Genomic DNA, 72089 nt, shown 5'->3' on the forward strand with positions numbered 1-72089 from the left:
ATAGTCATATCTGCCCGTGTCCCACATAGTTATATGAAAAACACGTGCATTGTTAGAGGAGTCCCTAAATGGTACTCGGATGAAGAGCTGCTCACCTACCTGAGACCTCAGGGAGTATTCCATGCAAGAAGAATCATCCGTCGGGTCCAAACCTCGTCATCTGAATGGGAGTCAAGGCGCACTAACTCGGTGGTTCTCACATTTGCTCCAAATTCTGAACGCCCGGAGAAGATCAACCTTGGGTTCACCAGACACGAGCTTGTCGACTACGTGGAGACACCACCACGCTGTTTTAAGTGTCAGCGCTTCGGACATATCGCTAAGTACTGTCGTGGGGAACAGAGGTGCAAGCGCTGTGGGGGACCTCATGACTTTAAGACGTGTGCAAGTAAAGACAACTTTGTGTGTGCAAATTGCGGCGGTGACCATCCTGCTATCTACGGTCGATGCCCTGCGCGGACAGCTGCTCAGCGAAGAAATAAGTTGTTTGTTCTGGGTCGAAAGAGTGCAAGCGCACCATCGAACACGAAGAAGACGTCCAGATCACCACAACTAACTGGTTTGGAAACAGAGTACGTATCTCATTTCCCGCGTCTCACACCGATAAACGAAGTTATTGAGCCAACGCAAACGGTCTCAGCGGCTGAGAAACCTGTTCGAAAAGAGTCCGAAAAACGCACCTATGCGGCCGCAGTCAACCAACCTCAAGTACCACTTGGCAACAGTCAGCAGGAAAACTGCCAGCATGTGATACGCGCTTTGTTCACGGCACTACGTTCCCACGTCGCGAAGATGCCTGCTAGTTCAACGAAGGATATGCTGGAAGCAGTGCTGGCTCTTGAGTCAGTAATACTCTGCACTACTTCCGCATACGCTCAGTAGCATAATGGCAATGTCTCGCCCACTTGGTCCATTCCGTCGTCCAAACGTGCCCTTAATAATGCACTGGAACTGCACCGGTATTCTACAGCGTCTTTCTGAACTCAGCCTTTCCTTCGAGACATACCTATACCAATTCTAGCCCTCTCGGAGGCCGGTCTCCGAAATGAAAGGACGATCCCAGGGTACATCAGACATGGAAATACGAGTATACCATCATTTGCAAATGGAAGTGCGATGATATACATCAGGCGAGAAATACCTCACGTCACCTTACCAGTGCAAGACCTTTGTTCTAACTTCTTGGAAGTCGCCGCTGTGCAAGTGTGCCTAGGAAAACGAAAACTCAGTGTGGTATCGGTGTATATAAGTCCGCGCAGGAAGGTCCCCATGGAGGCATTCATAAAGGACCTTTGCATTCGTTGCCCCTCCCCTATAATAACCTGTGGCGACTTCAACGCACATCATACGCTTTGGGGAGATAGGACTGCAGATTCCCGAGGCAAGGAACTTGTCACAGCCGCGGATGCTGCTGACTTATGTATCGCGAACGATGGCAAACCGACTTTTTTCAGACCACCAAATTCATGGAGTTCCATAGACCTTGTGATCCATTCTACAGATCTTGTCGTATCGTCAACAACGGCCCCAGACAGGATGGGCAGTGACCACTTTCCGATCTTCACCAACCTCACTTGAACACTTGAATTTTACGATCACTGATATATGAGTGAATGAATCGCAGAAGATAGCCCTTTACGCCCATGGCCTGCAAACTATTTAGTTTTGAGCTCTGAAGGACGCTATCATAAGCCTTTGATACGTCTAGGAAAATAACTAGTGTTGAAAGGCGGAAAGCTCTATGATGTTCAATGTGGCTTATCAAGTCTAAACCGTTATCTTGCGCGCTTAAACCTGTTCGGAATCCAGTCACGCATGTTGGCAGAGTCCTTCTATCTTCGAGCCACTAAGATAAACGCTTACTTGCCAGCTTCACCATGAGCTTAGCCACACACGACGTCAGTGATACAGGACGATACGAGGCCAAGTCTGTCATTTCTTTGCCGGGCTTCAGCACAGGGACAACACCAGCCACGTTTCATGAAGGAGCAAAGTCGCCAGCCTCCCACACTCGATTGAGATAGCTTAGGAGCACCTTCCGGTGTTCCAGAGGTAGGTTCTGGGTCATCTGGTTGGTATTGCCGTCAGGACCTGGTGCACATCGACGCCGCAGGCTGCTGAGTGCTGTCTGTAGCTGTCGATGTGTGAACGGGGCGTCCATAACAGACGTAGAGGTTGCAGACAGAGCGCAGTGTAAGTCGAAGGTATAGCTAAAGAGAGCTTCGCTTCGAAACTGCTCATATATTGTCGGCACGCGTGTATGTCTGCAGCACAGAATTATCTTTATGAAATAACTCGTCATATCAAATGACTTCTTAAATTTTTTAAAGTTTCTGATAATTCGACAGGCTCATCCTAAGGCCATTAGGTATATCCCACTGGGTTTTTGCCACTAGGTTGGCGTCACTGGGTATCTATCTATTCTTGACCGATTTTCTCCATGAGCAGTTTGGTCCTCTGTGAGCAAGAGTAGGAAGGAATTGTGCATGAATTCCGAATGATATAGTTTTGAAAGCCGTAGCTACAATCGCCACACCTAAGCGCCATCTTTGAGGAAAACTCAAATATGGGCGAAGTTACCGGTATGGCTTCCAATGAGTCACCATTTCGATTGATTCTTATTGAACAATATTGTGCAATAAAAGTTATAAACAAGAATAAGGTGCCTAAGAAAAGTAGGCCAATCTTTCCAAAGGATAACCTATCCGTCACAGGCGCCAATGTTAACCTCGGCGGGTTACTTTTAACGGGTTAGTAGGGTGACGTCACGTTTCGTCGTCGTCGGGACGGACTATCTGTAAAGGGCGAGACAAAAGAAAATGAGTGCTGTCGCTTCCCGTCTCTAGGCGTTGGTTCTAGGACAAAGGGACAAAAGCGCGATAGCGTGAAGGTGGTTGAAATAATAAAAAATAAAAACAGGAGAGCATAGGAGGCTTTTGGCGGGGGGGGGGGGGGGGGAGTGAGTGGTTAGGAAACCTTCAGAGAACTGATCAGAAGCCGTAGGTGTCGTAGGCAGCGTGCGTTTGTGTTCTTAGAAGAGCCGGGCGGCCGGTCAGTGCGTGAGTTACAAGACTACACGAGTTGAGAGAATGACTTGATTAGCGCAGCATCAGTGTGTCGGGTAATTTTGAGGGTCTTAAGATGGCGACACCGAGTCTGGGGTCAAAATTAGTCGTCGGTAGGCAGGGGCTTGGTCGTTCAAGGGATGTTTCAAGTCAAGGCGCCATAATAACTTTTTCGGCGGCTCCACCTTACAGGAATTAATTAATTAATTAATTAATTAATTAGCTAATTAGGTGGTTTTACGTGCCAAAACCACAATTTCATCATGAGGGACGCCGCAGTGGGGGACTGCGAATTAGTTCTGACTACCAGGGAATTTTAACGCGCTCCCAGTGCACGGGGCACGGTTATTTTTGCATTTTCCCATCGAAATGCGGCTGCCGCAGCCGGGATTTGATCCCTCGATGTCGTGCTTAACGACGCAACACCAGGGCTGCTAAGCCGTCCCCGCCGCGTGTTTTACTACACACGGTCGCGCTACTTCTGTAGACTGCTGAGGCTAACGTCCCTTGGAACGCCAAGCCATTGCCTTCCAACTAATGTATGACTCCGTCTCGCCATCTTAAGACCTTCAAAATTCAAAGTCATTCTTTTACCATATATCGTTTTGTTACGCGCACTGACCGGCTGATCTGCTCTCCTATGACCACAAACGCATGCTGCCTACAACGTCTACGACTTCTCTTCAGTTCTCTTCGTAAGCTCTTGCTCCCTCAAATTTTTTCTATGTCCTCCTCTATTTTTTTTTTTTTTTGCTGCAGCATTCCCGTTTTGCCGCTCTTCTCCGTTTGCTGCAGCATTCCCGTTTTCCCGCTCTTCTCCGCACGCCTTAGAAATCACGCCAAGTGATGGAGAAGCGTCAGCGCTCGCTTTCTTTTCAGTATCTCGCTTTACAGCCAGCCTCCGACGACGATGGCCGCAACTGACGTCGCTCTACTAACCGGTTAAAACAAAGCTGCGAGGAAGACGAAGCCGCCTTGGACGACGATATGTCTTGCTATCGGAAGGTTGGCTAGCCTTTCAGAGGCACCTTACCCCTCTTTATAACTTTTACACCAAAGTGTGCTTCTCTGTATATGAGCCCCCTTCTTGATTCAACAATACCCCAATTAAACCGATCTCTTTTTAATACTTGGGGAGTGTTTTTGATAAGAATTTACACTGGCATGTCCAAGTACAGAATGTATGCGCGAAGATCGCCAACATAGTCTAAACATTCACGGGGTTTCACGTGCACTATTTGTCTAAGAGCCGTAGAACGACTACAAAGGCAAACATTACGAATTATAAGCTGCAGTCATCTTACGAATAGCATTTTTCCGTCAAAATGCGTTGTTTTCCTTGCGATGCTCTTGATCTAAAAGACGGCTTTTCTTTTACTCTCTTCTTGGTAGTCTACTTGCATTACCTAACCGTATTACGCAACATACCTTCCAACTGGTGCTTTAACTTACAGAAACTCGTAGAATCATGGCGAAATATTGTGAGCATTCAGTTTAGCTAATATTTTTAACATGATAACCTTCTTGGTAAAAAGTGCACATATTTCGAGCATAGCACGCGAGTTGTTATTTCTATTCGTGCAAGCCCTGCGAATCTATGACGTGGGTTGGAGATATGCTTCAAGCATATGTTAATTTAAGGTTTAATTTACAATTTCTTTATGCAGCGAACCTACGCATTTTTGTCGTGTCTTGTTTCGAAACGCCAATTATCCGCATTACAGAATCGGACCAAATATATCCGCGTGCGTTTCTCGGCTGTTGAAAACGAAGTAACGTTAGTGGAATACTAGATTGATTCAGAAGCGCAGCCCGACACGGGTGAACAACACAAATCGCACGAGTCGGAATAGGACGCGTGACCGCAGCTTCAGAGCTACGCAGAGCACGATGTTGCGTTGCACAGTGTGTCTGTGTCACTGAGACACAAGTGGAACGAATCCCTCATTGTAATTTGATATGCGTCCTACTCCTCCGCGCATCGATTTGTCATCACTGCGCTTCTGTCCACAATCATCGCTTTCATCCTTGTGACGTCGCCTCGTTGACGTCTCACACACGGCATACGTCTGACTTCTGCGTTTCAATTTCAGCGTAGCTTGTGTACAATGCAGTGCATAAACATTGCATCACATTAAGGCTGTGACTTCTGTCGCGCATAAACACTGCACAAATATACGCGTAATCTAGGACGACAATAAACGCAATTTTACGAGTCGCATTTAGTTTTACGTGGCGTTTTCTTTTGTAACCACCCAGGCATTTTCGAAGAGAAGTTCCTATTGGAGCTGCACATACTTTTCCACTAATAATGCGAGCTACAGAAAAAAACAGTAACAACGATTCCTCATTACTTTGTTATTAATCTTATAGGGGCAGTTGCTTGAATAGGGAATTTGAAGGTAGGCACATTCTAAAGCACCCTCACTTTTTTTTCAATCTGCGCATTCTCACCTAATTCGGGATTTGTATAATTGAATTTCAGCGGTAAATCAAGGCATTATTGAAACCGAGAACACCGGGAGCGCGAATAATGCGACCCCACAATCATATAAGACGAAAACACTCAGTGACTAAAAGCGCGAGGAAGTTTGAAACAACTGCTTGCGCGCTTGTGCGCCGGGCATACTTGTACGTAACGAACTATTGTAAGAAAATACTTGTGATTAATCACTCTTATTAATAATTTTGTAACTTAACAAATCATTTTTACTTAGTAACGCTCATTGCAATAGAAAAGCTCTTTTAAGTAACCAATTACACCTAACCTTTTACATGTTTAAATTAAAGCTATAACAGCGGACGCCAATTAGAACACTTAAACTTGGCAGGAATTCTTGTGCAAAGCAATAAAACCATTTACATAGGTTAACTTCTTCCCACAATAAGCGTTCTGCAGCTTCGCCTCGATCACATGAATATGAGAGGCCTATATGTTTGCGCACTTCTTTTGGAAGTCTCACCTCTCAGTGCTTTCTCTTACAATAAATTTCTCTCTCTTCCATGTAGCTCGAAGTGCTTTTAGGCAACCTTCGTAGACGGCAAGAACTGCTCTTCGATGTTTCTTCGCTTAGTGTAGGCTATGACTTCTGTAATACAGGCAGAAGGTTCTGGCTGTTTAAGGCGTACGTTTCTTCTTGTTTCATATATACATCAGTTATGTACAGTTTTTTTCGATTGTAACACATAGAAGTAATCTATGGCTGTATAAGATGCAGCTTCTTGAAATTACGTTACAGATTTGGCCACCGTTTTAAGAAACGTGAATTTGTGCGAGCCTCTGTAACAGTTAGTCTAAATGTCAAACGATTGAACGGCGCCATTTCGATGAGGGCGCACTGCAAAGATGCTCGTGCACTAGTGCAGTAGATGCACTTTCAAAAGTCCCAGTTGGTAAAAATTGATCCACAATCCCCTACTACGGCGTGCCTCCTAATCAGATGGTGCTTCTGGCGCGTAAAAGCCCATGTTTCAATAAGTTACCGCCGGCGCTTTCTGTTACGCACTACTGAAAAATAAGGACACAAAAAGTCCACGCAATAGACACTGCGAAGGGTAACTTATAGAGCAAAAGAATGGAGTGCTGAACAATACGAAAAGCCGCCAAAGAAAAAAAATTCCCCAAAGTGATCAGATTCTCGAATCAGCAAAAAAATGGAAGAGGTTCAGGTCACGTAAGACAGATATAATTGGAAGACTCCGTGAAAGAACTTCGTCCTGCATAAATACGTGGAGGAATAATATGGTGGATGCCTACGACAACTAGTGGTTTTCTTCTCAGCTACACTATGTTCCTTTTACCTCCAGGCATTCCCGTTTGCTGTCACGTGTTACGTTCACAACACAATACTGATAATCAAGTGCCGGGCAGCAGGCATATATTAGGTGGCGAGATGGCTAATTATTACGACCTGCTGCTGCTCCTTGCAATCCTTAACTAATGTTGCAGTTCCCTTCCTTACGCTGAAAATTTGTTGGTGATTCCATGCATAGGGACGATAACGGTATTACTACTTTCTTATATCATAATATATTAGCGCTGTGTCGGACATAACTATTGAGGCTTTTGTAAATGCTGCAAAGCCGTTATAGTTTGTAAAGACGAACTAAAGGTGTCTTTTTTCAGTAAATGCTTACTCCAAAATTATTTGGCAAATTATATAGGAACGTCATCCTTGCACGTTCAGGGGCCGTAAAATTGCGTAGCTGCGTTCTACTGTTCGTCTTTACCGCAAGGATTTTTGTAGTTGTGAATATGACTTAAATGATGATCTCATTCATTTACTCAGATATTTACCTATCTATGTGTGCATTTATTTATTGAATACTGAGAACCCATATGAGTCCAAGCAGGCAATAGCAAGCACAGATATCACCATTCACTGTGACAAAATCTGAGTGAAGTTCCTTAAGACCACGACAATCGCAACATTCAAGAGAAAGTACAACGCATCTGTATAACAAAAGAAAAGAAGAAAAGAGGCGAGCTCATAAACAAGCAAAAAAAAAGAACAATTAATCAACAGAACGACAGAAGTGGAACCGAAGCGCGCCCGAACTGTTGTTCCTCAGAATCTATGAAGCCAACAGACTATGAAGCCAAGAAAAGCGTAGGAGAAGTAATTTCTTGGTATTATTTAAAGCGTATAAATTGATAAATTAAGGGAAATGAAAGTGGCCGGACGAACAACTTGCCGGTGGTGGGCGCCGAACCCACAACCTTCGCACGTCCTTCGCGAACCAAGTCACTTTGAATAAGGAATTCCATTCAACTATTGCTGTAAGGGAAAATAAATGCATGTAACAGTTCGGGCGTGCAAAAACAGATTTGCTGGCGTATTCAAGAGAGGGTTTTACAAATTATTTGTATGCATTTAATCTTAAATGACAGGTGAAGCAGCCGAAATTGTGTGTTAAGAGCAGTTTTTTTTTGCGCTTGGTGTTAGCTATACGTTTATATAATTTTAAAAAGAAAGTTATCGCGACACCTTAAAACTTACGCTGCTGAACGTTGCCAGTAGCGTTCCGAGGATATCGTATGTAAGCTAAAGCTTCATAACTTTATTAGTGAGTCAAACGTAGACCGTTTTGTCAAAGTTCGCGACCATATCCGATAATTCACATCACTTCACCAGAAGAGGAAGATTTCAATTGAAAAAAATTTATAGAAGAATGGTATTTGTTCGTACATAGATGATGAAGTGAATGCGTGGGCACTGAGCACTGAGCGTGGGCAAGAGCCACGTCACGGGAAGCCGGGAGTGCCGGAAGAAGTTTGAGACCCCTTTCATCATCCGCCAGCGCCGACGCCAGCGCCGCGATCGGCAGGCTCGAGAGCGGGAAGAGCAGCTTCAATCACCGCAGCCACGGGGCGACGACCACCGCAGCCGGTCTAGGGAGAGGCGCTCGTCATCAGTCTCCTTCGCGGACGGGGAGTCGACCGGTGACGGCGGCGCCACGGCCGGAAGACGTCGGTCTACCTGCCGGGGTCGGAGCCGGAGCCGAGGTCGGAGCCGGAGCCGCTGCGGCCGGTCGAGATCGCGGAGCGCCCCGAAGCAGCAGCCGGGGGGCCAAACCAACCGTGGAGGCCGGGGCCAACAGCAGCATCAGCAACGAAACCAACAAGGAGCCCAATCACAGGTGACGTCCCAAAGAAACTGCGCCAGCATTGTGGCAGGGAGGGGGAGCGAGGTGCATCCCGAAATAGTTACACTTGACACAGTTAAGACTCTACAGCAAACCATCCAAAACATGCAGACAAAGATCGCACAACAGGATACAAAGATCCGCGCCTAGGAGAGGGGTTGCTTCCCACAACCAATGGACAGGGACCGACACCCTAGCACGGCAACCAGCGCCCTATCAGTTCCCTCACCGACTTCGGTGCCTATTAGCATACCAACAACTACCGAAAGTGAAGAGTCCGATATGGACTCCCAGGGTCCACCGAACAAACGAAAAGCCAGCCTCATTCACAGGACTCCCACTACAGTCCCAACTGAGGACGCAGACCTAATGAAATGCGTAGAGCAACACGGTGAACGCGCGGTCAAGGCAACCATGGACGCCATCCTCCCTGCGATTTTTGAACACTTCCAGCAGCTAGAGAACCGCATGACGGAACTCGAACAGAACCACAACACGCTAGCCGCACAGGTCGCACAAATCGCGCAATACATCCCAAAATTAGCGCCCGTCCAGCCGGAGCCGACTCTCTCTCACCCCGCGGTCGTTCCTCAGGTGGCACCCGTCAGCGCAGCGGCGGTCCTCCGCCCTTCCCGCCTGGACCTGGCCGTCCACACACTCCCCAACAATCAACATGGCTGTAACAACCAATAGCACCTATCACGTTTGGCAGTAGAACTGCCGCGGATTCAAAAAGAAGAAGGCCAACCTTCACCAGCATCTTAGCAACACGGCACAGCAAGAATCCTACAAACCTGATATCATAGCGCTACAAGAAGTCAACGTGGAAGCCGGCCTCTCTTTTTACTGGGCTTTCCATTGCCGTAACAACTCCAAGAAAGTCACTACGCTCGATCGCCGAGAACAGGTGACGGCGATCCACGACATCGAAACTTCTCCCCCCTCGGGCATCCCCCACGTTTTCGTTGAGATCATACCGACGGGCACGTCAGATCCCAGCTTATTCATCCTCAACGTATACGTCGCCCCGCATGCAGACCCGAAGCTCGATGCGCTTTTTCGCTCGGCCCTCAAAGTCAGCCGCGACTGCCCCCTGCTCATCGTTGAGGACTTCAACGCCGGTCATACTCTGTGGGGATACCTGGGCGACACCCGCAAGGGTAGACATCTAGTAGAAGCCGCGCAAGAGTTGGGCCTCACGCTAATCAACGATACTACCACCCGCACCAGAATCGGCAGCCGAGGTCAGGTAGACACTAACCCGGACCTGACGTTCGTCGTCCACTCGCAAGACTACGCCTGGACGAACACCGGCGAAACCCTGGGAAGCGATCACTGCATCCTTCACACGGAAATCTATGCACGCGGCAAGCGTCAGCGGAAGCATCGCTTCTCGGTTACAAACTGGGACAAATTCCGCAAGTCCAGAAGAATGCGAGCCAGTGAGGGATCCATCGCCAATATCTCATCCTGGACGAGACAACTCCTGGCCGACGTGGAAGAGCATACGGAACACCTTGACCCGGAAGACGCCCCGGAAACCTCCAACGTCGACAGCAGGCTGCTCCACATGTGGCAGGCAAGATCGAGCATGCTCCGGCGTTGGCAACAACAGGGGAAAGATAACCAAGCCCTAAAAGAAAGAATCACTAGACTCGACGCAGAGATCTTCGATCACGCGACCGAGGTCACCCGGCAGCAATGGTACCAAATATGTGATCGCATGAGGGGACGCCACAGCGCAGCCCGGACGTGGCACCTCCTACGCCACCTCCTGGACCCGGACACCAACAGGGCCGAAGGCAGAAGAAACATGGCCAAGTTAATCCACAGGCATGCTCAGGACCCGGGGGCGTTCCTGGCCGAGATGCGAGACAAGTACATCGCCCGCAACTCAAGACACCGTTACCTGCGGCCTACCAGGGCCGGCCGAACGCACACATAGAAGAAGAGATTACGTTCGCTGAGATGTCGGCAGCCGCCTACAAGCTGCGGACGAACTCGGTGCCGGGTTCGGACCGCGTTACCAACAAGATCCTACGCAACCTGGATGAGGCTGCAATGGAGCAGCTCACCGAGTTCATTAACGAATGCTGGAAGACGGGCGCCATCCCGGAAGAGTGGAAGACGTCAACGATCGTCTTTATACCAAAACCAGGCAAACCACTCAATGCAGACAACCTCAGGCCGATTTCACTCACATCATGCGTAGGCAAACTGATGGAGCACGTGGTCCTAGACCGTCTCAATGAACACGTAGAAGATGGGGACGAGTTCCCCCACTCTATGTTTGGTTTCAGGCCACACCTGTCCTCCCAAGATGTGCTCCTTCAGTTAAAAAGGCAGGTGATGCAACCCGAAAGTCCGGCGGAGGCTCGCCGATTCCGGTGCCTCCTGGGCCTCGACCTGAAGAAGGCCTTCGACAATGTCGCCCACGCAGCGGTGCTCGAGGGCCTGACCCAACTGGGTGTCGGAAACCGAGCATACCAATACGTCCGAAACTTTCTCACCGACCGGAAGGGCCGGATCAAAGTCGGCGAACATGAAACTGAATTTATAGAGCTGGGGAGCCGAGGCACGCCGCAGGGATCAGTCATCTCCCCTTTTCTCTTTAACGCGGTGATGCGCGGGCTCCCGGAATTGCTGTGCTCTATCCCTGGGCTTCACCACAGCCTCTACGCTGACGACGTGACGTTATGGGCAGCGGCGGATGATCCACAAACTCTTCAAGAGATCATGCAACGCGGCATCGACGTCGTACAAGCTTATGCGGAGTCGAGGGGCCTGACGTGCTCACCGGAAGAATCCGAATACCTACTGATCAAGCCCAGCAGAAGTAGATGTCCCAGGGGATTACCACGGAGAAGGCGCTTCCTTGAACTTAAGGTCGGAGAACTTACCATCCCGGAGCGCCCCAGTCTCAAAATATTGGGGCTAGACTTTCAGAACACGCTGCGCTGCGGGCTCATGTTAAAGTAGTTCCAGAGGGCGACCAACTACACACTACAGCTCATTCGCCGGGTGGCTAATCGGCACCACGGCATGGGCGAGGGCGATCTGCTTCGGCTTGTGCAGGCATACATAACCAGCAGAACCATGTACTCGACACCATATGTCAAACTCGCAGCCACGGACTTAGCCAAATTAAACACCATGATCCGACGAAGCACAAAGGCCTTCCGGACCACGCGGCCACCGCAAGGCTAGAGGCCTTAGGCATGCATAACACGATCGAGGAGCTCTTAGACGCTCACCACACAGCCCAAGTCCGTCGTCTCTCGCTAACCCCGGCTGGCCGCACAGTCCTCCGGAAGCTTAGTCTCGCGGCTATCCCCGAGGGGATAGAGTACATTACGATTCCGCGACAGGTCAGGGGGCATATTTATGCCCCACCTCTACCCCGCAACATGGACCCCGAGTTCCATCAGGGCCGTCGGCAGGCCCGTAGTGAAGCCATTTGGCGACGCTACGGCTCGCAAGATGGAGTGCTCTACACAGACGCAGCCAGACACCCTCGGGGCGACCTCATGACCGCGGTGGTAGCGGATCACAACGGAGGACTGATAGAATATACAACAATCACGGCTGGCCGAGTGGTGGAAGCGGAGGAAACCGCGATTGCCATGGCCATGCATGCGGAAGCGAATATCGTCATCAGCGACAGCAAGCAGGCCATCGGCAATTTCGTCCGTGGTAGAATTTGCAAACAGGCGTACCATGTCCTCACACGACGCCCCCTAAGCGGCTTGAAAACCCTCCTGTGGACCCCCGCTCACGCGGCTGTGCCCGGCAACGCGTCGGCTCACAGTTTGGCTCGAGATCTCGCGCGCCGAGCCTCGTCCGCGGATGCGGACGGCGTGAATGAGGAGGAGAGACACGAGGAACCCTGCGAGACTTATTATGAAATAGCTCATCGGTATGGCTTGAGGCGTCGCGCGCTGCCACCACCGGCCAAGCAACTCGACAAAACGCAAGCGGTCGCGTTTCGGCGACTTCAGACAAATACATACCCACACCCAAAATACATTAACAAAATCACAGGGGGCAGGGAAAGCGACAAATGTAGGCTCTGTTAAGAAACAGGAACACTAACACACATAATCTGGGAATGCACCTCGCTCCCGTTCTCTCATCCCCCCGTCAGCAGCGAGACTGACTGGACAGCCTGGCTCAGTTCCGGGGACGTCGACCGACAACTTGAACTGGTGGACTGGGCGGAAAAGGCCAAGCAGGCCCAGGGCCTTACTTGAGCCCTAACCCTCAGCCACGTCCCTCTTTACCCTTCCCCCTTCTAATAAAGTTTATCACCACCAGACAGCAAACCATAGCCGAATACAAAGTACTCGTGAACGTCTTCCGCCAAGCGTTTTCAAGTTAACAATTTATGCGGCGGAAAACAGCTACTTCCACGCTGACGTTGGATTTAGGAGGTGTCTCCCACAGGCGAAAGTCTTTAGCCAGCATCGCTTCCAGCGGTCTGCATGGTAGCCTTGACATGTATGTGAAACGTGTGTTGGACATGTGTATGTGACCCAAGTGTATGTCGAGCATGTACTGACGATGTTTGTGACATCAATGAACGTAATAATAAGTAGCGCGATGTCCAAATTATTCCAGCTTCCACAAGAAATGCTGCGAAAAGTAAAGTTAGAGTACATACGTTAAATGAAGGCGTGCAGTAGGTAACAAGTTTATTGGTAAGGTCTTAACGTACCCTTGATATCTATGGTAGCATTGACGGCAAGAGAGCGCTAAATTTCATGTAGCCATGTCACCACAATATTGTCTGCCGAGATCTGTTGAGTTTTCACATTATCTAGTTTGCATTTGTTAAATATTGCATGTATTTTTGTCGAGAGTAATGCTTCTGATGAAAACCGTCGGTGTTTGTTTTGCAAGAGTTACCAAAAGTGACCCTTGCAACTTGTGATACAGGTTATGGGCAATAATGGCTCCTTAGGCTTTTTGGCACGTCGGCAATGTAAATAACAAAAGATGACAGCTGAATTATGTAGCGCATTTTTTGAAGAGGTGATGCATTTGAGCTCTGCCACGGATGCCGCACGACAACTGGCTGGCGGGACCCATATCTTTAACAACGGATTAATTCAAAGAATACCAGATCACTTGGGCGCTGCAATGAGAACTGTTGCGCTCGGCGGAGGTGGCAAAATTCTTAAATTAATAAACTGTCAAACGGGCAAAAGAATTACTACATTAGAAATGGCTGATGGTAATACAAGTAACAATTTATAACAATTTACATGCAGTTCATGTGGAGAAAGTCTATGCATGTTTCTTTAAAAATATAATCATGAGGTAGAACATCAATGCCAAGACACGGCCTAATCGGCACACACGCGTCATTAAACACTCCCTACCTACGCTTACAAGGTCACATTTATTTGTGCACTGCGTATCCCAGCAAAGCGAAACAGAAATGAACAAGAAAATGCTTGACGCTCGGAAGTCTAATTTTCTTATCGTTGGACACAAATGCGAGTCATCAAAAAAAAAAAAAAAACTCTTCTTTCCCCATTCTGCTCGCGACTTCTTTCGAATACCTAATCCCTCCTTAGCGAGTACTCTGTTGCCTCGTTGATTCTACTGCCGTTGAGAGATTCCGCAAAAAAGGGGCTCGCAGAGACGAGATTAGACTTTTTTCGTTGCTTCAATTCGTTTTGAAAGCGCAAGGCGCCTCTGGTGGATGAACGTGCTCGCCGCACCTTGCGCGCCGGTGCGTGGTGAACCATTTCGAAACGTCGGGAAAAGGCGCGAGGAAACTGACAGACGAAGCAAGCAACAATCTGAAAGCCTCGGCGGCAACAATTACCGGGACTGTGCGGACGACTGTTCATTCGCTCCACATCGTGCCGCGCGTGCTTTGAATAGGAGCCGCCTGCGGGAGAGCAAAAGCAAGTGGTGCCCGATAAATAATAAACGCGCCACGCGATTGCGCTTGGAGCTGGATTGGGCTATGGCGCACTTTGTTGGTCTCGGTGCACTACACCTATGGCATGGAGCAACTGTGAGGGCTCGGTAGGTAAGGGGAGGCTGGCGTCAATTGGAGGATGGGTTGTGCATTGTTTCCCGTTTACTTTTCTCGGCTTCGGCCCAGTTTTACTCGGGAGAGTTTCCATTCTTTGCCGGGAAACTTGTAGGAGGGCGTCATTTTTCGGAGGCACGCGGCGCCAAATGATCACGAAAGGAGCGCACGTATGGAGCGCTGCGTGGCGATGACTGTTTTCTCGGCGCAAGCTTCAGCTTGACCCAGTGATTCTAATTCTCAGACAGCGCAGGCATAACTTTGTGAAACAAACGTAGCTGCCTCAGCGGTCGGTTAAGGCATGTTTGCATAAATAGAAGCTTGCAGTTGATGCTCCCGCGTTATCTGAATAACCAAGGTTTTGCAGCGTAGCGGTGGGAACAACAGAGACAGGAAAGTTAGCTAGTGTAAATACAAGCTGCCTAGCCTGTGCCGGGGATAGAGGTAGAGGGAATAAATTGGGATGGAATGAGCGAAAGTATAAAAAATAGATATAAAAATGCACATAATAGCGCTTATATTATGCGTTATAGCTTTCCCAAACACTCACGCAATCCCCAAGTCCTCAGGAATTCAAGCAGCGCTTTTAAAGCTCTACGTGCTGGACCCGGTCAGGACCAGTTTCCTTGGACTCCTACTACCCTCAAGCGGCGATCATCGAGTTTGTCAAGCACAGACAAAAGCACACAAAAGCCGCACTGCAATAGAGACTCTACTACAGGAGGTACTTGATTGTCTCCTCGCAGCCTTAGTTATCGCAAGCAGGGCTTTCGGCCATTCCAATGAGAAAGAAACAAACTTTCGTGAACGTGATGGCGAGCTACACGCAGCACAGAAATATTTCCTCAGGCCTTGCTAACCTTAGTGATATACGGAGTTGGAGATGTTTAACCCAGCTGCGGTAAATTTGTTTGAATTCCCTGTGTCAGTGTAGTAAGCGCGCCAGTGAGCTATGCATTGTGGCTGCATACTATTCTAAACAATGGTGTCGGTATGCAGTGGGCACCATTGGGGGCCGATCGGGCCGCTCAGTCGGCGCTGTGATTACTAGAAATGTTGCGGTGACCGTGACCTCCTCTGGTACATAATGTATCTCTTATGTATTGCGTGGTAGAGAAGTAGTCGGGTGTCTCCGACTAGCTGTTTGTTAGGTTCGTGATAGAACGGGGGCGGAAGACGCTGGACATTCCTGAGCGATGAACTCCACAGCAATAAGATGGCTGCAATTTATGCAGCCGTCCATGACGTAAAATGAAATGTCTTGAGTTGGATGACGAAAGACTTCGCGGGGACTAACATTGCACCAGCTGAGAATTTAGAGGAAATGGAACCGCGCGGGTAAACATAAAAACATTTACTGTGCCTTTTGTGCAGGGATACAAGTACTATTTTGTTTGAAAGCGGAAGTTGATAAGTCTCTTTTCTTTTTCATGCCAGAATGACGAGCACCTCAAAGATTTGGTGCAGACACTAAAGTAGTAAAGCTGAAATGCTACACCACAGAAATTTGACAACTGACTTTTGCGGTTGGCGCATATAACATTGTTCGACGCTAAACAATGGGTAGCCGCAGGAAGAGAGGAGAGATTTTACCATAGGAGCCGAGTTAAATGTTTATTGTGCATCCTTAAAGCGTCGTATTAAACCTAAGTAGTGATGGGGTGATCACGCAAGTCGCAGAAACCTCCACTGAAGCTGCGGTATCTCGTGCGTTTTCCTTTACATTTGCGCCACTGGGAGGAAATTACCGCTTTAGACTTCCTGATAATGTTTGTCTCGAAAAGCGCAAGATTAGAAATTTGCCGAAGAGAGTGCGCAAGTATGAGAAAACGATGAAATGATCAATGGCTCCTAAGGATAACGTGCAAGCAACATGAAAAATCTGTTGCACTGAAACGCCTGCTATCACATGCTGTCGGTGTGTTCCTGCGGAAATTTTTGGGAAAGATCACATTTTATGGAGGGCATTGTTCAGTATAACACTTGACACCGTAATTTGTCTGGTTTCTAAGGAAAAAGATGTCAGCATGCTTTCGTTTATGTCAAAGCGAGCATCTGCTGGGCCGGTGCTCGCGTAAAGTTGTGTCCCTGCATTGAAGCAGCTGGGGAAAACACCAGTTCGGGTATAGCTGCCGCGTGTCGCAGTGGAAGAGAAACCAAATAATTTTGCTTAAAATCCAAACAGCTAACATTGTCAAGAGTTATTACTGAACGATCTGAACCGTGAAGCAACGCCTTTCTGTAAAATTTCCGTAAGAACACAGCAACCCTAAGTGCACAATATTTATTTACAATTTCAAGAGAACGTCGCACATTCCTCTACTGTTTTGTAGTTATACTTAGTGTTCTTTGTTTTAGGAGTTCATTTTGCCGATGAAGTGAAGGGTGCTTCTCGGAGAATTTTTTTTTTCGCAAGAAGGTTGCCTGTTGAATATTCCTTACTGATGTGGTATAAATGTTATAAAAAGGGATAAAGTGCTTCAGAAAGGCTTGCGAAGATTTCGATAGGAGGATCTATCTTCGTTAAAGACAGCCTCGTCATCCTCGGCATGTTAGTTTTAAAGGGTTAGTAGATTGACGTCACGTGCGCTTGTTGTCGGTGGGCTAGTTGTAAAGGGAGAGATTTCAAAGACAATGAGCGCTGTCGCCTGACGTCTGTAATCGCGGTTCCTAAGGCGAGGGGACCAGAGCGGCAGAGTGGGAAGGCGGGGAGAAAGGAAAAGAAAGGAAAGAAAAAAAAAGAATGCCAAGAGGGGAAGAAGAACAAGAAAAGAAAAAGAAGGGCATGGCAGGGTGTGTGGGAAACGAGAGGTTAGGGAGCATTCAGGTGTGTCTTTGGCGGCAGGTTTGTGTGGCTTTAGAAGAGCTGGTCAGGCGGTCATTGAGCGAGTAACAAAAGAGACCCAAAAATACATCAGTTGAAATAATGACTTGAGTAGTTTAGCAGCAATGCGTAGGGTAATTTTGAAGGAGCTAAGATCTTCGTTGTTACTCGCGCACTTACCGCCTGACCGGCTCTTCTAAAGCCACAAAAACATGCCGCCAACGACAATCCTGAATGCTCCCTAACCTGTCGCTTCCCCAACAACCTCCAATGCCCTTCTTTTTCGTTTCTCCTCGCCTTCTCACTCTCCCGCTCTTGTCCCCTCGTCTTAGGAACCACGCTTACAGACGTCAGACGACAGCGCTCATTGTCTTGGAAGTCTCTCCCTTCACAACCAGCCGCCAGCGACAACAACCGCACGTGACGTCACTCTAGTAAACCTTTAAAGCTAACATGCCGAGGATGACGAGGTCACCTTTGACGAAGATAGGTCCTCCTATCTAAACGTTGACCAGGCTTTCTCAGACACGTTACCTTCTTTATAATCTTTATACCACAGTGTGCTATTCCACCTGTCAGCGCCTTTCTTGATTTCTGATTCCTTATTGATGGCATCAAAGAAGTCGGACTGAGGTTTTCAGCCTTTTTGGCGTGCTCCAGCTTTAACTTCATTTTCATGTTGTGTAGCCACAGAAAGTAAAACAGGAAGAAAAAAAGAACTTTCTCGTAGAACTCATATAACGACTACTGTAGACGGTAATGAAATTGGTATTCAAGCAATTTAGCGAAAGACCATAATCTTGAAGGGAACTTTTTATAGAATATGTAGCCTTCATTCTCCTTGCTTCGGCTAGTTGCGACATACCCAGTCACAGTTATTCGCACGCTTTGCTATGCACTCACTTAACTGCCAATGTTACTCCTGAGCCTAACGATCTGACGATTGACGGCTGCATGACGACGAAAAAGCGCCCTTAGTGAAACGATGAAGGTGCAATGATGGTGACAGCATGATGACAATGAGATGATCTTGAAATGACGGTGTTATAACTATGACAGCGTGACGACGGCGTAATGAGAACGCCGGGATGACGACAAATGTCTGAAGACGACGGCGTGGCGACGACTGCATCACAAACATTGTACGATGGCGACTTGAACGCGGCGTTTTCATGACGACAGGGTTACGCAGCGGCAACGACGATGCTAGAACGACCACCAAGGCTTCACGATGACGGTATGACAACGAATGCATGATGATGACTGTTCGACGACGACTCAATGGTGCCGTTGCCACGGCAACATTGAAATAAGGACGGTGGAATGACCACAGCTCAATCGTGGCCTCGAGCACAGAAGTAGTGTCCTAAGCTATCAGACAACTTGGGACGTTGAGCGGCGTGAATGGCATACCGACAACGGCATGATGAGAGTCGGATGGCGAGGCTGGGTTGACGACGATGGACTGACTACGACGGCACCAGAACGACGGTACGACAACGAGTACCTGACCAGCGCATGCCGAAGCTAGAATGACTACGACGGGACGACCAAGACGGAATTACGACCACGAGCGCATGCGCATGGTGAGAGGCAGGATGCACTAGATAACTTGAAAGACATGGGTCGGCCTAAAAGGCGTGACAACTGCGGCATGACGAGAGTACAACGACAAAGCTTGAACGCCGACAATGCAACTCTCACGAAGACATCGTGACCACGAGTAGCTGCCTAGTGGCCCGAGCTAGGAGACAAGGTGAGCCACTGGGTCGGCGTAAGAGGCTAGATAGATAGGTTCAAAGCGACCGAGTTAGGCAAAGAATGATAATCCCAATAAACTTAGACGCAGCTGTGCTTGTTTTCACTGTAGCAACTTTTCCTGTTAACGTTTACTTTCTGCGACGGCATTGCACAAAAAATGAACCCATGCTGACCAGCTGAGCCTTTCAGTGCCATCTCTCAGTGCCAGGCATGCAGAAAAAACTAAATTGATTGCAAAAAGAAAATAGAATTTACAGCCGTAGGAGCCGTTTTGTTACTCTCAACTTTTACCGTAGTAGAAGGGTTTATCGTCGTTGCAGTCTACAGTAATGTATGCAGGCATTTGTAGGCAGCGCGCATCTTTGATTGACAGAACGAAAGTACGGGAAGTCTTTTTCAGTGTTCACAACGCATACCGGAAAAGCCGGTACATCTAGCTCAGCACTTGAAAGGACGGACCATTGCGGGGCATGATTTCTCCATAAAACCAGGGTAATAGCGACCTCTTTAAACCAGCATCGACTGGTATTCGGAGAACTGCTTTGTGAGCAATGTAGTGTCGAGCCCCAATTGTAAACTGGTATGAAACAGCTCGTACGTGTCTAACGGTCCGGCAGCTCCGCCTTCGTGTTTGGTTTTGCGTCGTAAGCATTCTACGAGCATGACTGGTTAGTGTAGCGCGTCGTTTTTCACTGCGCTGCTATCTCCACTTTTCTGCAACAGCAGCAGAATACTGCTCTCAGCAGCTGTCGACAAATTCAGAGCATTTGCTGCGTCTACGAAGCGGAGCATGCACTCAATGGCCGTATAGGTTGCCGCGTTTGAGTAATTCCGTCACACGGCAATTATGGTTGTTATTATTATTATTATTATTATTATTATTATTATTATTATTATTACTATTATTATTATATACGGAAACATACAAGCACACAACGCAAACAGGGAGGGAGCAAGCTGACAACGGCCACCGAGAGGGGCACAACGCCTGCCTACTCTGTCGGGAGGAGCGAATGAAAAGAAGATAACAGAAGAAGATAAAGAACAAAGACATAGGAAAGAAAATAGGAAATAAACAAATGGCGGACACGGATTGGATTGTAAAACTTTATTCGTCCAACAGATTTAGGGAAGGCTTTAAGCCTTCCCACCTAGACGACGGCCAGGAGTCCTTCGACCTTAGCGGCGGTTTCGGCCAGTCGGACGGTCTTCAGTTGAGTCTCTGGATCGGAGCTGAGTAATAAGGTCTCCCATTGTTCTAAAGACTTTATTCTTCCCTCAGAGGGAGCCTGTGGGCATTCCCACAGAATGTGATTAAGATTAGCCCTGGCTTTACATAGCTTACACTGGCTGGAGTACTGACCCGGGTAGTAGAGGCTGCATGACACCGGGCTTGGAAACGAGTTGGTTTGCAGGCGGCGCCAAGTGGAGGCCTGGCTCTTGTTTAAGGATATATCAGCCGGAGGATATTTAGCCCCCCCCTAGTCTGTAGTGTTGTGTGATCTCTTTGTAACACACTAAGCGGTCCCGCCCCGTGAAGCCTTCGGCTAGCCCACCAGCTCGGAATGTAAGTCCTCGAGCTAATTCGTGGGCCGCCTCGTTCTCAGCGAGGGAGGCGTGCGCAGGTGCCCAGATTATTTCAATTTTCCTGCTATCTCTGAAGGTCTGCAGGATTCTGTTCGCCTCGGGAGAAATTCTGCCTCTGGCAAAGAAACGGTACGTATAATGCAAAACAGTCATCATCATCATCATTATCAGCCTAGCTACGCCCACTGCAGGGCAAAGACCTCTCCCATACTCCAACAACCCTGGTCATGTACTAATTGCGGCCATGTCGTCCCTGCAAACTTATCAGTAGTCAAAACAGTAATCAGCTTCTAATATGCTTATTCCTGGGAGCAGTTTGTATTTTCTTTTCCGACCTTAGCGTGAGTAACACGTTCTGCGAGAGGCTTATGACTGCGATTAACAACTTGTGTTTCCCACGTTATTTCCACCAATGCATTCAGGACACGGCCACATGATCACGTCTTAGGGCTCCGAAATTTCAGTTTTTCAAAAAAATCCAAATTGTGATTTTTTTTATTTGATAAATGAAAACATCACTGAACCTTAGTCGCTTATACCCAAGCACACTCTTGAAGGATGCAACGGATGCTATTTCTTAAGTGATTCTTCCACATCGATGTCTCATACGAAGTCTTTAATTTGTTTCGAGTACACTACAAACCACGAGTACCAGAATAATCGTCGTATAAATATCTAGGCACGAACATTTCAGTGTCTCAGAACTAATGCTAACTTGTCAATGCGAGATTTATCTTAAAACGCTAAGGTTGAAAATTATTCTGTAGTAAGTGATAGTGTAGAAAATAATAGGCATCTTATTATTTATTAGGGCGCTTCGCTGCATTCTCTATACGAGTGCGGGTACTATCATCTCGCAGATGCAGGTGTGGATGGCCCATAGCAACAAACTTCGGCGACTCCTGCTTTTCCTCAGGGAGTGGTAAACATTTTTAGCTATCCATAGGACGCACACGCCGGTCATTACTTGGTGCAGTGACTGTCAGTAGTCAAACGACAATCACACATTGAGTGCTCGTCCGTCTCGCCACCTCATCATTTGGTCCAGTAACTACAGCGCCGCCTCGGCGCCATTCTAGAATTCCGTCGGCACCGAAAAACCTTCTGAAAGTGTGCATCATTAGCGAGGGCGTTGTTGACTCGGATTCTTGCCGGAATGGCATGCTTGTACCGTACTTGTACGGTGTCGGTGCCCGGTTTCTCGCACTGGCCCATGGCGTAAGCGTAATAGAAAATCTTCGGACTGAACCGGAAGTTGTCGGCGCGGTCGGCAACACGGCGGCTGTAGACGTCGAGCATGGGTTCAATTGCGGCGCTCTCGGCGATGAATTCGTCCTGAAACGCACGGAAGCTGGTCCGGGGGGACACTTCCTTTACATCGCGATCGAGCTGATCCATAAAGCAGGCTGACCTGTTCTGGTACTTTGTCCAATCCTCCGTGTTCCACCAGCTACGATAGGCTCCGCCCTCTCTTGACTCGCCCGAGCCGCGTGCGTCGATGGCTTTCATGGCGCCCTGCAACAACTTAGCTGCTATTATAGGAACGAATACTGGATGCAGTGTCTCAGAGAAGAGCACGGGCATGGTCACGAGAGCGTGGGGCACGTACAGGGAATTTGTGTGAGGGTTGTACTCGACAGACGTCGAAAACACTGAAGTCCTGTGCAGGAAATCATAGTTGTTCGTGCCATTAAATCCTCTCCTGATGGAATCTTTGATAAGAGCACCGAAGTCTTTCAAGCTCCTCACGTCTGGCGTTGAAGCAGCGTACGAAGTGGGGTACGCTGCACTAGCACCTAGGTAGGCGAGCTTCATGGAACGTAGCTTGCGAAGCGCAGTGTTAACAGTGGTTCCACTGAACCAAAATCGTACGAACCTTTGGAGAGAGTGGCGAACGTCTTCGAACAGGGCTTCAACTTCGCGCTGGAAAGGTATCCTCCATACGCCAAGGTTTCCCCCTAGGGCCTCGATTCCAAGCATGCGCATGCCGTGTTTATAGATGTTCTCGACCATGTGTAGGCAACCTTGGATTCGCAGGGGCACGGAGTTGAGATGAGTGTCGTAGCTAAGCGGTATGAGCGGAGTGATGTTGAGGAACGAAGAGTATTCCACGAGGGTCCGAAAATAAAAGTAATCGACGATGTCTGCTGGAGTAAAGACATGCTTGAGCAAATCGATAACATGACTAACGTACTCTTCGTCCAATATGCGCACGTTTAAGCGACCACCAAATGACTTGGGGAAAATGTGCGACAGCCATATTGCAGTGGAGTTTCCCAATGACGTCGTTCCATCTTGAGTACGTGTGCCAACTTTCCTGCTGGAGCCTGAGCCAGAGACGATGGCCATCAGGCGCTTCTCCATGTAAACAATCTTGCTGGCGACAAGCGATGCGTTCTCGATGCCCGGCAGAGATTTTTCGATAAGGTGCTTGTAATCACTCTCGGTGCGATCGGGGTACCGGAGAAAGAATCTTTTCATTAGCAACTCAGGGGAGTCGATGTATGGAACGTACTTGTTCTCGCCTCCTGTTTCCTGCTGTTCGGTAGGAGCCACGTACACGCTCGCAAGAGGATTGGCTCTCATGCTTTCCAAGTAATCGGCCCGCAGCTGTGGTACCACCTCCTGTAGTCCGATGCGAAACACCACCGCGGGGGCATTGGTGAAGGGCTGAGACGAGGATGGAGGTGTTCTGTGCTGCTGCGCGAGAAGCTGCTCCCTGATCTCCCGAGAACCGTTTGACGTAAGGCAAGATTGGTAGATGAAGGCGATGTTGCGAACCCAGCGCAGGGGACTGTGCCGCTCCACACGGATGTTGACGTCAAGGCAGCTCATCAGCTTCTCCACACTCTCGGCTTCGAAAGTGGGCTTGGCGTTAGGCGAAAACCACCGCGGCCCACAGACGTGACCGTAGAAGTCGTCGCACGGATTCACGCTTCGGTCGAGCTTGTTGTTGGTGTGGTGCAGGTACCAGAGACACTCCGGTTGGGAACACTCTGAGTCGCTGTCTTTAAACCGAAGCCGTTTGGCGTCTCGTTCGGGCTGAGGAGGATAATGCCTGGGAATTCGTTTTGTCGGAGGCCTGAGCGATCGATGAGCCGACGAGTCTGGAGTTTTCGCGCTTATTTTGTCGTCGGCGCCCTTCGTAACGCCTCCGACTTGGTCGCTCTGGCTGAGCGCTTCACCCTCGGTGCTCCCAGAGGCATGCTGGGGACCGTCCTCGACCATTTCAACACGCTCGTCCTCGGATTCAAAGCGCCTTGGCCGGCCGTCATCGGCAGGGGTGTTAAGCGGAGATGGTGTGGTCACTGCCTGCTTCCAGAAGCCCCACCTGTGTGCGGTAGAAAGACAGCACGTTTAAATCAATGGAAATTTCGGTGCTACAAAATTCCTACATTAGTAATTACACAGACAGTCGAAGCTCGTTCGAACCGCTCGCGCGGCCAACGCCGCCGTGCTCTTGCGGTATCGATGGCGCATGTGAGGGCCCACGCGTGCAGCCAGAGCCTTGTGCGCCGTTAGTAGGTATCTAGTAATGCAGTAGCCGCGCAGAGCGTTTGACTGCAGGAACGAAGCAGAGTGGACGCACTGTCGCGCTGTGCTCAATCGGCGCTGCAGCTGAGCCTCGCCAGCGTTCTGTGTTCGCTGATTGCATAAACATTCTGCACCCAAACCTTAGAGTTGCCCCTGAGGTGCTGTACGGACACCAAGCAATAGTGCATACACTGGTCCTAGTTTAATGGACGGTAAACGCCAAGCTATATCTTTTAATCCCATTCCCCATCCCTATACAGAGTAGCATGCCAGCGGTTATATACGCGCCGGCAATATTCTCTGTTTTTCTAATAAAGAGCCCTCTCTCTCTCTCTCGCCAAGCTAAATCAATTAGAGGGCCGTGTTGAATCTATGAAAACCTTTCAGTGGGCGCTGACAAATACCGAATGTTTTTCGTCGGTCTCACCTCGTGCATCATCGAGGTGCGAGGCCTATAACGCCACTTCCGGGGTTGCTGATCGCGCATGCGTTGTGAGATACCGGGTATCTGGGAAGGCTTGCTCTACGCTGCGCAGAATAAGTTTTCTGGCGTGTTATATCCTGCCTACATATGGCACTAACAGACAGACAGACAGACAGACAGACGGACGGACGGACGGACGGACGGACGGACGGACGGACGGACGGACGGACGGACAGACAGACAGACAGACAGACAGACAGACAGACAGACAGACAGACAGACAGACAGACAGACAGACAGACAGACAGACAGACAGACAGACAGACAGACAGACAGACAGACAGACAGACAGACAGACAGACAGACAGACAGACAGACAGACAGACAGACAGACAGACAGACAGACAGACAGACAGACAGACAGACAGACAGACAGACAGACAGACAGACAGACAGACAGACAGACAGACAGACAGACAGACAGACAGACAGACAGACAGACAGACAGACAGACAGACAGACAGACAGACAGACAGACAGACAGACAGACAGACAGACAGACAGACAGACAGACAGACAGACAGACAGACAGACAGACAGACAGACAGACAGACAGACAGACAGACAGACAGACAGACAGACAGACAGACAGACAGACAGACAGACAGACAGACAGACAGACAGACAGACAGACAGACAGACAGACAGACAGACAGACAGACAGACAGACAGACAGACAGACAGACAGACAGACAGACAGACAGACAGACAGACAGACAGACAGACAGACAGACAGACAGACAGACAGACAGACAGACAGACAGACAGACAGACAGACAGACAGACAGACAGACAGACAGACAGACAGACAGACAGACAGACAGACAGACAGACAGACAGACAGACAGACAGACAGACAGACAGACAGACAGACAGACAGACAGACAGACAGACAGACAGACAGACAGACAGACAGACAGACAGACAGACAGACAGACAGACAGACAGACAGACAGACAGACAGACAGACAGACAGACAGACAGACAGACAGACAGACAGACAGACAGACAGACAGACAGACAGACAGACAGACAGACAGACAGACAGACAGACAGACAGACAGACAGACAGACAGACAGACAGACAGACAGACAGACAGACAGACAGACAGACAGACAGACAGACAGACAGACAGACAGACAGACAGACAGACAGACAGACAGACAGACAGACAGACAGACAGACAGACAGACAGACAGACAGACAGACAGACAGACAGACAGACAGACGGACGGACGGACGGACGGACGGACGGACGGACGGACGGACGGACGGACGGACATCAGCCACAAAACATGTGTAGCAGCGAATAGGGTTGATTTTGGCATATATTTAGCACACTGTGAACGAAGTAAAAATATGACGGGCTTGTATTCCATGCAAAACTACAATTTCGTCGTAATATAGTGAAGAGCTCATAAAACAAATAAAAGCACAGGCAAGCAAATTGAAATAAACAAGTAATACTGTTCGCGTAAAAACTAAGAGTAAATTTGAGGCAAATGCTTCGTTAGGCAGGCAGCTCATGCCTAATGTGCGCAAGCACTTACCTGCTTTAACACATGACTCATGCAATCTTTGAGAGGACAACAAGCGTCACAGCAAATCGTACCGCATGTAAATGTATTTAAAACCTTCATATAACCTGCAAGCCTGATGTCTAATAAACGCTCCACGCCGACGCCTGTCTGGACTGGCTTATAGTCAAAAATAACCTGGGTGTATCTATTTAACATGCTCTATACGCACATATTCCTGCTTTGCAATTCCAACCAGGCCGCAGTCGTAAAGGTTGATAATTCTGTGCGCTAAAGAACCGCGCTCTAGCTAGGGCGGAATGATCGAACATTATAGCTTGCGTAAGCATTCCGGTCTGCGAAAGCTTTTTGTTAATCGACAAACCATTTCAAGTTGTCACATTGGGCTAGCGCACCGTCAAGGTGCTAGTTTTCATACCTTGCTATCGCTTTCAATATTCACCTTCGAGCGAAACTATGAAAGCTTTAACGCGAAGATTTCTTAGCCTCCCTTTTTTGCACTTTTCCGTCCGTTCCTAAGCACCATCGACTGCGCAAATGCACACTGACGCCAAAATGCCACGCTCCCGCAACTCACGGAAATCGTGTCAAGTGATAAATATAGCCTTGTATCTGCCCATTGCGTAGGGCACCGCCTGTATGATGATGATCATCGTCATTAGGTCTGCTCAGAAAGCCACAAGCTTTTATGACTTCCAAAGTATGCCGCAAATGTTTTACCGAAAATTAAACAACACTACCATATGATATGCAGTAGCTAACTGCAATCTTGGCCCTGAACTGCATTTACCAAGTAACCACAATATCAAAGACTTCTTCAAGCGAAAAGAATGAAGCTGTTAAAAAAAGGCTTTTGCTCTAATCATTATCTTAAAGCACAGCAGGGTTTAACCCCTTTACGAACGAGACGAGGTGAAAACCTCGCGAGCAATAGTTCAACATTCGGAAAGCCACGCATAACATAGATTGAAAGAACACCAACTGTGTGACAGCTGGTGCGGCGATTCAACGGGCCGCAGAAAACTAAAAATTCAGTGTTTGCAAGCTGCAGCAACTATAGTACACAACGTAATGCAGCCTTGCATCGTGGCTTGAGCAACACGGTAAATAAGCGGCAAACAACAGGAGCCCTTGTGATTCTGAAGGCTAAGCGAAATGTCTTTAATCCGTGTGCAGCGCGGCTGGCAAACTGAATCAAAACATGGGCACGTGGTGATCAGCTTCGTCGCTTACGCATGTAAACATGATCGAGTACAACAAACACCTAGAAGACATAAAAGAAGTGTGGGAACAAGAAGGTTTCCGCCGAACGGCAGCAATACATTGCTGCAGTCGCTTCCCTATATGTGGCCTCGCGAGGAATAGATGGGACCGTGTCGCCTCCGAGTTTCCAGAGGTGCTTGAGCGCTCCACCACACATCAACGCAATCGGTCGACAACCACAGCTGTCGTTACTCTGGCACAGCTAGTTAACTCGTAACTCCAGAAAACATAAAAATGAACAAGCCTTCCCCGTTTCTCCTATATAAAAAATGGCTATCATAAGGTTTTGCATTCTATGTAAATATGCGTACAAAATTTACAATCTTCTGGTTTTCTCAACATGATACTTAAGTTCTTCTCTAGGTGTCGCACAGATCCAAAACAATGGGTTGTGGTGGTATACGTAACTTCTGAATTTAGAAATATTACCTGTCGGTTGCTCAGGTAACGTCAGTAAGCTGTATATTGTTCTCTTCGAACATAAATGAACGCTTGTCTGCTCGGTCGTGTGAGTCTACAATGCATGCCAATGACACTGCATTAATTTTTCGAGCTAACCCGCTCTCTATACTAGCAGCAGTTACCACGTGGCTCTCTTCTAACAAGCTAACAATAAATACTGGCAAAGTTAAATACGGTATATTTCACTCCAGCGGGAAAAGTCTGTATTATAGATTGCTGAACTTGTATGTTAACAACGAATCCGTTGAGCGCGTTTCCACGTTCAAGTACTTGGGTGCAATAATGGATGACAACTTCCATTGGCAAGAACCGATTAATAAGATATCGAAACAGCTCGCTTTCATATTTCACGCTCATTAATGCCCGAGGTTACTTTCTATTTAACATGCTTCAAGTTTTATGCTTTTCCTTATTTCACTCACAACAGAGTTAGTGTAGCGAAATTTGGGGCTGTGCTTACACAACTTACATAGCACTGGTTGTGCGGTTACAATAACGTGCTCTGAGAGTTATAACGTTTTCCTCTCCTCGTTGCCCAAGCACCCAATTATTTGGGAACACTCGTATATTACCGTTCTGTCACAACGGAATTGTATAACTACGGCTTCGTTGAACGATATAATCGACATTGATTCTCGATTACCATTGAGTTTGTTTAGTTTACCAACCAGTAACGCAAGGCAAGCAGTCACGGCAAACTTAATATCCCTACCTGCACGAACGTATACGGTGAAAGATCACTTCAGTCTGACGTAATAGTTCTGCGGAAACGCGCAAGATGGCGAGAAATAAATCATTAAGGTTATAAATATTTATTACTCCTGAATTATTAAGTATTTATTTACACCTTAGTTAATTATTACTCCCCATCTTGCGTGTTTCAGCATAACTATTACGTCAGACTCTCGCCTTTGCTTCCAGTTGACAAATTCGTCTTCGCCCCGCCGTCTGCTATCCGCCTGGTTAGCTCACATGGTAGAGCAGCTGCACCGGAAAGGCGGTGGTCGGGTGTGCGAGTCCCGGACCAGTACGAATTTTTCTTCAACTTCGGGGCGAAGAAACGCGTATGTGTTTCCTTTGTAGCAATTGCTACGAATGGGTGGATGTCTCATTTTCCCTTACTTAATCACTTTAGTCTATTAGTGCTAAAATTTGGAAGTCCATTCCACCCGAAATCAAACTTGCACGCAACTTTCAACAGTCTGTAAAGTACGTAAATAAATCAGTTATGTAGCATTCCGTATTCTAAGTCTACGTCCTTTGTATCCTATGTCTAGCACGTTAAGAATATTTTGTTTCCACTGGGAAGGTTTGTATTATCCAATGCATATGGCGCTTCGTAATTTTTTTACATGTTTAGCATTCTCTTGTTATTTGTATTGTTCTTCTTACTTTATTTTTCGTGCATAAATCACCATTTTGTATTTATAAAGAGTTTGCGTTGAATAGATTGTGATTTGTATTTTCTCCGTTTAAAATGTTGCACTGTTATCTTTATGCGCGCCCCCTATGTGTAGCCCGTTCACTGCACCTCCTCTTTCAAACCTGATCACATAAACTGGTGCAATAAATTGGACCGACAACTAGTCATAAAAGTTAGCGGTCCATATATTTCTATAAAGATGTATCCTCTAAACTTGAATTGGCTTAAGGGGCTGTACGGGCCAAAACCACAATCGGGTTATGAGGCAGACCGTAGTCGCGCACTCTGGATTAATTTTGGCACCGTGGTGTTCTTTAACCTGTCCCTTATTCAGAGTGCGCGAGCGTTTTTTTTTTTCTGTTTCACCCCCTTGGAAATGCGGCTGCCTCAGTCCAATCCGTGACCTGAAGCAGTGCCATGTATAGCCGCAAAGCTATCGCGGCAGGCACAGAAGTGTATATATGACGTGCGACCGCTTCAGTTGTGTCGCATAGACCCTGCGGTGCACTTTAATTAATGCGGCTCTGTTTCTGCACGCCCTGCGAAAGTTGTCCGCTAGACATTTTTGCATGGTTTTATTTTTCAGAAACAGCAGAAACGCACCATGCCGTACATTGAACTTAAGTTTATCCAGCGTTTGCTTGCCTTCTCATGTCATCTTTTCCCTAGCCCTCCCCCCCCCCCCCTCCCCCGCTGTATTTGTATGGGAACTACGAGCGAGGAGTGGCAGGTCTGTTTCGCCACTCGTTTCGCGACTGCGTCGGTTGTACCCATTCTCTGCCTCCTCTCTCCCCTCCTCTCTTCCATTCTAACTATAGTCGGGTACAACGTTATAAAAAAGGGGAGGCCCCACCCAGATGACCGATTTCCTCCGCGACTAAAATAGTCCCGCTCATAAAGCCGTGCTTCTAATACGCGTAATTCTCGATGTAAATAAATACTTTTGTATTTCGATGACTGGTTTGACAGAGTTTTCGTCATTGGAATGCAACAGCACATACCGGATCGCGAGAGAAAAATAACCTCGTGCCTTCTACAATGCTGCGCGTCTTCTGCTTTTTAGCTTCATTACAAGCGACAAAAGAAGAAAGAGCAGTTCCGCTCTTTCTTCTTCGACGTGCGCTACCGCTTGCCGTGCACCGGATACGTTCGGAAACGAGTGCACGTTAGCGAACTTTTCTTTTGAAACTTGGACAGCACTTAGTGCTGTTGTTGCCTAAATGCTTATTAAGGGAACGATGTACTTCATATAAGCTGACTGCTTACATATGCTAGAGGTTGGCCTAGACTTCATTATATTAAAGACAAATCCTCTTCCTCAGGCTGGAAACGACAGAGTTTTGACAAGGCTATACCCTCACTTATTTTCCTCGTAAACCCTGCATTCCAAATACACAAAGCATCGTTTAAAGCACTTATATATACGCGTCAGTACCAGCAGTATATGTACCTCAACACACAAATTTGAGTATTGCGAAGCTTCCTAAGAGTGATTACAGTGGCTTATTTCACTAAGTTGGCAATTTTCTCATTAACTATAAATGGCATCATACTTATTGTGCACAGAATAAAGTGCTGAGGGGCAGAATGGTGCATATACCCGGCTAATTTGAAATGACAGTTTCTTTATCATTATTATGCTTGCTCAAAGAATTGAAATACTGAATTTACACACACACACACACACACTTTTCCCTGTCGTGTGTGTGTGTGTGTGTGTGTGTGTGTGTGTGCACAAATAAATGACCTGTGCACTGAAATTGCCGGGTTTCGTTTCGTAAAGGAAGAGTGATAACATGTATGTTAAAGGTATGCCCGCACAGTGCTTGCTTTAAATCGTGAGGTGGGGCAGGTGATGCCGAACTTCGGATAATAATAGGGGGAACGGCAGGTGCCGAACGTGTGTGCGCGTGTGTGTGTGACGTTCGGCACCTGCCGTTCCCCCTATTATTATCTGACGTTCGGCATCACCTATATACCCCGCCTCACCCTTTAAAGCATGCACTGTGCGGGCATGCCTGCAACATACATGTTATCCATCTTCCTTTACGAAACGAAACCCGGCAATTTCAGTGTACACGTCATTTATTTGTGTGCATAAATGCTGCGCTGACGGAAGCAATTCCGCAAATAAAACGCTAGAACCGCAGCTTGGAATGGCCGGTTTTCCATCCTGATGTTAACAGTGCAAGAAACGTAGGTGGGGACACGAAACTAGAAGACGATACCACGAGTGCTCGTTGTGTCGTCTTCTCGTCTCGGGTCCCCGCCTACATTTTCTTGTGCTGTTAAGGTCAGGAAATGAAACTTTCCATGGCGGAAACTGCTGAGAACTGACACTGGCCACTTCAGAGTGATCGCGAATGAATAAAAAAAAAAAAAACCCCAAGAACTGCGTAATGATTTAAGACCGGACAAGAAGGCAACCTTGAAACAAAGAAAGAATTAAAGATAAAAAATATTTAACAACTGCACATGCAGATACATGGGCATCAGACTAGCACAGAAAGCTTACTTAAAACACGGAAAGGAATATACAAAACAAGAAAGATAGCATCTGCAGACATACATACATAATATGTTGCATGATAAGTTTCACATTACAGAACATAGAAAAAGCAAAAATCAAAGGCAGATACAGGACCAATCAAGTGCAGTAAGGAATGTTTACGAAGCAAAATGCAGGAATAAAAAGCATGCACACGTGAACCAAAATCTTTTAAGCATACAGATGATCTCAGCGTGTCCATTTGTTAGGAAATGTTGACACCGGCCGAAGTTTAGCTTGCATGCCCGTTCGAACTACCGGTTGAAAACTGCCGAAGGTGGATGCGCAGCCTTTTTCTTGCGTACCTAAAAAAAATTAAATTATGGGGTTTTACGTGCCAAAACCACTTTCTTATTATGAGGCACGCCGTAGTAGAGGACTCCGGAAATTTAGACCCCCTGGAGTTCTTCAACGTGCACCTAAATCTAAGTACACGGGCGTTCTCGCATTTCGCCCCCATCGAAATGCGGCCGCCGTGGCCGCGATTCGACCCCGCGACCTCGTGCTCAGCAGCCTAACACTATAGCCACTGAGCAACCACGGCGGGTTTGCGTAGCTCTCAGTAAGCATTCTGTATATACCTTCCTTGGGCTCCGTGCATACACACAGGCTGCGGCGGTGTACCTTGCTTAGGTATGCTGTAAGTGAACGAAGCGGCGACTTCATCGTGATTATTTTATCCGTAAACCGAGAGATGATGGCAGAAAAGCGCTCTTCATAGTCCTTCAGTGCTTTCATCACTTGACTGCTAGGATAGATAACGTTGCCTCCGCCCAAAACATACTATTTGAGTGCTGTCAGTGAAGCATACTTGTCACTGGCAGTGCCAAGGAGAGCATCTTTGCATTTTGCGCACTTCACGGGTTTCAGAATTCCCTTCCAACGAAGCCTTCTATTCGGGTCGATCTCTTGAAAGCGGTACAGGTTCCACCCATTCCTGGAAGGTTTGCTGCATTGTGGCACACAAAACCCGGGCATGGTGACGGAAACGAGCGTATTAAACTGGAGGGAAATGAGCACCGACCTATCAACACGCACGCCACGCACAAATGACCGGTCGGAGGCTAGAAAATGGCGGCCACGCCGCCACCAAGGTCGAGGAAGCGGCAACTGCCCTTTCAAAAGCTGACACCACTCTAAGCGGGGGCGCGCATCGAGGCATTCTACTTTGAGCCATCCCCCGACGCGGTGTGCCGGAAAGCAGCAACCACAGCAGCAGCAGCAGTAGTGGTAGGTAGAAGGAAAAATGCAAAGAAAGCGCCGCTTTTAAATGGGACGACAAAGAGACACCTACAGAACACTGATTTGCGCACGGCAAAATATATCAAGGACGGGTGTGCTGGGCTGGGGAAACGAAGAACCCGCCACAACAGGGGCGAGGGAACGTAAGTGATTGACTTCAAAGTTCACGCAGAAACAGAAATATAGGAATGTTAGAGCCCGCCGCGCTGTTCGATAACCCGCTGAACGTGGAAGAGTGCCACAGTGACTCACAGAAAATAATTTTGAGAAAAGGAGTGGGGTGATGGCTACGACGAGGGGGGGGGGGGGGGGGAGGGCGATAGGACGCGCATAGAAGGTATCAAGAACGAAGTTAGCGGATAATTATGGACATAGGGAGAGCGTCTCGTCACTGCAACAGATGGCCGTGGTTAGTCGCCTTGCTGTGGCTTACCTACCGCATCGTCACACGTGCTGCTTGCTGCGGAGAGACTGCACCTAAGCGTTTCGGAAATTTTCAAATTAGACAGTTATCAGGAGACACATGACACTTTGAAATCTTTCAGAGCTGCTGCACCTTACTTCACCGCGAGCAACGGATGCCGTAATATTCACTAAGGCTTCTCAGCAGGAAGCAGCCCTGCTTCGGACTTTCTGCCTCAATTCCTGAGTGTGATCCAATAAGAATACGTGTTGAATGATGACTGCAATACAGTGATCGCAAGTTATTTACTGCACTACATGAACCTAATCAGGCAATCAGCTTGTCCTAGACTGTGGCATCACAGCATCTCAGCTCCTTCTAGTGCGTCGTCAACTACCGTTTCGTCTCCTGATCAGCACCGCTCCTTTTGCATCCCGCATTCGTTAACAGGCAAGATGAGCCAGCTCACTCACCCTGCGTATCGCAGCCCAGTGCCGTCGCCGCTGGTGCCGTTGAAGTAGGAGGTGAGCAGGCCGCCATTGATCATGGCTAGCGCTACGACGGCAACGCCCAGCAGCGCTTGCACGGTCCGACGCAGGAAGCGGCACTCGGTGCCTCGGCGACCACCGTCTTCCATGCCTGCGGCCACCACCATGGCACCATGGGGCTGCCCACCCCTCGCGGGTGACGCGGCTAGGGGCGCTGCCGTCTCCGGCACTCCGCTAGCTGGTGGCCGCGCTGGAGGCAGTGTGACCCGCGATGACCCCAACCGACGCCACTATTTAGGACCTGTCAGCTATGCATGGCCTGGCGCTGCCGCTCCATCTTCCTCTGCTTCTAGGCTTCCTAGAGTGGACTGCTCCTTAGAATGATGATGATCGTGCGATGATGATGATGATGATGATGATGATGATGATGATGATGGTGACGACTCCCTGCATATGGCACATACCCACCTCAATCTATTGGCCGAGAAATGCTTGGTGCACATTTCTTAACATTTTATTCAAACGGCCATTGTAGGAGGTCGAAATAAAAAGATTCTGCCTGAGAAATTTGCAATAAAAGCACGAAAAAACTCACTTGCGTTCGCTCTCTAGGAAGCAAAGATAGAAGGGAGGAGGGAAAGGCAGGGAGGTACCAGATAGAGTTCAGTTTGCTACCCTATACGGATGCAAAGACTTGTTGTGATACAATGTCATCTTGGGCTTCAGTAGAATGTGCTGTTGGTTGAGTTGTCAGAGGAACTATTTAGTCATGTATTACTATGAAAATGTCTTATGCAAAACTTTACCAATATATTGAAAGTTACACATAAATGATATAGCCCGTAAAATGCATGTCTCTATCAAAATCAGTACATATATTCAACAGCACGAAAGGTAAACAATAAAAAGACCCAGTTTTGGTAGAAACTCGAAGCACCGATTCCGATAGCAAACTACTGACAGCTTTGCGAAGTAAGGTTAGTTTTACCAGGCGTATAAACGGCAATCAACATTCGCTTACTAACTAAGCTAACAAGCATCGTGTCACATCCGTACAGGTGAATATGAACACATCTCACTTAATGACCGCGAACAGTACTTTTCAGAGCGCTGACTTGATGAAGAGCGGCGAGTCAATTTCCTCTTGTGCTGCCTTTCGCTTCAACCCGAGCTAGGAGCGTGAGAACGCCGGCCTGACGAAGCCATAGACATCTCGGAACGCCTAGACTTTGCGCACACCGTAGATTTCCTCAATAAAAAGTAGCGTGTGGCTGCAGCATACGCAGGCGCGGCTGCAGTGCAAGAGAAACGCGCTATCCTGCCCCGAGGCCCGCCCCCCCCCCCCCCCCCCTTTTGCGCGCGCGAGAAGACGCTGCGCATCAAGCTACAATCCTTCTCGGTTCACGCTCGCACGCTTTGCTCGTACCCATAGCATATGGCGCGCGGCCGGGATGTTATTGAACTTGGACTTTATTACAAAACCTCACAGTGATGTCAACGCCAACGACGACGCGGCCTACGAGAAAAAGCCTCGAATGTGTATAACATAGCATTTGCAATAGGAGAACTAATAACGTCCAATGATAAGTCGCAGCGAGTGACTCAAAGATGGGTTATTTCGTAAGAGTGAAGGAATAAGGAAGGCTGCCTCATGCGACTTTCATCGTGCTTTCGTTATAAAAGAAAGCCCCCAAACACACGTGCATTCACGTCTCCCTTCGTGCATGTGTCTATTTGGCCGTTTCATCCTTCCATATTATCGACGTCCTCGATTTCTTCGCGATATTGTGAACAGGGCGAGAAAAGCGTAATAACCGGTACAGCCCTAGAGCAGACTAAAAGGCATTAGAATTATTGTCTTGGAAATAAATTGAAGATATTGTTTTCTACAAAAAGAACACCGACTTACAAGCTCTTGGCATTCCTAAGGCATTGTGTAAGAAAATATCTTTCGGATCGCTTAGTTAAAACGCTAGCGAAGGAACACATCTCCCCGTTGATTCCACATTCGTTCATGAATAAAGGCTTGAAATGACTGCAAAATGAGTGCGCCAACGACGGTAAAGATAGGGATGACTGCAGCATGATGACCACAGAGGTGGACAGCGGTGGCACAAAAGCTGCCTTATCCTATCTTTCTCCACTTATCCTAGTCGTCCGAATAATAGGCGATCCCCTACTGGAGTTATATGTCACATACATGCAGTACAGTCTCAACTACAACACGACTTAATATTTTTACTATTGCTACCACTATTACTACTTCTACTACTGCATTACTGCAGTACTAATGATACTGCGGTATGACAACGGTGGCATGACTACAATGACTGCAACGACGACGACAATTCGCTTATTAAGATTTAAGGCAGGGAACAGCTTTCTTTGGCACAGCATCATTGAGAATTCATGCTGCGCAGAAATCCGCTCAGCGAACGACAGCACTTCGGCCTGGAATGTGGTAGTTTTCACCAATTAATTACGGTTATGCTTAGTATCTCACTGCCATCCAGTCTTGCTAGCTTTACGTTTATTTATTTTCTGCCTCTGTTGAAGGTGAATTTCGTATCTGCATGTTTCTGAGCCTGTGCGTGAAAAATTTATAACGTGCGCTCTTCAATCCTTGCACTCTGGCGTCGTGTTACGGGCGCCTCAAAGATGTTCCGTACGGTGATGCCTTCGTTTGATTTTCCCGCTCTTTCCTTCTTATATTAAGTAAAACGCTTGCGAGACTCTGCCTTCCCGAGTGCGTAGAGCAGCAAAAAGCAAGGACCGTGTCCGTTGTTCAGTGATGATAATGATGCGTCCTCCTCGCTCAATGTAGATGGCAGCTAAATGGTATGCTAGCAATCATTTCGTAAACTTTTCATTAAATCAGCGTTTTCATGTTTCGTTCCTTTATGTTCTGGGCAACTTGAGAATAAATCTTATTTACTGTTACCTTATGCTGCTTGTTACTATTACTAATCAACAATCATGCAGATCGCGCGTTTCACTCTGATTACAGGGCAATTTTACCCTACTGAAAATGAGTGGGCCAACGCTTACAGCTAGTATCATTCCATGTCCCACGTTTAAGCGTGGCCTTCGACGTTGGAACGCACACTTACAGGGTGTCCCACGTAACTTGAGCAAAACATTAAATATATCCAAATGCGATGTAGTTGGACAGCAGCAAGGTAATGTTGTATGCCGTCGCTGGGAGATACTCAGATTATATTTTTTTCATTCCGCCTAATGAGATAATTAGTCCTAATTATCATCTTGTCAAATATTGTAATTAGATTAAAAGTGTCAATGAGGAAATTGTTGATCAACGCTAAGGACTCCCGATACAACTCTCTGTAGTTCAATACGTGCTACATAGAAGTGTTTTTCCGAGCGTGAAAGGAGCCCGCAAATAAACGCAAAGTTGTCGCGCGACTGGCCGCTCGAGGCACTGCTTGTGTTCGCGGGCTTCTTTCACGCTTGTAAAAACGCTTTATGTAGCACATATCGAGCTACAGAGAGCTGTATCGGGAGTCCTTCGAGTTGATCTACAATTTCCTCATTGACACTTTTTATCTAATTATAATATTTTAGAAGTTGAATGAATAGTGAGGTCTACTGGTTGATCTGTAATATATTCGGGATTAATGTTGATTTTATCTTTTTTTGTTGTTGGTAAATACAATGTCCCTGTGTTTGACTGTAGAGTCTAAACCTTGCAGAATGCTTTTCATAAGACCACAGCAATAAAATGCAGTAGTTCAGAAAACTTCTTTTTTGGTATGCTTACAGTGCTTAAAGTGGTAAGTATTAGAGGTGCGCAAATACCGAATAGTACATGTCGAATCGAATCAAGAAACACATGCTGAATATCGGATCAAATATAAAAGAAATGCAATATTTAATGGTTACAAAAAAATTTCGTTGAGGAAAATAAGGTGCTGCACATGCTTGGAACTCTCCTGGAATTGCATAACAAGAATCTAGCAGGCTATAACACAGGTACAAAGAAATCAAGACTTAGAGCACCGTCTAGTTTTATTTAAGGGAACACTAAATAAGTATGCCGGAACTGTTTAAAGCTTAGTTCAAGTATATGAAGGTCTGGACAACATGTATTTTTTATCTACAGAATTTTTGTCCAATAGAATCTAGTGCTTTTATTTCCCTCTTAAACTAATGAATTAGTGGCGCTCCGCTGTGCTGAATACCAATGTGGTTCTGTTTAATAGTGGACGTGTGTTTTGCAGCTATCCTATTTTGCATAGAAAATTTCGCTTCTCAATTTTATCTTCAAAATGCAGAAGGGCTATCACAACATTACGGTAGATGGGTTAATATAAGGCTAATCTGAGCCACAAACTAGAGGATCGCGCCTCACGTGGCTCACATTGCTGGCACCGACAGTAAAGGGCCAGGCGCCGTCCGCGGCATTTCATTGCCTGGTTTGGCGTGATCCGCCTCCGGTCACAGATTCTACAATCTGCGGGGTCACGACAAGTTTGCGTGGCGCTCCTCGTTCATGTTTACGTACTGTCCGTGCCAACGCATGCAACTGGGCCATGACACTTATGCGCCCGCTGTGTAAATCCAAAGCTAGTTTTGTGGCAACTTGCTCAAAGCTACAAAAATAACGGGGGGGGGGGGGCGCAATTGCGAAAGCACTAAAGGTAACACATTGAGGGACTTCATTGGAAAACTATTATGATTAAATTTTGTTTCCTTGTGTAGCTTTCCAAGGTAGTCCCCCTTGCGGTCCCCCAATGCGTTTTCTTTAGTGCTTTCGCTGTGGTTTCCGGAAGTGTTACGTGGTTCCCAATTTTAACGCGACAGCGTTAAGGAGCTCGCGTCGCAGAAAAGCCGGTGTCGTCGGTGTCGGCGTCGGCGGCGTTGGCCGTGAGCGACAAATACCGGGAGGCACTTCATAAATAAAAAACAAGTTGCAAGATGGGCTGCGTGGGAATCGGACTAGGGTCTCCGGAGTGTGAAACGGACACGCTACCACTCAGCCACGAGTTCGATGCTCTAAAGCGGTACAAAAGCGCCTCTAGTGAATGAGGTGTTGCCTTAGAAACGTGCCGTAGAAAGTTATACTGCGGTCTATATCGGTAATTATGAGCATGTAACTTACAGAAGTCGCAGTTACGCGAGTAGAGAAGTACGTTTGCGCTACATTTCTTCTGCTGCGCTCTGCGTACACGCAGAGCCATCTTGCGCCAAACACAGAAGACCCCTCCTCGCAATGTGCGGCGCTGCCCCGACGCATGGCGCGCCACTAGCCCGCTTCTCCCCTTCGGGCCGTGCGGGGACCGGTACGAGGATGCCCCACTACCCTTGCGTTTAATAAGTTTTCTCGCTCTCTCCCCTTCCAACTTCCAGCGTGCATCACTCGAACCCTCGTGTTTAGGTGACGCGGCTCCTCTTTCCGCTCACAGCGCGATTCCTATGTGCAGCGTCCGAAGCAGGACGCCTCTGACATGATCGCTGCGCCGTAGCGCGTCTGGTGAAAAAGCGTCCCCTGCGATGTGTGCCGAGCTGCTTCGGAGGAGTCATGCGTCTGCGTGGTGCTCCCAAGCGAGATAGAGGACGATCCCATCCAGGCGTCGGGCCCATCGTTTGGCTCGCGTAGATCGTTTTTCCCTCAGAGACACCGAGTTCTATGGTTCGTTCCGCTTGCTCAGGCGCACGTTTCGTTGCCGCGCTGAACGCTGCGCTGCTTGGCGCTCACCGCGTGATTGGTGGGTGCAAAGTCCGATGCGGGGCGCCTCATAAGCGATCGCTGCGCCGTAGCGCATTGTCTTACGCCCCTTGGCGGGCGTAAGACAAGACTCTTGAAGACTCTTGACGCGTAAGACAAGACGCGTAAGACTCTTGAAGGCGAAGCTTAAGCGTCCTCCAATTTTTTTAATGGAAACACAAACATTTAGAACCATTACAACCACTTTACATACTCCGTTGAAAAACTAGGTGATGGCGTCACTTCTTCCGTTTAGCTTTGGCCTGACGTTTACGATGATCGGCGTCTTCTTGCCGCTTTGCATGCCGAGCCGCGTTGCACTGAGCCCGTGATTCTTCTTTCGAGGCGTAATTTCGCGGTCGACCACGTGGCTTCGCAGGTGCCCAGGTGCCGCCGAGGTAGATTCTCCCAGATGTATTCTGCAACACACTATGGAGACGCGCGCATTCTTTTATACACAAGTGGCGAGCTCTCTCCCGTGACGTCACCAACCGCTAGGCGTGCTGCGTCCCAGTTGAACCGAGGCCCCCTCTTCCGTGGCGTCAAGAACCTGCAGACGCACCGCGCTAACTAGGCGCTCCTTCGCGTCGCTGATAACACCTGCTGGTGTAGAGTAGAGGTAATGCCTCTGGCTCTCACTTCAAAGATTCCTAGGGGTGGCCTGTGTCCGAATCTGCCTACGGGCTAACGCATTCCGAATTTCCTTTTCAGATCTCTTAGTTTAATATACCTGGATATATCTACATAGCCCCTTTCCATAGATTATGGCCTTTTTCTATGCTTTACATCGACCTCATACATACTGTGCTTATGTTTTAGAGTTCCTACCATTTAATGTACCACCACCGCCGGACACCGGCAAAACCCTGAATGAGCCAAGTAGTGCTTTCGCACTAAAAAGACCGATGTGCATCTACAAACGGCGTCGGTAATGAGACCACCGTTCCGTGTCGCAAATATGGCTCCCGTGAACAGCTTTGTTGCCACTCCACGCATTACCTTTCGTTTGCCAGGCGGTTTCCTAGCTTTCCGAGTGTCGCATGGCTACTGTGAATAGATGTGCGTTGATTCGGCAGTAAACAGTAATTTACGTCGCCTATTAGGACTAAAATGGCCTACAGGCAGTGTGGTCGTGAGGAAAATATGCCACTGGCCGATGTGGTAACGAGCCGCAAGCCAACGCTGAATGCTTGTCGCTAGTACGTTTATACAGGTGACTCATCATGTGATCGTTCACGAGATCACGCGTGTGGGTCAGATTGACGGCTGTTGAAGTTGCGTGAAATTCTTCGCCGCGCATCCAACACGGTCTGCGTGCCTATCGGCGGCAATTTGGCCCGTTCTTCGCTTTACAAAATATGCGCTGCTAATGATGCCGTTCCGTCTCTTCGCGTTGCATTATCATTTTGATGTCGACCCTGACAAACCTTCTGGTGGCCCCGGCCGACGTGGTGCTGGGCGCTGTGTCTGCTATTCCCGCGTCAGGCCGACGTCGGGGAGCGCTCGTAGTGACAAAGTCCACAACAGCGTTAGCCGGGGTGATCCGTCAGCAGCGGTGTCATTGCAGCGAAAACGAAGGTACACGCTCGCTTGGGCGGCATCGAGCACGAGGGGCTCCGCGGCGCATGCGACATGTGGATCTATGCGGGTCTCTACACTGAATATGTGTTAAATATAATTATTTTTTTTTCCTCTACGTAGCATGACAATCTACTGAACCGTTTCGATTTTCCCTCGCCTAAATTCATGTAACAAAATTTTAGATTTTTACCTCCTTGTCTGAACACACAAGCAAAGTCTGCCCGACTCTTGGCCAATCCCCGCGAGTGGGTAAGCGCCAAACTCCAGGACATCATCATCATCATCATATTTGATCAATTGAACAGTAGATCTTCGATTCTCGAATTGAATTAGTAGGCATTCACTATTCGATTCGATAGGGTGACATTCGATATTCACACACATGGCGACAAAAAAGATATTTACCATAATTACTAATGATGCTAAATATCTTTCTTGATTTTATGATTTTCTGCAACTCTATTTTCTCCTGCGCGAAATCATCCTCTAGCTTATGCACTTATAAAAGATTTAATTATGTTTAATGTATTTGTGACTTTGTAGTCAGCTTAGTGATACTCAATTGCAGTTTGCAATGTTAATTTGGGCTCCACAGTTGTACGTAACTGCCGGACTATTCTTTAATAAAGTTTCTTCTTCTTCTTCTTCTGCTCTTCTCTTTTGTGGTGTCTACAGTCAATGTCCGATTTTTCGGGCTGCCTAGGGAGCACGAAAATGTGCGTAAAATTGGGCACTCTGAAGAAACGAATGTATGCGTTCAACTGCCCCCATGGGCTCAAATTGCCACAACCGCGTCCGCAAAAGCCCTCAAGGCCTGCCAGTACAATTACTGGGCGTCTCTGTGCTCATACAGTGACAGGCGACGGCGGGTGCGTGCATGTATAGTTAAGGAATAGGTTTTATGTCCCATGACAGTGGTCCCTTTGCAATCTTGGTGTGCTTCACTACAATATATTGCGCTTGCTTGACCACGTAACACAGCTCTATTAATGCGAATCCGACTTTCGGGGACAAGCATAGTGCAACGCTTTAGGCGTATCGATGTTCGTGCCGTGACGGGAGAGAGACAGCGGGCGCACGCGTTTATAATTGGCGAAACTATGTCCGACGACAATGCTTCCTCTGCACTCTTGGTATGCTTCACCGCACTGCATAGCGTAAGCTTGACTGCTTATTAGGGCCGTACTGCGGCGAAGCTGACTTTCGGAAACCGACATTGGGCAATGCTATAGACCCTTGCCATGCTTTACGCGCTTCGACGCCATCAGCGAGGTTGACGAAGGTGAAGTCGGCGCCATTGCCGACAGTGTTGAATCCTTAAAAGGAATAATGCTGCACCGAATAGCGGGAAGGTTGATAGCAAATGGCGGAACAGCTAGGCCTAATGAAAGCACAAGCGACTACTATGGCTGCCAGCGGATCGGCGTGCAAGAGCGCTGGTTTGATGCTGCGATGTAATGCCGTGATATAGTGCCGAATTAATGGCGCTTCGGACCTGTGGTCATGGCAAAAAGTCCAAAAAGAAAAAGAACGGATGGCGAAGGGTCTCAGAATCAAACAATTTCAGATGTCCTTATACATTGGCTCTGTGGGGTACGTGGCAGTGCCACGAACATGTTCGAATTATCAGGCACGATGTCTGTAAACTGGGCGTCTGAAAAGATGATCAGTGACTGTAGTCAATGACAGATTATTATATTTTCCATTTTTTCTTTTATTTGATTACAGTAGCTTTGTCATTACATTATATTCAACTTTAAATTTTTCACATGACGTGTTCTAACAGCCTAGTGCTTTTACGTATGTCGCTAATGTTCATTGTCATAAACGTATGAATGAACTGAGGAAAAAGGAAAACAGCAAATAGCGACACCACAACTCGTACAGTTAACACGGAGATTTAGATCACGTCAAAACGATAGTATTTGCGCCCATTCCCTTCGTCTACATTTCCAGTTATTCCTTCTAGCGTATTTTTGTTTTTATTCCCGGGAATTGCATAGCGAGCGCGGCGGTAGCAGGGCCGTCTATTGTTTCCACGCGCGAAATTTACAAATCATGTCTCACTGACCGAGGACCGCACAACTATAGGTTGAGTGAGGCATAGCCTCCCTGACCTCCTAGCGTGTGGTCCCGCGGCGTTCCCGGAAAACTACGGTACCAGTACCCCCCCCCCCCCCCCCTTTTCTCCCTTCTCATTAGCTCTAGTATAAGCGCAGTCCAAAGCTGTAGAAAGCCCGAAGTCGCCTAGCAACTGTCAAGGTTGTCTGTTGTGCGGGAGGCTCATAGCCGTATTATTCTGCGCGGCTTGTCTAGCCACTCTTAATTTTTACCCGGAAGCGCATGTTTCGGACGGCAAAAGGTAGGCAGGCACGACATCAAGCGGGAGATACGCGGCTCTGGGATTCTCGGTAAGCGTTCAAAACATTTCTCTATTCTTACTTTTTTCACACAAGTTTTAAGTGGCGTACAAAATTGCCGAAAATATATCGTGTTGCTAGGCGAGCTCAAGGCCACATGCGCGGGTGACATTCGCGAGCCACGATGTTAGGACCAGCGATAATTGACACCATATTGTGCAACCTTCGACGATCAGAAAAACCCCCAGAGGGCAGACAAATCGACGGATCTCTTAGGCATGTAGGGCCCTCTGCGCTGTACGTTTCGGCTATACGGTAGCCTCGCCGCCTGCGTAATTACCTGACTGAGCTGCGTCGAATGCTGGGTTGCGATAGTCGAAAGTTCGAATCCTTTTTTACTACGTCTAATGACAGTGTGCCTGACTTCGACCTCCTCCAGTGCACTACATCTGCAGGCTTGGAGTGACGCCGGACACCGGCAAAAGAGGCCGAGAGTGAGTGGCACTATACTAATCCATGTAAAACCAAATTAGGAAGGCCCACTAAGCTTCAACAAAGACACTCCCTCACCAGATCAGGAATTGACATTCCTGGTGCAGTATTTGGCCACACCTTCATGGGTCCTACATTAAACCATGGCCCTCAGTCCCCAGAAGCGGCGGTGCACCTAAACAAGGCGTCGGTCAGACCTGTAACGCAGCAGAGGATGCTAAGAATCTCTGGAACCAGACAGGCCACCAATAGAAACTGACCCTGGCAACCTTTAACAGCGGAACTCTGTCGAGTGAGGCTAGCTTAGCAGGACTCTTTGAGGAGCTATCAGATATTGTTTGGGATATCGTTGGCCTTAGCGAGATTAGAAGAACTGATGAAACTTATACCTTGCTGACTAACGGCCGTGTCCTCTCATATCGAGGTTTCCCTGATAAGAAGCAATACGGGGTAGGATTCTTAATCCATAAGGACATAGCGGACAACTTTGACGAATTCTGCAGCATTAATAATAGGGTAGCAGTAGTCGTAATCAAATTTACCAAGTGGTATGGATGAAAGGTAGTACAAGCCTACGCTCCAACATCCAATCACGATGATGATAAAGTAGATCAGTTTTATGAAGATGTTGAGTTAGCGATGACAAAAGTGCAAACTCGGTATGCTGTAGTAATGGGCGACTTCAATGAAAAACTCGGAAAAAAGCAGGCTGGTCAACAAGCAATTGGCAACTTCGGTGTCGATTCTAGGAACGCTAGAGGAGAGATACTGGTAGAATTCGCAGAAAGGAATAAGCTGAGAATAATGAGCACCTTTCTCAGGAAGAGTAGCAACAGTAAGCAGACCTAGAAGAGCCCTAATGACGAAACAAGAAATGAAAATGATTTCATACTTTCTACCAATTCCAGCATATTGCAGGATGTAGAAGTGACAAGCAGGGTAAAGTGCAGTGATCATAGGTTAATGAGGGATAGGATTCACTTCAATATGAAGAGAGAAAGAGTAAAATTGGTCAAAAATAAACAGGTCCGCCTAGACGCAGTAAAGGTAAAGGGAGATAAATTTAGGCTGGTTCTTGGAAACCAATATGCAGCCTTAGAACAGAGAGATCAAGACGACATGGAGGTAATGAATGAAACTTTAACTAGGCTGGCTTCAGAGGCAGCAATTGAAGTGGGGGGCAAGGCACGAAGGCCACCAGTAGGCAAGCTCTCCCAAGTAACAAAGGACCTAATAGAAATGACAAAGAATGAAAGTGCCCAATTCAAGAGATAAGATAGAATTCAAGGAGCTGTCAGAACTGATAAACAAGGCGAAAATAAGTGATATTCAAAATTATAACGTGAGAAGGACTGAAGAAGCCGTAAGAAGTAAACGCATTGTGAAATCATTGAGAAGAAAACTTGGCATCGGACAAACAAAGATGTACGCACTGAAAGATAAGCCGGGTAATATCATCAACAATCTCGAAGGTATAGTAAAAGCAGGGCAAGAATTCTATACTGACGTGTAGAATACTCAGACGACACACGATAACTCCATTCGAAACTGCAATGAACAGGATACAGAAACTCCTCCTACATCTAGCCATGAGGTCAGAAGTGCCTTGCAAGACATGAATCGGGGAAGAACGGCAAAAGAAGATGCAATAACAGTCGATTTAGACAAAGATGAAGCAGACACAATGCTTGGAAAACTGCCGGCTTTCTATACGAAGTGTCTATCGAGTGCAAGGGTCCGAGAAAACTTGACGAATGCAAACATTATACTAATCCACCAAAAGGGAGACATTTGAGAATTGAACAATTACAGGGCCATTACCTTACTCCCCAGTATTACATAAAATATTCACCAGGATAATCTCCAATAGAATAAGCGCAACACTAATAAGCGCAAGCAAGGGAACAGGCATGTTTCAGGAAGGGATAATCTACAATGGATCACATCCATGTCATCAATCAGGTAGTCGAGAAATCCGCAGAATACAATCAGCCTCTATATATGGCTTTCATAGATTACGAGAAGGGATTTGATTCAGTAGAGATACCAGCAGTCATAGAGGCATTACGTAGTGAAAGAGTACAGGCCACTTACGTAAATACCCTGGGAAGTTAACTACAGAGATTCAACAGCTACCTTAATTCTCTACAAGAAAAGCAGGAATGTAGCTATAAAAAACGGGGTCAGACAAGGAGGTACAATCTCTTCATTGCTATTCACTGCGTGCTTGAAAGAAATATTCAAGCTATTAAAACTGGAAAGGCTCAGCAGTAAGGATGGACGGCGAATACTTCAGAAACCTTTGGATTGCCGATGACATTGTTCTATTAAGCAACACTGCAGATGAGTTGTAACAAATTATTTAGGACCTTAGCAGAGAGACTGCGCGAGTGGGATTGAAGATCAACATGCAGAAGATAAAGATTATGATGGATAACCAAGCAAAGGGAACAAAAGTTCAGGATCGCCAGTCAGCCTCTAGAGTCTGTGAAGGGGTACATTTACCTAGGTCAATTATTCACAGGGAGCCTTGATCATAAAAAGGAACTTCACTGAAGAATAAAAATGGGTTGGATCGCATACGGCAGACATTGTCAGCTTCTGACTGGAAGCTTACCATCATCATTGAAAAGAGAGGTGTATAATCAGTGCATTTTGCCGGTGGTGACATATGGGGCAGAGACTTGGAGACTGACGAAGAAGCTTGAGAACAAATTAGGGACCGCACAAAGAGCGATGGAACGAAGAATGCTAGGAATAACCTTGAGAGACCGAACGAGAGCGGTTTGGATGAGAGAGCCAATGGATATATGCGATATTCTAATTGACATTAAGAGAAAAATATGGTGCATGGCAGGTCACGTAACGCGTAGGCTAGAAAACCGTTGGACCATTGGGGTTACAGAATGGGTACCAACAGAAGGGAAATGCAGTAGAGGACGGCACAAAACTAGGTGGTGCGATGAAATATGGAAATTCGCGGATGCTAACCAATCATGGCGTTTTCAATCCGTGATGTTGAAGGGGAATTCCACAAAACCCAGGGTATATCGATACTTCACTGCAACATTCGAAGTTTTCGTACAAACAAAGATACATTGTGTTCCTTTTTGGCACAGCATAATTTTACCTTTGATGTAATTGGCTTAACGGAAACTTGGTTAAAAGAAGGTGAGCACATCTCCATTCCGGGATACAGTCTTGTAAGCAATCCCAGGAATGCAGTATCGCGCGGTGTGGAGTGGCTCTACTAATGACGCAGACGGTACCCTTTAGAATAATCACCGATACCGAGATTAGTAACAGTACGGTTGAATCTCTCTTTGTTCTTTTAGATTCACGCATAGTTGTTGGTACAATATACCGGCCACCAAACTGGAGTCTGCCCGTTTTTTATCAATCGTTGGAATCTATCCTTTCCACCCTAAGCAGTAAGAGCTATGGTACCATCACTGTTGTTGGCGACTTTAACACTGATATCAGCAAAGACACGAATTGTGAATACTCGCACCTATTTGACTTATACAACTTTAAGAATACAATCCATGAGCCTACTAGACTGTCACCAAGTGCATCTACAACTATAGACAATGTATTGCGTAACAGTGATAACATACATTCTCGCGTATACGATACGAGTCTCACTGACCACTGCCCTATTTTTGGGTTATTACACAGCGCAAATAATACCATTGCAAAAAAGACCATCTTGACAAATCGCAGGATTAATTACAAAATACTGCGGCAAAAAATTAAGGAAAAGGAATTTCAAGATGAATTTAGCAATGACGCTCATATCGAATGCGCAAACTTTGCAAATGCATTAGCACACATGATATCTCAGTGTACCACATATAAACAAAACAAATACGAGGAACCTTTGTGCCCGTGGATGAATGACACCATACGTGCAGCAATGAAAGAAAAGGACTGGTGGTACCAAAAATGGCAAAAACAGAGAGATAACACCTATTATTTGCGAAATTTTCGAATATCTCGTAACCACGTAGTAGCTCTCATCCGGAGGCGGAAAAAAGAATACAACGTATTCTTAATAAAGCAAGCACAAGGCAATACCAAAAAATGTGGGAAATTATAAAAGAAGTAATTGATAAGCCAAATAAAAAACTGACCACTCCTGAACATGTCGATGCCAAGTGTGCCGACACTTTTAATGCGTACTTTACTAGCATTGACCCAAAGCTAGCGGAGCGTATTCCAGTTACTGAAAGCAATGTTGATTGCCCCATCATTCATGCATGTTTTTGCTTGGATCAAGTGGACGAGCATACCATAACCTCAATAATATTAGGCATGCCCTGCTACAAAGCTACTGGCCACGATGGCATTACCGTATAAGCATTGAAAGACAATATGGATATTCTTGTGCCAGCACTCATCAAAATAATAACTGTATAAGCCGAGGCACATACCCTGACATCTTAAAGATCGCAAGAGTTTCTCCTATATATAAAACTGGCGACGTCAATGACCCTGGAAGCTATCGGCCTATCTCTGTGTTTAGCATAATAAATACTGTATTTGAAAAGGCCATCGCGGCTCAACTGAAGCACTACCTAAACGAAAACAAGCTTCTAACAGATTCCCAACATGGATTTAGAGCCAATCGATCAACGTCATCAGCAGTGTTAGAACTAACCCAGAGTATATACACAGCTCTACACAAAAACTAGATTGCCGTAGGATTATTTTTAGATATAAATAAAGCATTTGACACGGTCTGTCATTTCATACTTCTAAAAAAATTACGAACTTATCGTTTCATCGAAATTACAATGGACCTCTTTTCAAGCTACCTAAATGGTCGAAAACAATATGTAAAATTTGGCTCCTTTGTTTCCCAGTATCCTACTATAGTTACAGGAGTTCCACAAGGATCAGTTTTTGGGGCCCATACTGTTCTCGCTATATGTAAATGACCTCCCAACAATACTAAAGTCATCAAAATGTATCATATACGCTCACGATACCACGCTATGATTTTCAGGTAAATCTCCTGGCGTATTGCAGAACACTATAAACAGCGAGTTATCCAACATATCAACTTCGTTTTCATCCAATAAATTAACACTAAACAGAGATAAGACAAAATACATAGTATTCAACTCCTGTTATTCCAGGGGTGACATAATAAGCATGCAAACTCACCTTCTAGGTGAAACAATAGAACAGCTCGACCACGTAAAATATTTAGGGGTATTATTGGACTGCAACTTGAACTGGAGACCACATATATCTAGTATATGCGCGAAATTAGCTTCGTCTTGCTATTTATTAATAAAATGCAGGGAATATCTTGACCTTAGCGTACTTAAAGTTGTTTACTTTTCCATATTTCACTGTCACATCACATACTGTTCTGAATTATGGTCTAGCACATATAAAGCATACATAGATCCCGTCTTTCGGTTACAGAAAAGGGCCTTGCGCATTATAACATACACAAGCCCACATGATAATACTGACATGCTGTTCAGTTGTCTCGGTATATTACCATTATCTCTGGCATGCAAAATGAACGTTGCCGTTTTGATTAACAATATTTTACGTGGGAATCACTCATTATCACCGAGCCTGTTTATTACACCTAATCGCAAAACAAGGGGGGCAACAAATATAAATTTCAACCTACCAATCACTCGTAACACGTATGGCCAACGACTACTTGAGTTTCATGGTGCCAAAATTTGGAACACAGTACCTCTTGAGGTAAAAATGGCCAACCATTTCGTGTCTGCTGTAAAAAAGCTATACCTATCAAAAAGTGCGTGATTTTCCGTCGGTCTGGTTCACCACTTATTTCATACTGTGCAAGATTATTCCTTCATAGATCTATTCAGAAAGCCTAAACAATTCACACACACCCTTGCAAGTATGCTACTTCTACGTATATTATGCTATTTCGTTTCTTTTTGTGTGTATGTGCATGTATTCTCCTGACAGTTCTGTTCTATTATCAGTGATTGATATGCAGTGTTTTTCTTTTTTAATGGTTTTAATTGTATGCATCCACCTAACTGTTTTAGGTTGTATCATTAAAAACTAGATATGCGCATGACATTGTAGCTGCTACTACATATATGACTATGGGCCTACACCAGCCTTTGGCTACAGGCCCAACAGTTCCTTTGTACAAATTATTATCAATGAAAAATAAACTCAATTGAATTGAATTGAGTCGGTTGGCGCAGGACAGGGGTCATTGGAGATCGCAGGCCTTGGTCCTGCAGTGGACATGAAATACGCTGATAATGATGAATTATCTAATGAGGCGAAATGAAAACGTTACAATCAACATTAGTCCCCTGAGATCAATATATTAAAGATCAACCACTAGACCTAACTATTTAATCAAATTCTCAAATATTATAATTACATGATAAGTGTCAATGAGAAAAATGTAAATCAACGCGAACAACTCCCGATACAGCTCTCTGTTGGTCGATACATGCTATATAAAAGTGTTTTTCTAAGCGTGAAAGAAGCCCGCGAATACACGCAGTGCCTCGAGCGGCCAGTCGTGCTGCACCTTTGCACCTTTCACGCTCCGAAAAGCACTTTTGTGTAGCACGTATCGAGGAACAGAAATCTCTATCTAGAGTTTTTCATGTCGATCTACATATTTCGCATTGACACTTTTAATCTAATTATAATATATGACAAGATGGTAACGAGGACTAATTATCTAAATAGGCGGAATGGAAAAAAATAATAATCTGAGTGTCTCCAAGCGATGGCAAAGAACATTACCTCGGTTCAGTCCATCTACGTGGCACTTGTATATATTTAATGTTTAGTGCAAGTCATTATGGGACAGCCTGTATATGGGCAACCTGCGCTGAGACAGCTTGCCAACAGCTGCACTGCCACACACAGCTCAGCGAGCGTAGGAAGGAGTTTTCAGTAGGAGATGCTGGGAGCCCAGGTCGAGAAATTTACCGGTCACCTTGAACGACATCTGTCCATTTTCCGACCATACGAGGAACCGGCGTGCTAAGTAAGCATAGGAGCGCAGGCCCTCCTCGGACGGCGCTTTGCTGTACGCATCGGGCTAAGGAAACCTTGATGCAGGAGCAGCGCGTTTATTGCTCCATGTGACGTGTCATTTTTGTTGCATCCCTACAGCGTGGGATCAGCTTAATTTAGTTTTACGCCAAATTTACACAGCCCCTCCAGTACAGGGGTGGTGCCACATAGCGCTCAGGCCAGAACCACTGGCCCGCGCGATAACGACGATTGCTACATGTGGTACCTTGCTCGCACAGTAAATAACTGTAGACAGGCTCTTTACTATTAGACCGGCGTGATAACTGTGAAGTTATATAGCTGCTGTTACGCGAGGAAGCTGCGCTAACTAGTGGTAGCGTAGTCGCTGTTGCTTTACGCGGGTGCGAGATCTGTTTGCTTCTCTTACAACATAGAAAACGTATGCGTAGCTCTCGTGGTGAAACCGTGCGCAAAAGGCAAATATTAGTAGGTCCCATTAGCGTACAGATCGTATTCATTGAAGCCGTCACCACTGCCGTCAATAATTTATCAAACGTGCAATCAAGAGAAGTACACTTGCGAATTGTGGGAATGGCCATATTTTGTAATTCGCATGTGAGCAAGGCTTCACTGACCGGCCACGTAAGACGACCATTTCTCTGACGCTTCCTTGTACTCTCATGCCGGTAGCTTCAGCAGAGAAGTTGTTAAATGCAGCATAGCAATCATAGGAAGGATTCAAAACATATACACGTGTTCTTGGCGAAAAGTCTAACACAACTGCACTTTCCTTAAGTCTGCTGACGCGTTCGCACGTTTGTGCGCATGTTTACACTTGTGAACAACACTGCTACGAACATGGCACGCTTGCGTCGCCGCATCTCTCTCACTCTTTATTTTTTGTCCTCCACGCTTTTGTCGCCTGCGCTGTTTTCAAGAAGACTAGCAAAATCTGTCACGCAGAGATTAACCACACAGCGATATCTGGAAAGCTACAGTTAAAACCGTACTGGAAAATATAAAAAAATTAACCTAGAAGTATTAGGAGGAAAAAAATCACTTTTTGCACCTTCTTACAAAACTCTAATAGCTCGTTTTCTAACTAGCCTAAAATCAATACTGTGTCTTTGGTAAGCGCTCCTTTGCCTGTATAATTGCTTCCAAGAGCCCCTGGAAAGATTCTACTGCATCGGGCAAACCATATGGTGCCTGCTCGCAGCATCAATACTAACAAATATGATTCCGTAAACAAACGCAAATTATTCAAATAAAGCTATTGCTTTGGTAAATACAAAAAAGGACGCGCTGACTTGTCCCAAAATTATATTTTTGCTTCTCCTGTTGTCGTGGTAAATATATAGGTAGAAAAATGGGGCAAGGAACGGACTGGATTCAAATTATGCTGAGTTTTTTGTTCCTCGGTCTCCAATATTTTTCTTTCTATCTCCCGTTTGCACCGAATGAGAGTCGCCAACTGCTCCGGCTTCCTGCTTTTTTTTTTTTTAATTTTCAGCCGCCATCTGTCCTTGCGTAAACAGGCCGTTTAAGTCTCTCAATTTCATCTCTGATGACGAATTCAAATTTCGACCCCAATTGTCTCAATCGCGCACATACTTTATTGGTGACCTCGATTCGCGATGCCGACGAATAACTTATCACAAATCTCGAGAGAACCGATAGAACGGCTTGCCGCGCCTTTCTTCTCTATTTTTCCTCATCTCACTCCTTTCTTCGCCTGTCCGATATTGATGTTCTTCATTGCTAAAAATTAGAGCAGACCCATTTGCAAGTTTTAGTCAAAGTTAGAATCGTCTAAGAAACCAACGCCCCGGAAGCAGCAGCAGCGCTTGTCACGGTTGTCAATAATGCAAGTGACCCCTTGGCAGAAATTTTATTGTGGATGGGTGAGGTTCGTTCTGCCATTGTTGGGTTTTGAATAGCTGTATTTTAATGACACGTCCGCGTTTTTTTTTTTATAAATTACAGTTTCATCAATAGAAGATTCAGTTGCGAGCCTCCGTCATGTAGGCGCTTTCGTTTTTTTTTTTTCAGCACCTTTTCTTACCGCTGTTTTTTTTCTTTCTACGGTGTGAAACAGTTCCTTTAAATCGCGTGCGTCCATCTCGCAAGAGCAACAAAGGTATAAAAAAAACTAAATCTTTTATTCGTGGCGTGCAATCACGGGTAAAAAAAAATTGAAGGACGCTTAAGCTTCGCCTTTAAGAGTGGAACGCGATAGCATTTAAAGATCCCTGGCCGCTTCTCACGCTTCCCGGAAACTCCAGCTTATGTAACCGTATTGTTTACCAAGGAACACTAGCGGCGAACGCTACGCGGGAGGGCGCTCTTTCTTCTTTCCATACCGTCTTTCTCGTCGTACCGTCGTGGGTTGCCGTCGAGGTCATTCCACGGTCATCACTGTAACTTCGACATCCGACTCTCGTCATGCCGTCGCCGACGCACCGATGTCATCGTGCCATCTAGTGGCGCTGTCACTTATCCATTGTCATTACTTCACTTTCCTAATCCCATAAAAAGGCTTTGGAACAGTCGATCCCAGAGTGGAGAGACTGTCTTGTGATGATTTTTAAGATATACGTGTGGCGAGTTTGGCAATTTGATTGTGTTCTATATGAAGGTGCGCCAGCATATAAATTATATTCCCTAGTTCTTCTGAAACGGAAAGCTTTAAGCGTATGCCTTGGTTCATAAAATTTCGTTCCAAACGATGTTCTATACCTAGAAGCACGCTTACCGTCTCCTTTCTTTTGTAGATTTTGGTTATTAAAGATTCAAATATTCTTAAAGATGTATCATTCCCTATAAAATTACTTGTAGTTTTTATTTCTCAGCGTGTAATATATTTTTTTTTCAATGTTTCTGGCGTCGGTTCCACGCTCCCCAGTTCGTCTTCGTACAAGTACTTGTTGGTCGCTTAGATTATGGACTACGTGAGGCCCCTACTATTGGCAGTGGGAGAGGTAATATTTAGATTGTATTTGAATATATATATGCAAGCACGGAGCATCCTTAATAACGTGTAATAAATAGGCTATTGCGAAATCACTTACTGTAGCTGAAATTAACGCCATCATAGCGACAGATGCATCGCAAATCGAAGAAATATCCGTGATTAGAATTTATTCCTTCGCTTTTGACTGGCCGTTCTCTATAAGGCTTCCTTACTAGATACCGATATTTTATCGAAGTTCCTGGTGGTTACAATGACTCTGCAAAATTGAACCCATTACTACGTCGAGTCATCTTAGGATAGATGCAGCCATTGTAAAAGCAATTCTGAGTATTTTGATTATGTATGTTATATTTATTACATTTAGAAAACTTTGATCCCCTTGCATGGAAGACCCTGTATCAAAGAAGATATTAGGGCCTTGATTCAGATCGTCCCAGTTACATTTTATAAATGGCCATTTTCTAAAGCGAATAGGTTTCGTTGGCTTTGTTGCCCATTTTCGTGGTTGGTAGTTCAAAGGGTTTAGGGTTGTCGCACGATAACCACTAATATAAAGGGTGCATACTGTACGGCGAAAACAAATATATGATTAAAAACATTTTTGACGTCAACGTATGCTTCTGAGCAACAGCTGTCCTAGACATCGCATTTGCAAAGGTAAAATAAATATTTCGTGAAATTTTATTGAATAACCGGGTCTATTCGGAGGCTGTGAATATAGGCTACAGACAACAACGCGAAAGCTGCATTTAGCTCCGATGAAGACATGGTCACGTCGCTACGCAATATCGTTTTGCGCATAAGCGAATAGCCTGGCCTGCTGGTACTTCCTATGAACGCGAGCACTGTTCCGGTTTAAGGTTTATGTGTTGCAGTGGAGCTTGCGGGAAGGAGAGGGGACGGTTTTCCTAATCTTTAGATTGCCATCCCTCCCCGTGACGGCTGCATGAGATGGCTCCTGCTTCGCTACATATGCAGTGGTGCGCAGTTTTGTTCTCTACGGAATGATCTAATTAAAATACAGGTGGGCGAATATTCCTTGTTTCCTATATAAATCGAACATTGAATGCTCACTGCTTGTATTCGCAATTAAAATGAACTATTCGGTACTATTGAACTTTTGAATCTAACCGAATCTTTCGCAACGCAGGCGGTCAAAGTCTGGTTAACCTTCTCCGTCTGCTGAACAAAAACGCTATGGGGGCACCTAAGAAATTCTTATCACGTGTAAATGCGACAGCATTACCTGTCGCTGACCGTGTCGCTGAGTTATGTCACTGACGAAGTACGAGACCATCACAACGCAGCGAAACATGCGAAGAGAGCTGTCGCAACGAAACAACGTTCACCGCACCAAGTCTCCGAGAACGCGAAAGGCAAAGCGAGCGGCTGCGTGTGATGAAGCCTCCATACAGCCGACAGTGGCGCCACCGCTATCATGCGCCATCTAGTAAATCACCCGCCAGACAGAGCCCAACCACGTGCACAGCCTCAAAAGTATTCCTCACTGTCGCCTGTTGCAGCGGTAGCGCAATGCAACGGTGGCGTAGTGGTTAGCGCGTTCGGCTTCGAAGCGCTAGTAGTGGCGGTGGGGCAAAGGATAGAAACGTCACCATGGTCACTTTTCTTTTTTGGTTGAAGTTCACGTAATTTGCGCGTCCTTTTCCTGCCACGGCTATCGGCCACGGATTTTGGTGACGACGTGGTTGCACAATGAGCGAAGTTATGCGCTCGTATTGATACTGGAAATTACCAGTAGGGGCACAACAACAAAAACATTCGAAGTGATGCAGAAACAAAATTGGTCATGAAAGCTTTGTTTGCAGTTTCGTGGCCTAAGTCTACGTCACAACCTGGCATTTTTGCTGGCAGTCTTTTTTAGTGTTCTTGGAAGTCTAGCCATGTATCACTTTTATCTTTTAATCTGCAACCACTGTTATTTTTTTCTTACAACGGGCCCAGTTGCGTGTGTATAGGGCACGCAAGTTCTTCAACAGCTTTTCGCTTCCTTTTTCGGCAACTCGTTGTTTGTTTTTGGCAACCATTGACTTAGCGTTTTTGGAAGGCTAGTCATATAGCAACCATTTGTTTTTTAAAAGCTCGATTGCAAGCAGCATCTAAAGATGTTGAGAGGATATTTGTGTAGTTCTTAATGACAATCTGTATTCTGATGTTTAATACTGATTCTCATTTTCCCTTATAGCCACCTGTGTTTTATTTAATTGTTTGTACAGCGTAGTGCCTACTAGTTCCGAAATGACTGTTCCTGTTTTAAATATATGCGACTGTCTTTTAATATTCCATTCGCTATTCGATACATACTATCCGTATTGGATTCGTATTTCATAAAGTTCATATTCGCTCCCCTCTAAAGGAAGCATGAAACGCTACCTAAATATGTTCACTGCAACGATTATATAAGCCTTCGAACCCATCATTCCGTTAAAAAAAGCAAATACCTTTGTAAAAGCGTTAAACTATTCGCTCACACCGACAATCTCTGTCGATTACTTCTGATGCAGAAATCAGAGAATGACAGTTGCAACATAAAACAGAACCATGGGCCAGTTGAACCTTTATTCAAATGTCAAATAATTTGGCCAGTGACGCTATAAACCTAGCGTTTCACGAAATGCGTTTCTAAATAAACAGGTTGAGATATAGGGATGATTTTTTCTCTATAACTTTTACCACAGATGCACACACTCTGAAATGAATCGATGTAGTAATTAACAGTTGCGCCGAACACCGCAGTTGTGAGTGAGTGACGCGATGACTTGCCCCTCGCCGTCAGGAAAGTACGCAGCGAGTGAGATCATGGCTGGACGAGGGCGTTCACATGAAGCTCGCGTAGTTTTCTGAGACGCAAACAGACACTTCACTGATGGGCTTGCACTAAGGGCGTGGTGGCTGCGATCTTCTGCTGTTCAGTTTCCCCTTCCTGCGGGAAATTTGGCCGTTATCACTAGGCTGCCAAAATTAGCAGCTTCAACGCTTTGTAATTTTGGGAACGGTTATGCACTTCTCGCATACCGCGCTTCAAGTCTTCAATTGGAATAAATTGCACGCTACCTTTAGTAAAAAAAGTTTTATAGTCAAATTTCCGAAATAGCTTGCAAAATTGCTACACGAAATCATCTTGACACGAATGCATGCGGGGTAAATGCAATCCAGAACAAATCGTCTTCAGAAACGTATCACGCAAAATACAACATATGTTCTACCATGTTTAATGAAATTATCAAAAGTTGCGACGTACAACTTCTCGGTGATCTTCGGTTTATTTACTCAACAGTTTTGGTCGGTGGACCGACCTGTTTCAACGCATAACGTAAATTTTCGCAACAGTCTGTTTATGTATGGAGATAGAGAAAGACAAACACGCAAAAAAACAACCAAACTACAGGAAAACAGAGAAAGAAAAAAACGACAAGAAAGAGAGAGTAAAAGGCTTGCGGGAGAGATCATATATATATATATATATATATATATATATATATATATATATATATATGAACTGTCTAAGTTGCTAATGAGCCCGAGTGATTCAAGTCGAAAGCTGCAGCAGAGCCGATTAACCTCGACGGTGGTGTATACATATATAATTTCTGAGAAAGGGGTACGACATTACGACATACGTTGCCTTTTCTACGGTATATTTTTGAGGCTTCTGCTGGTGAACCAGCCGGAATCTCGTGGACAAGACAAACTATGTCCTGCCATTTTCTCTGAAACAGTACCTTCCGGGGACGCCCCACTGCTACTCTGCACTACTACAGATACCATGTGTCCCAGATAACTTGTGTACAGCTAATTAAAAAAAAAAAGTGCTACGAGATACGAAGATACAACCAACGACGTTTTGTAAGCGGTATTCTCGCAGCTACTGGTAATCATTTTGTGTTGTCATCGGATAGTAATTACTGAGAATTAACTGCGTAAATGAATAATTATGCCTAACTGCGGAAATTCGGATGCATAATCCTGCAACCCATTCGAAAACACGACACTCAAAAATTTCCAACTCACTACATCAATCCTAATCACTTTTCCTGCGTTACAAATTTGCAGCGCAAAATGCGAAGGAAGACGCGAAGCAAATGCGCGCCTGCGCTTCTTGCGCCCACCACAGAAGCGTGCTCGAAAGCGGTTTCAAACAAGCACTGCTCGTCGGCTGCCTCGATAGGCGCGCAAAAGTGTCAAGGCGTGTTTGCTTGCCTCTCGCACGAGCAAGCTTCCGCGGGGCGCTGCTTCGCACCAGTGCGCGCCGTGGCTTCGGCCAGCGATAACTAGCGTGACCGAAGCGAAGCAGAAAAAACAAGAAGGAACTGTGTTGATTGCTGCTCTCTTTGCGAAACAAGAAATAGAATAAGTGAAAGAAAGTGGTTGGGAGAAACTGTTCCAGTGACGTTGTACGGCGAAGCTGCAGGTAACATTTCGGTAAGAATGATTTTCCACACGAATGGTCGCATGTATGATATACTACGCACGACTGCCAAACACTTAAAATTCGGAACTTTAGAGGTGCGATCTTGTACGCATTCCAAAATAGAACGGAGGCGGTTCGTTCCACCGAGCCGCATACGATTCGTCAATTTGAACCGTGACGAACGCCATGACGTCATTTGTGACGTGATATCTGCTGTCAATCATTCCCTGTCGTCTGCTATCGGACGAACGCAACGGAACGGACCGCCTATTTCGTGACGTAAAGAACTGACCACCTCCGTTCGATTTTGCAACGCGTACAAGATCGCACCTCAAGTGTCCCTGTCTGATAAAAAGAATGTGGCGTACTTTCATGAATAAAAACTTAATGATTCTTATCATAGGAGAGCGGCGCGGGGCGACAGCAGAAGCGCAGTGGCAAATTCTCATACATGGCGACGTGCAACACGAGCAAGCCCTACATGTATTCGTTCGAAACTACGAGGCACTTGGCAGAATGACAGCGTTTCCACTCAGCTGAAAAGATCTGCAGAGATCGGAAAGGACGAGAGAAAAGATACTTTGTCTTTGTTCTGTGAAAACCCGCGTCCTAGTATGAGAATTGCGAGCGCTGCTAATATGGTCTCAATATCAACAGCATGTCGCATCTTGAGAAGCAGCAACCACCGTCCTTATCGTCTCGATCTGCATCTCGCACCCGAGGACCGGGATTTAGAATCACGGATGGGCTTTGCTAATGGGTTATTGGTGAGTACCAACCAAGATCCAAATTTCTTTACACAAAATAGTCTGGTCGGAGGAGGCGCGCTTCTCGCGAGGAAGCGATGTAAGCTTGCATAATGCTCATTACTTGAGTGACACTAACTCCTGTTGGGTTGCCAGGACAAACAACCACTACAACTGGTCGTGCAATGTTTTGTGCGCAATTTACGACGGGGGTACTCTTGGCCCGTCCTTTTTGATGGAACACTGACAGGGTCACGAAAGTCGAATAGATCTCGCGTGGGCCAATCGACCACTTCCTCAGCGATGTTCCATTAGCCGAACTTCCTGAGACTTGGTGCCAGCATGATTATGAACCAGTGCACAACAGCGTTCCTGACCAAATGCTCGACGCCGCATTTCCACAGCCGTGGATAGGAAACCATGGGCCCCTTATTTGGCCAGCCCGATCCTCAGGTGTTACCCTTTTCGATTCTTTTCTGTGGGTTGACATTAAAGTAAAAGTGTACGAGACACCGTCTAATGCGTCATGCCACCTAAAGGGAAAAGAAGTTGCAGTTTTGCTTGAAAGGGAACCATTGATTGCGATAGCAAATGTATAGGAGATGTATAGGAAGTAACCATGATAGATTTATCAGCCGTGTAAACTTGCAAACATTCACTTAGTGTCTAAATTCAACAGCACAGTGTCAGTGCGGCAGGCAAACATGAACACATAACACTCGATGACGCGGACACTGGCTGCAAAAACGGTAGCGTGAGGAAGCGCGGCAGCAGCAGCGAGCGAAGCGACCTTGGTGCTGTCTATCGCTTCAACGTAAACCGAGCAACGAGGACGCAGCACGCAAAAAGGTATCAGCCGCAGTCGCCCCTAGACTCGACCCCGACGCAGATGGCTTGCAAGATAGGGACCGTGCGGCAGCGCAATCGCCAGTTGCTGCCGGAGTACAACCGTACGACGCCACTCTCCCTGCCCTCGTGGCCCTCCGCGCGATGGAAACAGGGCGTTTCCTCCCTTGCGCGCGTGAGATTGAGCTGAGATCGCCGGCTCTCCTCGCACGCTTTCACTCACACCTACGGCATGCGGCGCGTGGCGACGGTATTATCGGGCTATGACTTTATACGGACAATTACGGTGATGACGACGACAACGGAAGTTATGCGCCTGCAGTGTCCATGTATTTGCTATCGCAGTAATAAAACTCGCCTGCAGCCTAGTTCCAGAAGAAATGATCAGAAACGTAAAAGAACGCGTAAAAAGAAGATGTTAAATCTTTATAGCGGCGGACGTTGACCTGTTCATGCGCTGTAAACGAGCGAAAACTAACGGGTACCGTAGGTGTGGCATGGCTCCTTCTTGTAGAGCGCAGTTCTCAGGCTCCCGTCCCTGCGTTGAAGTCGGCGTCCCTCGGCGTAATCGAGGGAACAAGCAGAGGGAAGGATGAAAGAACGAGCGCGGAGCGCAGCGAGGGATGAAAGAGAGCGGGCATGAAGAAAGCACGAGGAGGAAAGCGCAGGAGGAGGGTGCAGAGTAACGATGAGTAGGAACGTGGAGGAGGAGGGTTTGGCGAAAGCGTGAGAAGAAAGGCGTAGTGCCGTGCAAGACGTGTTCTGCGGCCACGATCGCTACCAGATGGCATCAGAGTAGATCGCCTAATCTGTTCACCGATGACGCTGTTCCTAAGGCATGCGGTGAACGCGTCCGCCGATATCACATATGGAAACAAACGCTGCACGAGCGGAGGTCTGTCTGCAGCGCCTGCTATGAATCGCGCCCACGCCTCACCCACCCGCTCCCTCTCGCGATATCCCTGATAAGCGAGGCAGTCGCGATACGCATCGCGCTGTTTGCATCGTGCCGCAAGAGAAAATTATCTGCTCCAGCAATATATATCGAAATGAAAACACGTACAGGACTGCGCTCAAATTTCGCATTAGGAAGCATCGTATTCCTTGATGAATTGCTTTTTTTTCCTGCTCCTCATATCTACCAAGACGAAGATAAAATAAAAGTGCTTTCTTAATGCTGAACCGTCACTCGCATAGTTCTTAACACTGCCCTAAGCCGGAGCAATATGTTACACTATGACTGTTGCGCACGACTGTGAGAGGCAGTGTCCCGCGGCTGGCTGCTCGTACTAGGAGCCCGCCTTCGCCTTGTCACTTGTTCCCGCAAATCGCGTCAGCCACTGAGCAGTGCCAGTTCATTGAAACACCTTTCGAGCTCGCTGCTTCGCGCGCGTGAGAGGCGCGTGCACGCGCTCGCTTCGCATCCTCCTTCGCTTTCTGCGCCGCAGACTTGAAACTCCGGAAAACTAATTAGGATGGATGCTGCTAGCCGGAAATACTTCAGCAGGGTGGCTTCGCATGTGATGCCAGAACTTCGCAATTATGGAAGTAATTAAATATTTACGCAATTATTTTCACTTATTACCTAAGTGTTCACAACAAAAAATAATTACCAGTATGCGCGAGGCGACCGCTAACAAACCGCCCTTGAAGGCATCGCCGTATCTTGTTGCGCTTTAAGTAGCTTGGCCCAAGTTATCCGCGACACACTGTAATATGAACGAAGTAGTTCTTCAGATCCTCGTGCTTTATAATGGGAAGGATGTTGAAGCGCCTGCACTTTTCCTCGATATATATATATATATTTATATATATATATATATATATATATATATATATATATATATATATATATATATATATATATGTGTGTGTTGTGTGTGTGTGTGTGTTTGTGTGTGTGTGTGTGTGTGTGTGTGTGTGAAAAAAGCGCAGGTGCCCGCACTTTTCCCAATCGCCGAAGATAATGGACTCCTCTGGCATATATTTTTATGCACTGACGTTCCATTTCTATGACAGCTGCTGTTGTCACTGGAAAAAAGTATTTCGAGTCCAAGGGCATCGCGAGCATGGCAATTTCTGGAAGCTCTCGCCTTCGTGCATAATTTATGGCTAAAATGATTGCTTCTGGCGTTCACTGAAGTTATCGATGAGTTGAATACCAATGGAGGAGATATTTTTGAATCGTGATTGCTCCTTTTATTGAGCGAAGTGCCTAGGCCCTAGGCTTCGCTTTCTAACATGCTTCTTTGTTTTGAAACTCTGGTCCTTGACGTCTTATTTCATGCTTTAAATGCTCCCGAACAACAGTTTTCAAGTTTTGTCGTTTATCTCTTTTCGTTTAGACTTTTGAAGTGACGCATAGAACCTTTGAACATGTCAGTGCAGAAAAATACGAACATCCGCCGTCCCTGAATTGCTGACTCCTGCCATCATTTCAGTGACAGTCTATAGTGGGAGCTGGGTGGTAATTTTCGGCGCGTCTTCAAATTCCCGATCACTATAATACTACCAGGTCAGCAAGAACACGCAGTGATGTATTTCCCACATAGGTGTGAATGAAGGATGCATCGACCGTTGTTACTATAGAAGCGGAAGTTTTTTACCGCATTCCTTATGCACTTCACACCTGTTTATACTACATTTATCCCGGTTTTTGAAATTAGTAAGCCTAATACGTGGTTCCCGAAATTTCTCTCGTACTCAGCATTGCCATCCTCATCTATATAACAAGCAAGACGACAGCTTGTGGCAAATAACCACTTCGGCCCCGTGCCGCGCGGTGCCACGGAGAAATGACAATCTAAAAAGAAAGACAATGGCGCCATTTGTCTTCATGCTACCCGTCCAGGAACGTTTCTTTATCTTAATCTTCCTTGTGGCTCGCCTGCAGAGAAGAAATGTGTTCATTTGAAATATGGACGCAGTGGAAGCTATCCCAGCTTCGCAAGCAATCAGAATAAACTATGCCTATGAGCGGTGTATCAAGTCACTATATATGGCTATTCCGCTTTCTGCGCAGCCGGTAAGGACCAGACTGCACAGACTAAAACGCTTCGCTGCAATGCGGGTCTCCGCCCGAACTACACCGACGGAAGCTTCGCTTCTGTTCCGCTTGTGGCTGAGAGCTGATTTCACGAAAGCTTATTCAGCACTTATCGGAATGTCTGACAGTCATGCATGTCACACCTGCCACTGTGGGGGGAACACTGACAACCTCTAATGCAACAGCCCTCAGTATAAAATACAAAGGCAATCTATGTGCAATGCATCGAAGCGACCCGGCGATCATCCTCCTACCGAAAAGACACCACTGGAACAACGTCCCGACCAACTATCGGTTCAGAAGGCTGTGAAAACATTTGTGTACTTTCTGTAAACGTATGGCTTGTGCGATCGCCGTTAACTGGGTGTAGCTGTCCGTACACCTCTTCACATTTACTGCATTCCTCTATTTCCCTTTTTTATATTCACCGTTTTCTCCTCCACCAGTCCAAGGTAGCGTATTACACATGTTTATGGTTAAGATCCCTGCTTTCTCTTTTTTTTCCATCTCTATCCTTTAGCGACCAGTACTAACACAGCAAGAAGGAAACATGCAACAACGGCTGCAGGCCGTAGAAGGAACGGCACCACTGTCTCATTTTGTGTTCCCGTATGGGCACTGAAACGGCCAAATTGTGGCACAGAGGGTCATTTTCCACGCGTTTGAGAAAAAATGAGTGTGGTACGTTGCCTGCTGCCTTGTTCAAGCCCCTTAGTCTGTCGCATTTGTGCTCGCAAGGCGTGATGTACCAGCTGAGCTTCTGACTCTCAACCACGTGTGCTCTGGCTGTGGAATCCCGCTGCAGTGCACGAGGCCACGGGATTCAATCCTTGACTGCGGTGGCGACACCCGATGTGAGCGAAACGTCAGCGGCGTTCGTGTGCCGAAGCCTTAAGTAAAGTGGCTCGGCGGGTAAAAGTTAATCTGGAAGTTTTGAAGGAGGAAGCGATTCCCTAATATCGAGACGGAAGCAAAACTGCGCTGACATAAGGCTCAAAGCGACTCGAAGACGAATATTTTCCGCTGTTTCAACATTGAGCAAGGCATCTACACTAGTCGCGAAAGTCGCTCGTGCGTGGGTCGCGCAATTTTGCGGTAACCTGTGCCAAGTTTCAGGGGCTAGCCGAGCCTACCACTCCTTCCGGAAAGCGACAAGTATTAGCGAAGACTCTACGAGGCGTTCGAAGAGGGTATCGTGGCAAGACTGGCCCCCAATATGTATGCAAATGAGAGTGAAATCTCGGTGCAGGTGGGTTACTACCGTGAGAAGATGTCTTCTTGGGGCGCAATATCATATTCTGATTGGAACCGAATCTCCCAAAAAAAGATTTATCACAACATAGCGCTTACTTCTGCGCGATGCGTAATGGTGATGTTTAATTCAAGGTTGTGTTTCTAAAACACATAGTTACCACAATTCAGCCCGATTGTTCTAGACGCCGTTGTCATATTCACAGTTTCTCGTATTATGTATTCTTGGCGTCATCTCTGCACGTTGCACTAATGTCCGCTTCAATATCCTTTCCTCAAGGCGGGGAAACGAGCCAACGCCTCTTTCTTTCTCTGCCTTGTTTGGTATGTTCGAAAGGTAAAACGCTGCCTCCAGGTCACCTGAGTTCTAGACGGCTTTCACTGTACCCTAGTGGTCGCTTCGAACCAACCATACCGGCGTTTTCGGCAGCTAATTTGTGGAAGAGCAGTATCAATAGTTACAGCAAAGATTGCGGCCTCGCCCGCTTATGTCTGAAAAGAGCAATATAGTCGTGCCCACTGTAACATCTACATTCCACCTCTAACGATTTATTTGGAGTGCGAATGCTAGACACAATCATGCCATTCACAAACCGAACTCTTCGATTTCTAAAGCGGCATTAGCGCCTCGCGCCATCGCAGGTAACATTTTTTCCTTATAAATCTTTTGTCAGAAATAAACCTAAATATACATCAGCTGTATAGGGCTCCAGCAGCCTTACTTTGTCGTTGATCTTGAAGCCTTCAGAAATCATGCCGCAATGATAACTTATTCATTCCATGTGATGTTAGAGTTCCAACGCTGTAGGCTCAATCCGACCTATCATTTTTTTGTCTCGTCTTCCTTTCGCAAGTTTGCCCTTATTGCAGAAGCCATTTCCATTATCTCTCTAACCACCAACCTTACATACTCACCCTGGTCAAGTATTGACGAGGTTTTGGTCATCTCCTACAAGTCGCTTGTCCATTTTCAGCTTCATTGTTATGTATAGCTGCTAAAGACTGGAAACGCCTTACCTGTAACATTACTGTCATTACTTGACCACCAATGATTTAAGCTCTATGACTGCATATCTATGTACTATCGCGGTCAGAATGAGCTACAACATGAAAGAGCTTGGCCAAGCGGTCGCTCGTTGTAGCTCATAATGAGTGCGATAGTACATGAACTTAGGTGCCACTGATTAAGTTCTTCCATATTTCCATTCCATGTAATGTTCTCTAACACGGGTATCTTTAAATTAATAAAAGGACATGAAATATGTCGTATTCAGAGGCACCCATTAATGTGCGAGTATATCCCTTGATGCACAAGTTGTCAGTTATGCTGACTTTGGGCTTCTATCACTGCGGCTAGGTTTAAAGAATTTTATCTGTTCCAATATTATTGAAAACTGGAAATTGCAACAACAGAATTGAACTATTTGCTTTTTCAATAGTTTTTCCACAGGAGAATTAGATATCTCACAAATTTACCCTCGTATCATCATCATCAGCAGCAGCAGCAGCAGCAGCAGCAGCAGCTTATTTTATGTCAACTGCCGGACGAAGGCCTCTTCCTGAGATCTCCAATGACCCCTGTCCTGCGACAACCGATTCCAACTAGCACCCACGGATTTCCTAATTTCATCGCACCACCCAGTCTTCTGCCTTCCTCTACTGCGCTTTCCTTCACTTGTTACACATCCTGTAGCGTTAATGGTCCAGTGCTTATCTAACGTGCACATAACTTGACCTGTCCAGCGCCATTTTTTTTCTCTTAATCTCAGTTAGAATGTCAGCTACAGCCGTTTTTCTCTGATTCAAACCGCTCTCTTTCTGTCTCTCAAAGTTATGCCTAGCATTCTTCGTTCCATCGCTCTTTGGGCGGTCCTTAACTTGTTCTCAAGCTTCTTTGTCAGTCTCCAAGTTTCTGCCCCATATGTTAGCACCGGTAAAATTCACCGATTATACACCGTCCTTTTCAATGATAATGGTAAGCTTCCAGTCAGGCGCTGACAATGTCTGCCGTATGCGATTCAACACACTTTTATTCTTCACTGAATTCCCTTCTCAAATTACAGGTTTCCCTATGGTTAATTGAGCTCGGTAAACGTATTCCTTCACAGACTCTTGAGGCTGACTGGTTCCTTTGCCCTGTTATTCATCATTATTATTGTCTTCTGCATATTAATCTTCAACCCCACTCTTACACTCTCTCTGTTAAGGTCCTCACTGATTTCTTGTAACTCGTCTACAGTGTTTCTGAATAGAACAATGTGATCGGCAAACCGAAGGTTGCTGAGATATTCACCGTTGATCTTTACTCCTAAGCCTTTCCAGTTTAATAGCTTCAATACTTCTTGCAAGCACGCAGTGAATAGTATTGTATAGTTTGTGTCTCCCTATCTGACCCCTGTCTATATATGTATCTTCCTGCTTTTCTTGATACAATTAAGGTAGCTGTAGAACCTCTGTAGATATTTTCCAAGGTACTTGCGTAAGCCTTCTGTACTCTTTGATTCAGTAATGCCTCTTTGACTGCTGGTATCTCTACGGAATTAAATGCGTTTTCGTAATCTATGAAAGCCATACAGAGAGGCTTATTGTACTCTGCGTATTTCTCGATAACCTGATTAAGGGCATGGATGTGATCCATTGTAGAGAATCCCTTCGTAAAGCCAGCCTGTTTCCTTGGTTGACAAAAAGTCCAGGGTTGGCCATATTCTATTGGAGATAATTTTGGTAAATATTTTATATAATACTGGGAGTAAGCTAAGGGGCCTATCTTTTTGCAATTCTTTACCATCTCCCTTTTTGCGGATTAGTACAATGTTTGCATTCTTCCAGTTTTCTGGGACCCTTACAGTCGATAGACACCTCGCATAAAGAGCGGCCAGTTTTGCAAGCAATACGTCTCCTCCATCTTTGATTAAATAGATTGTTATTCCATCTTCACCTGCGGCTCTTCTTCGTTTCACGTCTTGCAAGGCCCTTCTGACATCATCGCTAGTTGCACGAGTAGTTTCTGTATCCTGTTCGTTACTGTGTCTATTTGAGGTATCCTGACTCCACTGGGTATTGTACAGGTGAGTACAGAATTAATCCGCTTCTTTTACTATATCTTTGATGTTGATGATGATGTTAGCTTGCTTATCTTTCAGTCCATAGATCTTAGTCTGTCCTATGCCAAGTTTTTTTCTCACTGATTTCAGGCTGCGTCCATATTTTATGGCTTATTCAGTCTTTCTCACGTTATAGTTTCGAATATCACTTATTTTCGCCTTGTTGATTAGTTTTGACAGTTCCGCGAACTCTATCTTCTCTCTTGAGTTGGACACTTCCATTCGTTTTCGTTTTTTTTTAGGTCATTTGTTACTTGGGAGAGCTTGCCTACTGACTCACTTGGTGCCTTGCCCCAACTTCAATTGCTGCCTCTGAAGCCACCCTAGTTACGCATTCATTGATTACCTCTATGTCATCATTTCTCTGTTCTAAGGCTGCACATTTGTTCGCAAGCACCAGCCTGAATTTGTCTGCTTTTGCCCTTACTGCCTCTAGGTTGACCAGTCTTTTCTTGACGAATTTTCTCTTTCTCTGTTCAAATTGAGGTGAATCCTAGCTCTCACTAACCTCTGATCACTGTACTTTATCTTACCTATCACTTCTACATCCTCCACTATGCTAGGATCGCTAGATAGAATGTAATCAGTTTCATTTCTTGATTCACTATTACGGCTTTTCGAGGTCCACTTTCTGTTGCTACGCTTCTTGAAAAAGGTGTTCATTATTCTCAGCTTATTCCTTTATGCGAATCTCTCCTCTTCATGCGAATCTCTCCTCCAACATCTCTCCTCTAGCGTCCCCTAGAATCGACGCCGTAGTCGCCAATTGCTTGTTCACCAGCCTGCTCTTTCCCTATTTTTGCACTGATGTGGCCCAATACTACAGTATACTGAGTTTGCACTTTTGTCATCACTAAGTCAACATCTTCATAAAACTCATGTATTGCCTCATCATCATGACTGGATGCAGCTGCGTAGGCTTGTACTACCTTTAATGTATACCGCTCATTAAGTTTGATTACGACTGCTGCTACCCGCTCATTAATGCTGTAGAATTCATCAATGTTGCCCGTATGTTATTAGGTATTAGGAATCCTACCCCGTACTGCTGCTTATCTGGGAGTCCTCAACAGCCAATGCCGTGGCCGTTAGTGAGCACTCTATAAGCCTCAGCAGTACTTCTTACCTCACCAAGGCTAATGATATCCCAAACAACGTCCGAGAGTTCCTCAAAGAGTCCTGCTAAGCTAGCCTCATTCGACAGAGTTCGGCGGTTAAAGGTTGACAGGGTCAGTTAAATTGACTGGCCATTAAATTTGGACTTGTGCGTGTCCTATGTGGCACCACGCTCTCTATGTAGTACCTCTCAGAAACATGAAAACATTCACCATTTTCTGCTAAGGTGTCATTGATTTGCAAATCACAGGGAAAAATTGAACTAGTATTCCGAAAATAATGTATTCCTTCATCATCAGCCTATTTTATGTCCACTGCAGGACGAATGTCTCTTCCCCCGATCTCCAATTACCCCTGTACTGCGCCAACGGATTTCAGCTTGCCCTACGAATTTCCAAATTTCATCACGCCATCTAGTTTTCTACCGTCCTCTGCACCGCTTACCTTCTCTTGGCACCCATTGTTTAACCCTAATGGCCCACCGGTTATCAATCCTACGCATCACATGGCCCGCACAGCTCCGTTTTTTCCTCTTAATGTCAATTATAATATCAGCTATCCCCCTTTGCTCCCTGATCCACATCGCGCTCTTCCTGTCTCATAATGTTATGCCTAGCATTCTTCGTTCTATCGCTCTTTGTGCAGTCCTTAACTTGCTCTCAAACTTCTTTTTTAGACTTCAAGTTTGTGGCCCCTATGTCAGCACCGGTAAAATGCATTCACTGTACAGCTTTCTTACCAATAATAATGGCAAGCTTCCAGCCAAGATCTGGCAATGTCTACCTTATGCGCTCCAACCCATTTTTATCCTTCTGTAAATTTTCTTCTCATGAGCAGGGTCCCCTGTACGTAATCGACCTTGGTAAACGTACTGTTTCACATTGCCCAGAGGCTGACCGGCAATCTTGAAGTCTTGTTACCTTACCAGGTTATTCAACATTATCTTTGCCTCCTGCACATTCGTTAGGATTCTTAAAATATTCTATCCTTTCGGGCTGCAAAAATATTCATGGACATTTGCGAGTATCTCTGATGCACGAGGATAATACCATGGTAATTCTTATGAAATTATAATTGGATGGTTCACTTTCTCGTAGGTCACTTTCACGAAATAATTGTACTACCACAAGATTTGCTGTTTATATATCATTATTATTCTCCCCGATTTCAGCCCTTCTGAGCTTTGCCTGTTTTATAATTATCAAACACGATCTATACTAGTGCGCATTACTTCCGCTTTTCTGTTTCTTCTACCTCCACTTTCCCTTTACCCTCCGGATTTTCGGCCATACCCCGTATTGGGAAAATACCATCAAATGAGCGCTCAAACAGGCTGTAGCAACAACAGCTGTAGTGTTCTCTTCCATATGTACCAATTTCCACTGGCATCGATTGGCTGCTGGGATCGAAAAAGTACATCAAAACGAAGGAGGCACAACGCACCACGTCAGAATGACGGCCTAGTGCCAATTATTGAATCAGCCGAAATTAGGCGCTGCACGGCATTTCATAGCAGCGGAGCGAAGGAGGGTTATCACTGGAAGCGTCTTCTTAGTTGCAAAAAAATTGATCGTCAGTTCCTGTTATCGACGCAAGTACAGCCGTGATCATTGTGTGAACACAGCGACGCGTGGCCGGAGGCGCAGTACGCTCGGCCCATAAAGCTCTTCCTCGCCAAACGCAACTCTTCACTGGAAATCTTTAATCGTCGTCTGCTATCCGCTTCTTTGCGGCAGAGGTTAGAGTTTCGCATTTTCACATCCGCCGTAATAAAACTATTTATTGTTAAGAATATTATGTTTTGAGAAAGACGAGCAGTTGGACGTAGAAAAATGAGCCACAGGGCTAATAAATTCGAGCAAGCATTTCTTTTTCTTTCTTTAATGTCGTGTCTCGTCACCGTGCACAGCAATGACTGCAGCTGTTTAGGTCTCTACACAACTTCAAGCATTTTAACAAATCCTCCGGCGGCCGTCAAGATTTCTGACCTGACAGGAATCCCGTAGCGCAACTGGTCGTCAGTGGCGAAATAAAGTGGCTTTTCCAACCATGCACCTTTGATCTCACTCATGCATTTTCTATTAGGCTTACGTCTGTGCCTAGTTGTCGTCGCTGAAATAGCGGTCTGTGTTCTGGTCCCGCAGAGTTGTTCACGATGCTGGCCGTGAGTATCCGCTAGTGGCGCTGCTACGAAAGAACATTTTGGCAGCTGTAGCAGAATGAAATTCCTTAAACATGCTGTTCAAGCTTGTTCAAAGCCTCTCGCGCACCCGCCGCTGTAGTGAAGTTTCCATAACGTTGTACTGCTGGCTTAGATGCCACAGGCTCGATGCCTGATACGGCAACCGTATTTTAATGAGCGTGAAACACAGGGACGCTCCTGTTCTTGCACTTGGTTCCTTGTTAAGAACCACAGGTGGTCTAAACTGTACCATTGCCGCTGCTATGGCGTGCCTCATACTATGGTCGTGGTTCTGATACATAATTTTTCAGATATATTAATATACACTAGCACATCCTACTACTACGTGGGCGTTGAGTGGACCCGTACGCGTTGAAAAGGCCACGGCCAGATTGCAAAACCACGCCCCATACAGTGTCTGGGGCTCTCAGTCGCACGCATTACATGTTGTGTGGTACGGTCCGGACCTGCTTGGGATTTTCAATGTATTATTCGCTTGAACGTAGCATGCTCGGCACAACGAACCTTACGTTGTGCGTGGCCCATACGATATGCAAACAACTTAGTTTCATCGCGTCGTAATTCATTCACTCAGTTATTCGTTCGTTAAGGGCCCGGAGACATCACATAAGGAAGGAGCAAGATACATGTCTGCATAAGAATGTTCTAAGAAGGTAGTGCGTTACACAGCAATAAAATATTAACTTCTCCGCAGTTGTAATACAGTGTGTTGTGGTTGTAAAAAAAGAAAAAAGGAAAAAATCTGGTAATAGCACGTAAATTACATAACAAAGCAACACCAAAAAGAAGAAATGCAAATAAGGTTCAAGTCTAAGTGTGGCGAAATGAGAATTGTGTTTTTTCCTGACTAATGAACCGTCATAGCCATACAGTTTTGTTGAGTAGTAGATTTT

General features: G+C 46.2%; 1 protein-coding gene across 1 annotated transcript; it reads right to left on the reverse strand.

Annotated features, from left to right (window-relative positions):
* Nucleotides 1-21632: 21632 nt before the first annotated feature.
* On the reverse strand, nucleotides 21633-34651 carry LOC129382950 (neprilysin-2-like). The gene is made up of 2 exons (XM_055067163.2): nucleotides 34301-34651; nucleotides 21633-24260 (listed from the first exon to the last, which is right to left on the reverse strand). The coding sequence occupies exons 1-2, from the start codon at nucleotides 34480-34482 to the stop codon at nucleotides 21965-21967; spliced, it is 2478 nt and encodes an 825-aa protein (XP_054923138.1). The 5' UTR covers nucleotides 34483-34651; the 3' UTR covers nucleotides 21633-21964.
* Between the last annotated feature and the right edge of the window lie 37438 nt (nucleotides 34652-72089).

This window comes from Dermacentor andersoni, chromosome 3, assembly GCF_023375885.2.
Source record: "Dermacentor andersoni chromosome 3, qqDerAnde1_hic_scaffold, whole genome shotgun sequence".
In the NCBI taxonomy this organism is placed as follows: Eukaryota; Metazoa; Arthropoda; class Arachnida; order Ixodida; family Ixodidae; genus Dermacentor; species Dermacentor andersoni.

Excerpts from the sequence above, each read along its gene's own strand:
- LOC129382950 (XM_055067163.2), bottom strand. The coding sequence starts at position 34,482 with ATGGTGGTGGCCGCAGGCATGGAAGACGGTGGTCGCCGAGGCACCGAG. Across the intron at positions 24,261-34,300 it reads ACTGGGCTGCGATACGCAGG|GTGGGGCTTCTGGAAGCAGG; the intron begins GTGAGTGAGCTG and ends TACCGCACACAG.